At 43.5% G+C, this 72,089-nt stretch overlaps 4 protein-coding genes across 4 annotated transcripts; 1 reads left to right on the top strand and 3 right to left on the bottom strand.

Moving 5' to 3' along the window:
- Positions 26,571-27,317, bottom strand: LOC110432699. Its single transcript, XM_021453485.1, has one exon. The coding sequence runs from the start codon at positions 27,315-27,317 to the stop codon at positions 26,571-26,573; it is 747 nt and encodes a 248-aa protein (XP_021309160.1).
- LOC110433037 lies at positions 28,949-29,836 on the bottom strand. The gene is made up of 2 exons (XM_021454616.1): positions 29,479-29,836; positions 28,949-29,404 (listed from the first exon to the last, which is right to left on the bottom strand). Exons 1-2 carry the CDS (start codon positions 29,620-29,622, stop codon positions 29,081-29,083), a joined length of 468 nt encoding a protein of 155 aa, XP_021310291.1. The 5' UTR covers positions 29,623-29,836; the 3' UTR covers positions 28,949-29,080.
- LOC8063485 (ubiquitin-conjugating enzyme E2 5A) lies at positions 34,026-37,906 on the top strand. The gene is made up of 3 exons (XM_002462075.2): positions 34,026-34,204; positions 36,248-36,465; positions 37,329-37,906. The coding sequence occupies exons 2-3, from the start codon at positions 36,250-36,252 to the stop codon at positions 37,557-37,559; spliced, it is 447 nt and encodes a 148-aa protein (XP_002462120.1). The 5' UTR covers positions 34,026-34,204; positions 36,248-36,249; the 3' UTR covers positions 37,560-37,906.
- On the bottom strand, positions 40,724-45,488 carry LOC8062054 (brassinosteroid LRR receptor kinase BRL1). The gene is made up of 2 exons (XM_002459923.2): positions 45,213-45,488; positions 40,724-44,794 (listed from the first exon to the last, which is right to left on the bottom strand). The coding sequence occupies exon 2, from the start codon at positions 44,658-44,660 to the stop codon at positions 41,016-41,018; it is 3,645 nt and encodes a 1,214-aa protein (XP_002459968.1). The 5' UTR covers positions 44,661-44,794; positions 45,213-45,488; the 3' UTR covers positions 40,724-41,015.

Here is a 72,089-nt window from a genome sequence, read left to right as displayed (position 1 = left end):
AGCTTCCCCGAAGAGCTGGAGCATTCTCAAAATTAATGTGATATCTGCTGCTGCTGGCTGGAGGAAAAGAGCTACATCATCAGCATAAATGGAAACTCTGTGATGAATTGGCCTTCTAGCCAGAGGTTGCAAGAGTCCTTCCTCATCAGCCCTTATGACCATCCAGTTCAACACATCCATCACCAAGATGAAAAGCATTGGAGAAAGAGGATCTCCTTGGCGAAGCCCTCTCCTATGCAGAATAGGCTCTCCAGGGCATCCATTAAGGAGGACTTGAGTGGAAGAGGATGAAAGCAGACCACAAAGCAGATCACACCACCGAACACCAAAACCAAGCTTCCGGAGTACTTCCAAGAGGAAAGACCAATTTATAGAATCAAAAGCCTTAGTGATATCCAATTTGAGGAGGATTCTTGGTTGCTTTTGGGAGTGCAGAAACCTCACCGTCTGCTGCACCAACATGAAGTTATCCTGTATGAATCGTTTTTTGATAAAGGCACTTTGGTTGGGAGAAACCATTTCATCAAGGCGACCGGCCAACCGATTGGCCAGAATTTTAGTCACAAGTTTAGCAAAACTATGCACCAAACTAATGGGTCTGTAGTCCTTTACCTGGTCAGCCTCTGCATTCTTTGGGATTAGGGTGATATAGGCAGAATTCAACATCCACAGGTTTCTAAAATTTCTTTCTCCCCAAATGGTTTGCAGAGCAGACATTATGTCGCCTTTGATGACTGGCCAGAAGGTTTTATAGAACATTCCTGTGAACCCATCGGGGCCTGGGGCTTTATCAGATGGCAGATCTTTGATGGTGTTCCAGACCTCCTCTTCTGTAAAAAACATCTCCATAGATTCTAGGTCATATCCAGGGATATTGAGGGCATCAAGATTAGTGGTTCTTTCTCTATCACCAACTGTACCAATCAGATTTGAGTAGAACTCAAAGATTTCAGCCACCTTTTCCTCATGAGCAGTGACGATGTGATCTCCAACCTTTAATTTGGAAATGAAGTTCTTCCTTTTCCTATGTCTGGCATGCATGTGAAACAGTCTGGTATTGGCATCCCCATCCTTGAGCCACCCTACTCGGGATCTAAGCCTAGCAATTGTTCTCAAAAGAGAAGCCAAAGCAAGTGAGTGCTTCTTCAGGTTGTTGCGCAGCCACAGTTCAGCTGGCTGGAGGGCACGGCTATCTTGTGCTATGTCTAGCTGGTGGGTAATTTCTTTTGCTAGCAATAATTGGGATCTGATATGGCCAACTCTCTTTTGACTCCAGCTTTGCAAACGCTTTGCAGTTGCTTTATATTTCAGAGATAAAGTTTCCAGAGGACACTGACGGGCTTCAACAGAAGACCACACCTCTTCGATGGTTTCCTCGAATCCATCAAGGCTGGGCCAGAATGCTTCAAAATGGAAGCGTCTTTTGCCTGGCAGTCTATCACATAAATTGAGGACAAGCGGGCAGTGGTCAGAATCATTAGAAGTGAGCTCTGAAGGAGGCAATCAGGAAACATTTCCTCCCAGTCAAGAGAGCAAAACACTCTGTCCAGTCTAACCAGAGTAGGGGAAGCACTGTCAGAGGAGCTAGACCATGTAAATTTCCGACCGTGTAAGGGGAGTTCATTAACCACCATGTCATCAATCCATCTTTTGAACCTTCCCATCATTGCTCTATTCACATTGCTGTTGTTTTTGTCTTCATCCCTATAGATAAGATTGAAGTCTCCTGCCACCATCCAAGGACCAGTACACTGGGAACGCACATCACGCAGCTCTTGCAGGAATTGGATTTTAGATTCATTATCTTGTGGCCCATACACACATGTCAACCACCAGGAACCTCTATTACCAGAATTGAATTGAACCGATGTGGAAAAAATATCCACTCTACTTGCACTGACCGGACCAAGGCAACTTCTCCAAGCAATTAATATTCCCCCACTAGCCCCAACTGAAGATAGAAAGATGTAATTGTTATCAAACTCACTACCAAGCATGGAGAGTATAATCTGCCGTGAAATTGCAGTCATTTTTGTTTCTTGTAAACAGACCACATCAATTTTGTAAGAATTCACGATTACTCTGACAGCATCCCGTCTAGCTACTGAATTAAGCCCCCTTACATTCCAAATCAGAACATGTGACGGATCCATAAGGGTGAGAATCACAGCGACCAAAAAAAGTAAAAAAAAATAACCCATAATCATACCAGACAATCGACTGGCATCTCAATAGGGGCATCAGCTGGAGAGGTCCAACCAAAAAGAGCAGCCATTGCCTTGATGTGCAGGGATGACAGGGGTTGCCTAAAACGTTGTGCATACTCCTCCAGAATCCGCTGACTGAGATGCTCCCTTTCTTCTTCTAAATTTAGATCCAGGGCCCGCATAACCTGCTTCTTCAGGTGTCCAGGACAAGTCTCTGTAAATGGCACACCTAGACCAGCCAGGCGACGGCTTCGTCGTGGTGCTTCACTAGGTGGTGGGATCCTTTTTTTCTTCTTCCGCTTGTTGATGTGCGGGATTGGCAGGAGCCTCCCTGGCAACTTAGATAACCTATCGATGAACTGGGAAGCAGGGCTAGCTGGACTGGAAGGCTGCACAGCCGGGTCAGCCCCAGCAGCGCTCCTTCGTTTAGGGTGACGGCGAGAGTAGACTTGGATGGGCTGGGAGTACCTTGCTGACACGGGTGGAGTTTCTTGACTTTCTTGTTGGGCAGCATCAGGAAAAAGGTCCAATATCCGCCCGCTCTAAATTAGAATCCATCAGAAGAGGAGAAGGGGCCATATTTGAAATTGCCCCAGTCTCAAAGCTTGATGGGCCAGCCATAGCCCCAAGAGCCAACGGGCTTGCAAGAGTGCTCGTGTGACCTGCCTTAGCAACGTCCTTGCCAGATACATCGCAGACATCCCCGCCTTGTCCATGAAAGGGAAATAAAGAGTCCACTGCCAGGCCAAGTCCCGAGCCAACGCATGTAGGGAGGACAGTGGCAGGGGCAGCACTACATGCAGGCTCCGCCAACATCGAAGATACGCGCATGCAGATCGCATCGGGCATAGAGTCCACAGTAAAGCCTTCCGCGGACACGGCCTCCTCGGTCCCAGTGCAGGCCACCATGGGGGCGGCCGCAAGATCTTCAAAGCTGCCTCGAGACGTAGGAACGCCGCCAACTGGGGGGTTAAGGCCAGCTGAACCTCCTGAGTCGCGGCATCAAGGCAGCAAACCCGCTCTGCAACCCCCTCGGCCTCGCACGTTATGTCCAAGGAGGCAGAGGAATCCGCGCCTGGGATGTCCCGCACCCGGTCGTCCCCCTTGATTCCCATGGATTCACACAGGGACCCCACGAACGCAGCTTTGGATCGGGACCGAAAGAGCGCCCAAAGGTAGAGGGCCCTGTCCGCCCTTGCCCCCCCTGCCAGCATGACCGGATTGCAGTGTCAGTAGAAGGTCTAGCGCTGGGAGGTGGCGAGAAAGAACGGGTGCGACGTCGCCGCCTTGCTGAATCATCGTCGTCATCATCCCCTCCGTCCGAGGAAGGGGCAGGATTCGGAGCTAGACCATCCGGACGGACGACACTACTGTATCTTATATTGATGGGGTATGCCAAAACTCTATTGACTAGAGGATCTTCAACGAAAGCCACCGGGGGCTCAACAACCCAGAGCTCCTTCATAGATGGAATCCCAGACGGATCCGTGCTCCAGGCCAAGCAACGGAAGCACGAAAGATCAGAGAGCGCAAGGGTATCAGGATGCACTTGCGGGACCCAAGCATGGGGACTCAAGAACCGATCCACTGTCGAAGTCTCCCAGACATGAGCAGGAATGCCACGGACCTCAACATCCAGCAGGGAAGGTAGAACACGTGCATGGGCACCAGCTAAGCGATTCCACCGTTTGCACAGCAGGCTGAAGGTGAAGCTGGAAGATCGAACTGGTTGCTGCAGCTCAACTAAACGATTGACCAGGGCCATGTCGGGGAGAACCAACAGGTAGCTTGAGGAAGAAGCGCGTCGCAGCACTAAGGAGCCAGCGTCAACTTCAATTCTTGACGCAATCACCGACGCCACTTCCTCCACCGCCGCAAGGGGTTCATCACCAATCACAGACACAATAACTGCTCGAGCGAGGTCCTCTTCAGCACTAGCAACCTGCTCACTCCAGTCGATGATGCATGGCAGGGGCATCTCTGAACCAGATGCCGAAGGGGAGGAGGCAGCGCCCGGCAGCGGATCAGACGCCAAAACAGAGTCAGGAATTCCATGCTCAAACCGCCCACGGAAACGCGGACGTCGACGCCGGCGAGACCTCCCCGCCTGAGCTCCCTGGCCTTGAGCCTGTATCTCTGGTTGGTTTCCTGATGTACTACTACCACCAGCCGCACCCGCCGGAGAAGGCCGTTGCGGGGGCGTAGTACTAACAGCATTGCGGCCCAGATCAATCCGTCGCCATACAGAACCTCGCGTGCCAACGCCACGAGCCACACCCGCCGGAGAAGGCCGTTGCGGGCGCGCCGTGCTAGCAACTTTGCGGCCCAGAACAATCCGACGCCAAACGTTGCCCCGCGTCCTGCAAGCGCCACGGACCACACCTGCCGGAGGAGACCGTTGCAGGGTCGCCGTCGCAACGCTGGCAACATCGCTAGACAGGCCACGGGCCATCGTACCAGCGCCACGAGCCACACCCACCGGAGAAGGCCCTTGCGGGGAGTCGGAGCAAGCAGCAACATCGCCTTGGCCAATCCTTCGCCACACCGAAACGCGCAGAGGAGCAGCGTGAGCACCATCACTGGTTTGGCCGATCCGACGCCACACCGAAACACGCAACGGGACGGCGCGAGAGGACGCGCTCCCGCTACTGGCCCCGCTACAGGCCACCAGAGGACACACGTAGGAGAGGTGACCTTGGGACCGGCAGCAGAAGCAACGGGTCCTCCGGCGACAGGAGGCTGCAGTGTGCGAAGGCGAGAGACAATTGAAACACTTGCCGGTGAGGTCAGCAGGCACAAAGCGGCGTGGGGGACGAGCCGCACGCGCACACCGCCGCCGAGCGCCACGGGACTCAGCCATCTGCCATCCCTCCTGATCCTGGCGCGCCGCACCGGACGAGGGAGCAGCACCAGCACCGCCCCACCCAGAACGGGGCTGCCGGAGTAGCGTGATCATGGGGCCTCTCCTGGAAGCCACCGGCAGAGGAACAGGGTCGGCTGCGGAAGGAGTCACTGAAGAAGGAAAGACAGCAGCCCCTCCGCTCGCCAACACGGGTGCAGGGAGGGCCGGGCTTGAGGAAGAGAGGACAATGTCGCGATAGGAAAGAGACCGACCGCCAGAGCAGGAGGAGGCCGGGCTGTCGACGTTCCAACGCTCAGACTTGGAGCGTCCGCACGGCACAGGAGGCGCCGCCGGGGGAGACAAGGGTGGGATGGAAGCCGACGTCTTTAGGGGAGAGGGAGGCACGGCCGCCGAAGGGGTGGCCGCCGGGTTCGGGGTGAACACCGGCGTGGGGTTGGAGGAGGGAGGCGAGACGTCGGGAGCGGGAGAGGGGGAGACGGGAGCCATTCGCCTGCCCACAGCTATTTCTGAACTTTGCGTATATAATAGTCTATTTCCATGTTTGATATTTCCTACAAGTTCATTTTATGTTATAATATCTATGGTTGTATAAAGTAATGTTTTGTGAACAGGAACCAATACTCATGCCATTCAAATCATCGTTAGATCCTGTCACTAGGTATAGATGACAAGTTTTAGTCCTCTCTTTTGCATGAGCAAGCACCAATTGATCTACCTCTTCTTGTCTATCAATCTGTACTAACCCAGTGGATGGCTGACTCCTAGGAGTAGGACTGAGGTAGTATAGCTATCCGGCCCCTTTGTACCCAAAAGGTTTCAAAGACTCCAATATTGTGACAAACTTAATAATAGTTGCTGGCTTTGTAATTGTAAACTCGCCTAATTCTTCTCGACTATCACAGTACTCCTTCATATCCGAATAAAGTTCCTTCACTAAGTGTAAGATAAATTGCATTATAGCATCCTGCACATATATATTAGACAAATAAGGACAATTTGGCCACATGGAGTTCTTACACGAAAACTATAACAAAATTTCATATACCAGGCCACACTTGTTGTCTAGTAATATATGCATGTATTTTCGTGGTATGTAGATCACATCTTATATCTGAAATATTCAAGGCATTCAAATGGTCATTTATATAATACAAAATATGAAATACTAGTGTACTGTAGTTACCTCTACTTTCATGTTGGCATGGACCTCCTCTTCTGAGATCAAGGACCAAACCTCCTCTTGCTCGATCAAGAACTCAATCAACATGTTCGATTTTGTGCGCTCATTATCCAACTCCTTATCCATTTGTTCCCCTGCCTGCTTAATTATGGAGTTAACGTTGGCTCGCTCTTTCTTTATGTTGGCATCATTTTCTTCAAGAACCTCTGATAAGGATCCATTTAAGATGATGCGTTCCTGCTTCATCTTTTCGGCAAAGGCAGCACGCTGATCACTTAACGCTTGCTTCAGAAGGTGACCTAGTGTGCCTGCATACTCACAGTAGCATCATTCTGCTCAATGGTTGACCCTTCATCTAGAAGTTGTCATTGAAATATTATGTACCGGTCATTTTGTTGTCGCAGTTATATTGTTTAGATGTCAGCGTCAGAACGGTCAAGCTCTAACTTCAATTTCAAATCCTTGAAGTCCACCTTAAGTTCGCTAGCCATCTCCTCCCACTCCTTCAGGTGCTTTCTAAGATCCATGATACCTATAGTTTGATGTAGCAGTTTCATAAATCATAAACAAATAAAAATGCCTTAAGTTTTGAGAAGTGAATAATTGACAGTAGTAGAGAATAAACATAATACACTATTTCTGTAAAATATATTGCTCAACATAATACATCAGACAATAAATTGTATGTAGCTGCATAAAAAGTATCGTGTTCGCAAAAATGGTAGCACTAAGCCTCTAACCCATATAAGCTATTAGTAACTGTGCACACAAGGAGGAATAGAGCATTAACAGACTGTTCCACTGTCATTCAAATTCACTATGCATCTTTGTTACCTTAATCCCTTTACTTTTTAGATTTCGCACAGTGACCAGGTTTTAATATTTAGACACGACCTAAAACTCAAGCAACCATTCAGCAAAATAGTTGTTTATATACAAAGCCATCCCTATTACATTTTATTTAGTTTAACTTATGATTAATGCTCGTTGTTTGATTGCAAACTAAGGAAAGATCATGTAGTATTTTCAGAGCTCTAAATTCAGATGCGTGTTTTGAATGACAGAGTTCAAAAAATTAACAAATGACATATGGACACCCTAATATTAGTTGCCCAATTCTTTCCTAGTGTGCTCGGTCATTAGATGTATGTAAATTTGTAAACAAAGAAATCAAAGATAACAGAATATGAGTACTAGCAGAAAAGTCAGCAGATAACAATGTTTACTTTTATCCTTATGTATTTTTTGCATTGTGCTCTTAGTTTTGATACTAGGACCGCGTCATTGCGTACACCATGTACGGGATCAATTACGAGACAATCCAACCACCACGGATGGCGAGATAGACTGAAGACAATGCTCGTCTTCGATGGTATGCTTCACGAAAAACTAGATGGTGGAACTATAAGTTTTGAAACATATCATCAATATGTTGCTGTTCATAAGCGTACAACCTAACTATCTTATTAATTGTTTTTAGCTTATGACACGCCCTACTGGTCAGACCACCCAGCAACAGACCGCACAACCAAAAAATGTAGCAACAGAAACATCAATGTCAGAACCAACGCCAATACGCGAGGGTCTAAGCAACGAACAAGTATGCATGACACTTATTTATGTGCGCTACCTTGTTTATGCCTAATACATTGCTTGAAGAATGGGCAAACCACAGCCTCCAACCAGACATTGCACTAGCAATGGACAAAAACTATAAATATGATGGGAAAATATTATCACAAAATGAGGAGTTAGCTAAGATTAGAAAGGAGAAAATATTTGACAAAAGACTGGAAGCTAGGGTGAGGAAGATAGAAGACGATACTGTAGAAATGAAAATGGAGATCAAGGTAATCAGCGTTAGTACTCATTTTAGGTTCCCATCCGTGCTTCATTGTCTAACACAAGTTCTCAAAAAAAAAAGCAAAATCAAGAGACACAACAACAAATCCTACAACTACTGCAAAGTATTGTTGACCAATCTACGCCTTTGTCTGCACAACGCCAACCATTTGCGGCTACATCTTCACAAGTTCAGGTATTTGTGCCTTCATCTTCACATGTTCAGGTATGCAAATGTGGCTCCATTTCTTTTTTCATATGTTGGATTCGATATTTTGGAATTTAACAAAAAAATATAACTATAGGAATCACCGCAGATACTAGTTAATAGGTCAGCACCAAGTGGAGCACTTCATTTGTCCGATACACTAGTGAGAATCAATGCTGAAGCACACATTGAACACAAAAGTGAAGATGGAAAAGAACACACAGCAACACGATAGCCCCTCTCCGCAACACCAAGGCAACGCCTCTACACACATCACCAAGAAAGCCAATTATTGAGAACAATTATAAAGTTAATAGACATAGAAGTCGGATCCTGCGTAGTAATGAGTTATGACCATGCTAAGGTTGTACAAATAGGTGACCATGTTCTTACAGCCAAACAGCTATGCCCTTATGTCATAGATGGCTTTATATTAGATAAGAAAAACTGATTTCATATCATTTTCTGTCCATAATAACATGCAAACACCTACCATATAATGATAATCTACCATTTGCATGTCGTAAATGCCTATGTCGATATCACCAATGTGGAGACTGAAGAGCCATCATTCATAACAACTCTTCAGTCTTCACATTGTTGAAATCAACATAGGCATTTATGACCTACAAATGGTAGATTTATTATTATAGGCATTTATAACAACTCTTCAGTCTTCACATTGTTTGCATGCTATTATGGACAGAAAAGTATATGAGATTAGTTTATCTAATCTAATATAAAGCCATCTGTGACATTTGGGTGTAGCTATTTGGCTGTAAGAACATGATCAGCTGTTTGTACAACCTTATCATGGTCGTAACTCATTACTACGAAGGATCCGACTTCTTTGTCTATTGGACTAACGTTGTAATCATTCTTGATAATTGGTTTTTTTGGTATGATGTGTGTAGAGGCATCGCCTTGGTGCTATGAAGAGGGGCAGTTGTGCTATTGTGTATTCTTTTCCATCTTCACTTTTGTTTTAGTGTATGCTTCAACATTGACTCTCGCTAGTGTTTAGAGAAATGAAGTGCTCCACCTGCTGCTGACCTCTTAACTAACCTCTTAACTAGTAACTGTGGTGATTCCTATAGTTATATTTTTTTAAAATTCTAAAATATTGAATCCAACATATGAAAAAAGAAATGAGCCACGTTTGCATACCTGAACATGTGAAGATGAAGGCATAGATACCTGAACTTGTGAAGATGTAGCCACAGATGGTTGGCGTTGTGTAGGCAAAGGCGCAGATGGGTCAACAATACTTTGTAGTAGCTATAGGATTTGTTGTTGTGTCTCTTGTGTTTGCTTTTTTTTGAGATATTGAATCTAAATGAGTACTCACGCTGATTACCTTGATTTCCATTTTCATTTTTGCAGTATTGTCTTTTATCTTCCTCACCCTAGCTTCTAGTCTTTTGTCGAATATTTTCTCCTTTATAATCTTAGCTAACTCCTCATTTTGTGATAATATTTTCCTATCATATTTATGGTCTATGTCCATAATTTTGTTTGTCCATTAAGATAGTATTAGGCACATAAATAGTAAAAAATGTATTAGGCACATAAACAAGGTTGCGCACATAAATAGATATCCTACATACTTGTTCGTTGCTTAGACCCTCCTCGCGTATTGGTGCTGGTTCTGACATTTGTTATATTTTTTGGTTGTGTGGTCTATTGTTAGGTGGTCTGACCAGTAGGGCACATCATAAGCTAGAAACAATTAAGATAGTTAGGTTGTACGCATTGACAGTATGTTTCAGAACATATAGTTCCGCCATCTAGTTTTTTCTAATTAAAAGCATACCATCGAAGAGGAGCATTGTCTTCAGTCCACCTAGCCATCAGTGGTGGTTGGACTGTCTCATAATTGATCTCGTACTTGGTGTACACAATGACGCGCTCCCAGTACCAAAACTATGAGCACAATGCAAATAATACATAAGAATAAAAGTAAACATTGTTTATAGGTGGCTGTAGCTTATAGAACTGACTTGTAGCAATGTCAGATTGCCCTGTATGTTGGCTCCTTTCTTGACCATCTAATTAGTACATGAGGTTAATAAATGGGGCAGAGTGAACTAGCCCAATTGAATATCTCAATGTCTTATACTTTTCTAACCAAGGATAGATACCTAGCTTTAACATAGGGCTTCACAGTTGGTGCTAGAATGACACCAATTGTGAACAAGACAAATATTCTTTTGGAGTCATCATCCGGAGTGGCTGATGACATCATCATTTGTTTCAACTTGCTTAACCTGAGTTTGTGGTTTGTATCTTCATACCTCTTCGTCAATTCACAGTCCACTTTTTGTCTTCGTCTTTGACCTTCTCTTGGTTTACATGTTTAAAAATATCTATTCCTTCAATCCAGAGTCCCATTATGTCCCTGACATCCTCTAGATAAAAAGACATTTTGACCATATATAAAGAAGCATTGGTTGCTAATTTCGTATCTATTTGCAATATCTGTAACCATTTGTCTTCTGAGACATGTCCTTGGCATACATAGCAGCCCCCCAAATCCCATAGACTTAATAGCATCCTTGTGGTCAGTTGATAAGTCTTTTATAGCATTTACAAAAATTACAATTGAGTTTATTAAATGCATATATTTCTGCAGCAACCAGTTGATCGATGATTACTTGCTAACAATGCACAGTCAACTTGCACAAAAATGAGAACTGGATATTGTAGATGGAGATTACTTGGTTCTTGGTGCCTCCCTGTACTTTTTCAGTAGGAACTCTGGTACCACTATGAACTGCATCAAATGATGTGAATATTTTAATAATTAAAGATGCAGTTGTAATTTGGTACAACTTTTCGAATTTTCATTTTTCACAGCTGTAGAGAAATGAAACTGAAATCACACTTGTATATTTATCAGATTGTTTTGCTAGGTATGTCAAACCTAGAGTGTGTGTGCTTATAATGCTATTTTAGGTGGTGTTTTTAGGGAGGGATTATATAGACATGCAAAGTATGTCTTTGAAGACATGGTTGAAAGAGAGATAATGCCAATGGTTTCTCAAAAGATGTTTTTTTATTCAGTTGGCAATGGACTGTATTTGGACACTGATTCCCAACAGGGTTTTGTGAAGCAAGGCAAAATTAGTACTTTCACTGCCTGCTCTTTGGTAAGTGCTTGTGCCTTTTTTAGATCAAGTGTTTGTGCTTTTCAGGGTTCATTCAGTTGTTCATACATGAGAATAGTGAGATCAATGTCAAACTTTGTCAGGCACATCTAATATAAGTGAAAGCACTATCCAATATGAAAACAGAGAACAATGAACTTTCTTCTTATTGTACTACACCAAGAAGGATCAGTATCATTGTTGTGTTGTTTCATCTAATGACAGTGTGCTAATTGCTAATTTCTCTTAACTATCTTCAACTATTATGATGATTAATATGACAACTAATTTCTATTAGTACTATCCAGTACATCCCATATCAAATACTACTATAAAATCTAACCACATATGTTCACTAAAAATACAAGTTCTTTATCATGACAGGTTATGTACACAAGTCCAATGATCTTCTTAGGGTCGTCAATTTTGAAAGGTCATGAACATTTTATCTGAATTATTATGAATACCATATCATAGGGTTTTGTGAAGCAAGGCAACAATTAGTCAGCTCAACCTACCAAGGGCCACATCAATCTCGTTTCATGATTTATGCTGAGTTTTAGATTATCATCTTAAACTGGTGAACTTTGGATGCATTCAGGTATGCCATCCCAGTAGTATGTACCAATATGTGTACTCCTACCTCTCTCCACCAAATTAAGCAACACATCAGAGGTTCTCGTGGCTGCTATTACCGCCAATGAGTTATTAGGCTATAAGTTTTTGCACGACAAACTGTGGATTTTGACAATATTTAAGCTAATTGAATATTGTGTAGTGTTGGAGGCCATTGATATAAGCTAATTAATGTAGCACGTTTCAGAGGGAGAGTTTCTATAATTCTTATATTCCTCAAGTGCAGTGCTAGAGGAATTGAATAACAAAGGCTTGATCAAAGAGAATTATGGTGCTTGAGTTATACTTATTAAGGTTATCAAATCCCTGAGATCAATGTGCAACTTTGTCAGGCACATCTAATATAAGCGAAAGCACTATCCAATATGAAAATAGAGAACAACGAAGTGTTTCTTGAGCACTGCATTGGATGGTATGTTAAGGCTGCAAGAGTTTTTGTGGGATCTATCTTCCTCATGTGTGCAAAGTAATCTAAGGTTTGTTCGTATTTCTTTCTCTGTATTTTTTGAAGGCTTGAGAGGAAATCTGGCGCCAATAACCAATTGAGGGAGAGGGCAAGCTGAGGATCTACAAAGTGTGTCATTCTCAGTGTGCGGCTGCATCATGTTTGTATATAAGTTTTTATTCACAAAGCTGGTGGAGGTGTGTCTGTAGCTTCTATCCCTTGTAGCTAGTGTCCGGATCGGATGAAACGAACCGGCGGTGAACAGTGCGAAACATGGAACAACGGGTTCATGGGATGGATTCAATTGTATTAACCTAAGCCTAACAAATCAGAAGCCATGCGTGCTAGCAGTACATCATAGTACTAATTACCTACTAATTACCACAATAGCAGTACATCAAATGCATATGAAGGAACATTTACCTTCAACCCTGGTGTCGTTTGCAGGCGAATTAGTTTGTTGTCCTCTTGGTCCCGTGCTATCCATGGTGCTGAGTGGCGTAGCCATTGACGGCGAGAGGAACTGTGTCGCTGATAGAAATTGAAAGAAGATAGGGCTGCTAGAGAACCTGAGAAAGTAGTTCTGAAAGTTCTTGAGATCCTATATGTTAGGAAATAAATGACGGCCACAGTGAGTCATGGCAGCTAGTTTCAAAATGGCCACGTTCTCATCTGAGGACATTCGGGATATTGGGCCATATTTTGGGCCGATATAGCCACGTTCTCCAGAATAGCCAATAAGGACAGATGGGCTATTAGGCCATTGTGCAGATGTTTTTTGGCTAAAAAATATAAAAAATAATTTTATTTATTAACTTATATTTTAGAATTGTTTGTTTACCTTTTTCAAAAAAAACATTGCCCTCTATTTTCACCCTATATATGCTGCCCCACTAAACTCACCACGTAATACTCAGCTACTAGTTCATTGCTATGTAGTCATCATATGCCATTGAGTGTGACTAACATGATATTAGGTGTGCACGATCGGTGGCATATTAGAGATATGAGGCCGCACCGCCTAGGCGGCCTCCCAGAGTGTCCACGTATGCTTTATTTAGGGGGTGCGTTAGATAGATATTCCACGACTCAGATGAAGTACTACCTCGCAGCCAAATCATGCTGTCCGGATCTTCCCTATTACGACGACTATGATGATGCTCTCTATCTCCATGATCAGCATACCGCCGATGATCATGGCACCGCCTACGCAGCCCATCATTTGCAAAAGGATTCTCACTAGACCCCTCTTCGTGATCAAAGTGATCAAATTCTTCATCATCAAAATGAACACGATGGCCACGACCACGTCCATGAGCTCGTCCTCCATCTTGGCCATGATGACCAGCCCGCCTACAATCAACACGACCATCTCTGAAACGGTCATGTCCTGCATCACCAGATTCATCATATTGATGCTGAGGAGCCCTCCGCCCATCTGCAGGTATGCGTGCATCAAGCATCCTCTTCATGGCCTATAAGAGTGAGTCTGCTATTTGGCGCAACTTAGCCCGTGCAACAGGGGATTCTTTTTCTCCATGATGATCGCCACATATACTTGAGTTGGATCCTGTCATGTTAGCACTAAAGCAAAATATAGTGGAATGGGTAAATTTATGGAATCACACAACCTCACCTCTTACTTAGCAATGCTCTTTCCTGTTGTCAAGGACAGTTAATTGTGCTAGTGTAGCAGCTCAACAGAACTGATTCCGAGATTGCAAGGATTACGAGTCGAATGTCCTGGTTTCAGTTTTTCTGTGGAGCTGTAGGTGGCTAAACAAGGGAGGCTACAGTACTAAAAATCAAGTGGTTTGATGTACTCAATAGGTATAATGTTGCTGGTATATAAATCACCAAGAATTTAAATATGTAAACTGAATTTTTCAGTAAGCAAACCGCAATACAACCCATTTCCTCTTCTTCTACTTTTTCTGTTCTTTCTCTTTTCTTTTCTCTGAATTTTTTTTCTCTGATTTTTTTAACTCTTTTTTATACTAACAGGGGTGCGGATAACAAATGAAACACAACACAATATATGTAAAGAGGGTGACTAGCAACTTGATGAACACAAAAACATAAGATAACAGTACCGTCAAAGGGCTTTAGGATTTTTTTTGGCTTTTTTTCAGTGGACTATAGGTGATGAACAAATCAGTAACAAATGATAGATATATTCAAGATAAATATATGGATGATTGTGAGATCTACCGTGACAACGAAAGCTTTGATACCAATTGATAGGTTACCGATATGAATCGGTACGAGGGTGGCCCGATCTTCACGACAGTAGATCAAAAGAATAAGGATAACTTGCTACAAACAGTGGATATTCAAAGGTTTCTAATAGCTTAGAGGTAGGGAATATTTATACTAGGAACAACCCTCCTAGATAGGTATGAAAACGAAATAGAGTTTCTGAGGGAAGGCAATGTGAAAGGTCACCTCGAAATAGATTCCCGAACTGGCTTCGCGTGAGTGTTGGCCTCCAGAGGAGTTTCCAATAAACTGACCATAACTTCTTATTCAGAAGTCCAAATGATAAACTGTTTCTTGGGTGTGAAACTAGACTCAAAGGGATTTCCAACAATGTATGCCAACCAGCATGAAACATTGTAGATTGGTATAATTTTACTTGGCAAGTTGTACTAACATTCTGTCATGACAGACTGCTGACCTTCTGAGCAGTCTGTACTAATTCTAGTCTGCAGGTAAGGAGTATCCAAACTGGTCGACACTAAATTCATTGGAAAGTAGACTCGACAAGCTTTCAAATAAGTCCTCATGGGCCTTCATAGCTTTTGTAAGTAAAACGTTATGAAGATTTCTTCGCACTAGTCTGTTCTTGACTCCACTAATCCATTTTTGACTCTTCTGGTCCGTTTTGCTAGTCTATCTTCTGGGACTTGCACTGGTCTACTCTTTAGGGTCCGATTCATTATTCTCTTCTTCTATATACCTGAGTACAATCAAGATACAACACTTAGGTAGTATATAATTCTCATTAATGTTAAAATAAATCTCACAAAGTAGCACGTGGACCTCTTGTTGTAGCTTCTTTGCACGATTACGTGTAATCGGTCTAACAATGACTTGGGCTGGTATCGGTGTAGGTAAAACTTGAGTGATTGTAGCTTGACTTGGAGCTTGTCACATCTTGTTTGCTGGTATGGTCATATCAAGTACTATCTACATTAGGCAAGTGTTGTGTCTGACAGCAAGTACCCACGACACTCAGAGAGGATCAGTATGCCTTCACTGCCCGTCAGCAACCTCAGTAGACTATGTCAACATCTAGCTTGCGGGAGAGCAACCCGCGTATACCAAGCTAAGTATCCCTTACTCATCTATTCCTAGTGCGCTATGACAATATAAAAACATAAATAATCTTAGAAACCCAATAAAAATTTCTTTATCTTTTATAATTAGTTTTTGTTAGCTAGGAGAGATCTTAAAGAATCTATTAAAATGAACCTCTAGAATAAACTCTTATATGGAGATAATGAAAAGTTGCTCTGCCATAATTCTTTACAAGTATCTAGTTTTCAACCTTGTACTCTTCCTAGTTTTAGACACAACTGTTAAACTTAGAATTTGCTCTGAGCCTAAAACTTGTGGGTAGCAATTGCTTGATCTAAGTCTAGGTAGTTGATGGATATGATATGGGAAGGTTTTGAGCTGCTATTAATCCTGCTCCTAGAGATGCTAGAGTTCTAGAGAATTTTATTTTGAAAAAATTAAATTACTACATGATGAGTTCCTTTATGATGAGAGTTTAAAATTCCTACCACATCCAAATACTCATGCTTACTAGATTAGGAAAACCTTCCATTTATATTTCAACCTATAAGCATTGAGGGTAGTTAAGTTGTGTAGACCCTAAGGAACTAGTCATGCAGTTAAATTTAATATTATGTGCTCTCCATCTATTGGTCTTAGCTACTTCTATTCTCAGAAGTACACAACCACTTACATCCACCACATTCACTATGTGCTACTTCTTTTCTTGGAAGTACCACCCAAATATATGTTGACGGTAGATAACTCCAAATTTTAGCCATCAACTAGACATGAAAATGGATCTATATGCAAAACACCTAGTAGATATAGGGTTATCACTAACAAAATTCTATGAGTTTTGGTGATTGTCTATTTCTGTAGGGTGTCAGCTGGAAATAACCAAAGATGGTCCAAATGTCAGGTTTACATAGAGAGAATAACACGAACGTCAACTCCAAAGTAATCCAGAAGGTTCGAGGAGGCTCCAGACCGAACGGGAAGCGAATTGGGTCCAGGCACTGGGAGGCCGCCCGAAGGGCTAGGGGCGCGTGCCCCACTAGCTCCACCAATCAGAGTGAAGTTCGCAGATGAGCCTCCACCGACTTTGAGGATTAATCTTAAGCGCACATTTAAGTCAGTTTGATCCAATGGCTATGGTGATTCCTAGGAGGCTATAAATAAAGGGGTTGCCCCCCTGAGATGTAACTCTGAAACCCTAATTCATATTTTCCAGAGAGAGATAGACAGAGAGGGGTCCCTCGAATGGATCTGTCTCTTTAGGGTTTTAGCAACAAGAGAGATTGAGAGAGTATAGGGTGAAGATAGGAGTTGAGGAAGCCCGACCTGTCGGTGCCTTCTTCTTCGTATCTTCTGATCAAGTCTCCTAACCTGAGGTTTGGTTCTAGAATCATTCAGCAATTCAACTTTTAATACTAGTAAGTTATTGTTCTTATTGTTCTTTGGTTTATGAGTTTACTTGATTCGCTTGCACTTGGGAATAGAGTAATCGTTCGTAGTGTAAGCGTGGTGCTTGGGCTAGGAACACTCGTAGATACTCCCTATCTAGCCGGATTTGTGGTAGCCTTTTGGGGGAAGTGACAATCCTCTTGGGTCTCAGTAATCCATGTCCTGTCAGGAGGTAAGGTAGGGTATATGGTACTAGGGTTAAGCACTCTCTGAGGTGTCTCTTTTCTCTAGTTACTCCTCTTAGAACAATATCTACACAGCTTACCATAGGTTAGAACAAGACTGACGATGGAGTTCTCTCTATATCGCTCATATCTCACTATCTTGTCTTGCAAGCCTAGGGGTTAAGTATAGATTTAGGTTAGTCTGATGCACGCTTTCTCCCAGTGGTAAAAGTATAAATAACAATACTCTAGAATATCTCTAGGGTGAAGTGCTCACTGATATCCCTGCGCTTGCGGATTTCTCTATGTGTGTATCTAATATCAACAATATACGCACTACACTCTATGTTGTTTCTATCGTGGAGACACACACTTATGCTGCTCCTACCCTAGGAGTACACATTCATTCATCCATACACATTGCACATCCACTTAGAAAATGTTCTACTCCTACACTGGGAGAAGACACCCAAAAATATTCATTGTTGTTATGTCTTACTCTACTTATCCAATAAAGCTCTAGTTATTTCAGTTGATACTCCCTACTGTTATCAGTTTATTAAAAGGGTTGGCTGATCTCTAAAAAATGTGAGAAAATAAAGAAAGAGGACAAAAGTCCTAATGCAAAAGAAAAGAAAGATAGCCAAGTCCTTAGTCTTAGATTAGGGAGGTATGTTATCCCCAACGAGCAATTGTAGAATTAGATATTCACCATCAGTTATCACCCCTCACTATTATCGCCATCATTCACTTCATTCACTACATTCACATGCACATATGACTTGATTCTATAATTAGTTTCTCTGGATCCAAGGTTTAACTATGCAATACATGCAAGTAGGTTTGAATTGACTTTCCCACCTATGATCTCCACATAAGCCAATTAGAAGTAAGGTGAGAGAGAGAAGGCAACTATGCCTTAGTGATATAAATACCACATTCTGAGAGAAGGCATACTCACTTGCCTTGGAGAGGATCCAAAAATACCACATATGAGAGACTGGAAAGGGTCATACAAGGAATCTCTAAGTTTTATTTGAAAATCTTGCAAAAACTCTGGAGTAATAGTTGATCAAAGAGCGAGAAACATAGTGCTTGACTTAAGTGTTCTGTCTTTCGACTGCCCAAGACCTAAGTGATAGCTATAAGCTCCATGGTAAAAGGTAATATGGGTGAGTCTTGAGTTAGAATAGTTCACTCTAATCCGGAGGAGAGTCCTTGTTTGAACACATGTGTACTTGTGAGGCATGAAAGTATTGTAGCAACTCCTGATCCATTACTGAGTCTATCTTTGCTTAGGGACGAGCAAAAGGTAAGCTTGGGAAGTTTGTTGATGGTAGATAAGTACTCTTTTTAACCGTCAACATAGCATGAGAAATGACTAAAATCAAAATATTATCTAGCTATAGGGGTTATCACTAACAGAATTCCACAAGTTTTGGTAATTGTCTATTTCTATAGGGGGTTATCGGAATAAGAATAAAAGAAGGTCCACATGTCAGATTTACATAGAGAGAATACATGAAACAACAACTCAGGAATACTCTAGAAGATTTGAGGAGGTGACCCTGCAAAGTGGGGGCCCTGGCAACCAGCCAAGGGCAGACGCCCCACATGCTAGGGGCAGTCGCCCGGCCGGGTGGACCAATCATGTTCCACCTCGTGGATCCTGCCTCCACCGCCTTTGAGTAATCTTGAGCATACATTTAAGTCGGTTTGATTCGAGGGCTGCGGTGCTTCCTACGGGGCTATAAATATGACCCTGACCCCATGAGAAGAGTTCATTATTCTTTAAGAAGATCAAGAGAAGAAGATTAGACAGAGAGGGGTCCCTCGAATGGATCTGTCTCTTGAGGGTTCTTAGCCACCATCTCAATTAGATCTCTATAGTTCTATAGCATAGCTACATAGGAATAGATCTAGAAGGAGTCATTAATCTTGGAGTCTGGATCTATCTTCGTTCTTGGTAAACTCTTATTCTTCTTTGTGATATTCATATTAGCTCTTGCTACTATGAATATGACTTTGATCTATTTGATTATATCAGAATTGACTTTATTCTATTTGCTTATGTTCTCAATTATATTGTTATTAGTCTACTTTGATTATATGCTTAGCGTAGTTAGATTAGAATTATGTTTATTCATAGGATCATATAGCACTTACTCATTAGGCCAATGGGTAAGTGGTAGATATTGTGTGAGAAAATGGCAATTCTGCCATTATGAAAACTGGGCTTCGCAATTTTGCCATCCCACAAATGGGATTCACACATTTTCCATTCTCAAACGATGCACACCCTCAAATATGCCCTGAGCAGGATTTTTATCTTATTTAAAATTTTCTTTTTGCCATGCCTTATTTCTCTTCCCATTTTGCCCCTCCTCCTTATCCATTCATTCACGGGACAGAGTCATGCGTTGCGTTCTCGAGAGACAAACGGCAGAGAGATGGAGCGACGCCGCTAGGTCAGGGTTCCCCGCCACCGCCGCTCCCGACGCCGGCGCTGCTCCCATTGCTGGATGGAGGACTTGCGCGATGTCATCCAAGGGTACGTATTCTTGCTATGGTGATAATCTAACTGGGTCCAAGCGTGTAGATGAGACTCGATCAGCATAGATTTGGTGGTAATCTAACTGTGCCACCTTATTTTCTCTTTACTAGGCTCAATGGGGAGCCTGGGCTTAGCTTAGCACTGGTAGAACACCCTGCACAGCAGATGCAGACACCTCTCATTGATTGGGATACGCTACGCATTGAGGAAAGTCGAGATGAAGAGGGAAGAATTGAGATTGTTGATGATGAGGTGATGTATGAATTGATGGGATTTAGGGTTGAGGATGAGGAGGCCGATAAGGCAAGGAAGGCAACCAGTAAAGGTTGCAGTCAACAGAACATTGATACTTGTCAGAGGACTGAGGAAGTTGATACAAATGGGGCAGCCATTGAAGTTGATGACTATTTACCAGGGGAGAGGACTATGGTGTATGATCCAAATAGGCCTAGTATGGATCTTGGCACAGTTTATCCTAACATGATTGAGTTTAGATTGGCTGTGAGACAATATGCTATAAATAAGGAGTTTGAACTACGTGTTGTCAAAACTGATCGTGAAAGATATATTGGAGGATGCAAGGGGGATCAGATTGTCCTTGGCATCTTGTTGGGCGTAGACAGCCTGATGGTTGCACCATTATGGTACTAACTTGCTGCTAATGTCTTTTCCCTTTAATTTGAATAACATTGGGTTGCTAATATTTTTCATGCTTCTTCTTTTTTTTTGCCTTCACTAATTATTTTTTTGTGACAGGTGACAGTGGTTGTTGATAAGCATACATGTGACTCAAGTGCTAGGAGGCAGACTAACACACCAACCAGTGCTTGGGTTGCTTCAAAGGCAATACATCACCTTAAGAAGAAAACATTTATGCGCCCTAAGGAATTGCAAGAAACTTTACAGGATGAGCACAAGTGCATAATTCATTATGACACTATCTATAGAGGTAGGCAAATTGCTTTGAGAGAATTGTATGGGAAATGGGAAGAGAGCTTTCAGCTGCTATTCAATTGGAGGGCAGAGGTCCTGAAGAGATGTCCAGGTAGTGTTGTTGAGATTGGAATTGAGGTAGACAACAAGCTCTATTTTCATAGATTTTTTGTGCATTAAAACCTTGCATTGAAGGATTTTTAGAAGGCTGCAGGCCATACCTCAGCGTAGACTCCACTGCACTTAATGGCAGATGGAATGGTCATTTAGCTGCAGCTTGTGGTATAGATGGTCACAACTGGATGTACCCGGTTGCTTTTGGCTTCATTGATGGTGAGACAACAGATAACTGGACTTGGTTTATGACTCAGTTGCATAAGGCCATAGGTGATCTTCCTGTTTTAGCTATTTCTTCATATGCATGCAAAGGTCTAGAAAATGCAGTTAAGAATGTGTTTCCGCAGGCTGAACATAGGGAATGCTTTAGACATCTAATGCACAATTTTATTAAAAGGTTTGGTGGTGATGTATTTGTAAGCATAGGAAATAGAAGAACAGAACAAGGATCGAAGAGCACAGCAGGGGTAGTTCAGATGAATCTCATAGCAGAGGAGTGCTTAACGATATTACAAGTTTTTTGTTCATTCATGCCTGTTCTCCATTTCTCTCTCGGCTACTTAAGCCACTCACTCACGTCTCTCTCCAGCTGGGCTGGGTCGCAACCACTCTGGGCCTTGGATACACACATTGGGCTTCTTGACTCGTGTTCCACGTCTTGGCTCCAAAGTGTCTTCCTCAGCCTGGGCGACGTCGTGCTCACGTTCTGGGCCGGCGTCGCTTGACTTGCCACTGTACCCCGTAGCCGCTGTAGTAGAGCTGCTGACAGTATTCTCTAAGATGTATCCTGCAGCTAGAGCTTATAGAGAATCAGTTTTCAATTATTTTTACAAGTCAGTCACTGATGCTTGTCCTGATGTGTTGGTTTGGATGGAGGCTCACCATTATAAACTTTGGATGAGATCTAGCTTCAATCCTGAGATTAAATGTGATTATATCACCAATAACCTTGCTGAAGTGTTTAACAACTGGATCAGGGACTGGAAAGATCTTCCTGTTGTTGAGCTTGCAGACAAACTCAGAGAGATGATTATGGTGTTATGGGCAAAAAGGAGAAAATTTTCAGAAAGGCTTACTGGGAAGATCCTTCCAGCAGTCATACAACAGTGTAAAGCTAGAACTAGAGGACTTGGGCACTTGACTATTGTCGATGGTGGCAGAGCTGCAGCTGAAATTTGGGACACCACTAACACTCACAGTAGACATGTTGTTAAGTCTGATCTGCATGAATGCACCTGTCTTGAGTGGCAGCATACTGGTAAGCCTTGCCAGCATGCTTTGGCTTTGAACAAGTGTACCATGGCCTAACGTAAATATGGAGGATTTTGTGCATGAGTATTACTCAGTTCACAGGTTCAAGTCGGCTTACAAGAGGCTTATAGAGCCATTGCCTGATAGGTCACAGTAGCTAGATGTTGATTTGCCTGATGTGATTAAGGCACCACTTGACAAGAAGACTGCTGGTAGGTACAGAAAACTTAGGATCAAAGGATTCCTTGAAGGTGGTGGCAGCAAAGGAAAGAAGGCAGCCAAGGAAGCAGCAAATGAGGCAGATAAACAAGCTGCAAATGAGGCAGAACAGGGCAAGAAGAAAATGATTAGAGGCAAAAGGAAAGTGCAAGGGATGTGGAGAATTGGGCCATGGTGAAACAAGCTACAAATGCCATCTTGATGGGACTAAAAAAGGTAAAAATTGCTATATTTACTCGTTGTCCTCACTTGTGCTTATTAACTTAAGTATTTTTTTCTTAACTTGCAGGAAAAGAAAGCCAAGAAAAAATACAACAAAATATGGTGAGAATGCAAAAATCCCAACAAAGAGAGCAAGGAAGGGAGAGAAATCTCAGGATAATGCTACTGCTGAATCAACAGCTGCTTTCAATGACCAAGAAATGGCACCACCATCCCCAAATGTATGCAATGAAGAAGAATTGGCTGCACCAGCCCCAAATGCACTCTCCAGCCCGACAAGGCTCACAAGGGAACAGATTATACAAAACAGCCCCGTTAGGGTGACAAGAGGGTATGCAACATACTAATTCTCATTCTTTTTATACTTGTACACAAGAGCTACAAATGACATATTTCATCCTTTTATTGCAGCCGGCTCCAAACCCTGCTAGGTGAAGGTGTTGATCCCATCCTTGTTGCCTCACCAAAGAAGACTGTGCAAAAAAGGAGCCCACCAAAGAAACTAAAGCCAAGGAGACTAAAAACCAATTGATCACAAAACTTAAATGCTACCTATGCTATTGTGATTGTGAAATTGTATCTAGACCTATGTTATTATTTTTGAGACATGTATCTGGACCTATGTTATTGTATTTGGACAACAATCTGGACCAATGTTTCTAGAATGTTGGTGTGATCATTGATAGACAATAGCCAAACAGGCTCTATATTGCTTATGGACGAGATTACATGTGAGTTTACATATAAATAGAGAGGAGGAGGGTGGCCCAAAGGGCCAGCCGAGTCCCAAGGGGCCAGCCAAGTCCCAAGGCCAGCTGGGCATTAACTCTGCACATCTAAGGGGCCAGCCATGTCCCAAGGGGCCAGCTGAGCATTAACTTTGCACAACTAGCTAGGGGATTAAAGCTAGGAGATTACACAAGTAACTAGGTAATTAAAGTAGAAAACAATTGATTCTAACAGCCCCCTGCAGTCTGATCGTCGGTGGAGCGAACGTTTAGACTGGAGCGAAAATCCATGAAGATAGAGGAAGGGAGCCCCTTGGTGAAGACATCGGCGAACTGCGACGTGGTGGGCACATGAAGGACACGGACTGCACCCATGGCGACACGTTCACGGACGAAGTGGAGATCGATTTCCACATGCTTCATGCGCTGATGTTGAACGGGGTTGGTGGAGAGGTAGCAGGCGCTGACATTGTCGTAGTAGATGAGGCATGCGGAGTCCAGGGGATGGTGAAGTTCCTGGAGCAGTTGCCGCAACCAAGTGGCTTCAGCGACGCCGTTAGCAATAGCCCGGTATTCAGCCTCGGCACTGGATCGGGAGACAGTGGGCTACCGCTTGGATGACCAGGAGACCAGGCTGCCCCCGAGGAAGACGATGTAGCCGGAAGTGGAGCGGCGGGTGTCTGGACAACCGGCCCAATCAGCATCGGTGTACACATGGAGCTGTGTTGGGGCTGTTCGGGGAATGACCAGACCATGGCTGAGGGTGCCCTGAAGATAGCGAAGGATCCGCTTGGCAGCGACAAGGTGAGTCTCTCACAGATCATGCATATGAAGGCATACTTGTTGGACTCCATAAGCAATGTCAGGCCGAGTGAAGGTGAGGTACTGGAGGGCACCCACAAGGCTACGATAAGCAGTGGGATCAGCAACAGATGGGCCGACATGAGCTGGTACCTTTGCACAAGTGTCAACTGGAGTGGAGCAAGGCTTGCAGTCACTCATGCCATGGCGAGCAAGTATGTCCAGAGTGTACTGACGCTGTGAAAGAAGAATAGAATCCCTGTGGCGCTAAACTACAATGCCAAGAAAGTGATGTAGAGGTCCAAGATCCTTAATGGCAAACTCCTTTTTTAGTGCAGCAATGACACGGTGCAGGAGCTGCTGAGATGAGGCTGTGAGCACAATGTCATCCACATATAACAGCAAGTAGACTTTCTCGGTGCCACGACTGAATACAAAGAGAGAAATGTCTGACTTGGCCTCAGTGAATCCCAGTGAGATCAGAAAAGAGGCAAAGCGACTGTACCAGGCCCGCGGAGCTTGCTTCAAGCCATTGAGGGATTTGTTGAGTCTATAGACATGATCTGGTAGTGCAGGATCAGCGAACCCAGTAGGCTGAGAGCAGTATACTGTTTCTGAGAGCGTCCCATGCAGGAAAGCGTTCTTCACATCAAGTTGATGAATCGGCCAATCCCTAGAGTGTGCCACCGTGATGACTGTGCGAACAGTGACCGGCTTAACAACTGGGCTGAAGGTTTCATCATAGTCAACACTGGGGCATTGAGTGAATCCCCGAAGTATCCAACGAGCCTTGTATCTCTCCAATGAGCCATCTGCATGGAACTTGTGCTTGAAAATCCATTTTCCAGTAACAACGTTAGCCTTGGCAGGGCGGGGGACGAGGTCCCAAGTGTGGTTGTCCTAAAGAGCTGCATATTCATCTTCCATGGCCTGGCGCCAATGAGGATCAGCAAGAGCATCACGATAGGACCGCGGTAGTGGAGACAAGGCCTCGGTATGCAAAGCGAAGCGAGGCTGCCGGTAGCCTGTTTTTCCACGGGTCGCCATGCCGTGGGAGTTGGAGACCAGCGGAATGGAAACAGCACCAGCAGGGACCGGAGGGTCGCTCTTGACATAACGAGGTGGAGAGGGGACCATGCTAGAGCGTCGAGGAGGGGCTCCTGCCGGGCGCTCCAGTGGCGGGGCAGGAGCAAGAGCGCGCCTGCTGTAGACATGAATTATAGGAGGCTTCTGAGGCGCAATAACTGGGAGGGGAGCGCGCCTGCTGTAGACCTGGACGACGGGTGGAGCCGGGAAGACCGGTGGAGGGGGTGCCTATACAGGGGACGCCTGCTACTGGACAGAGGACGTCGGGGACCCCTGCAAACAGCCGGTGGCGCCGGAGTGGAGGGTGCTGCCACCACCGGTGCCTTGGACGCCGGCATGCCTACGCGTGCCAGAGGCACCGGCTGGTAGGGGGCAGCAGCGCCTGGTGTACCTGCACGAAGAGGACACACTGGAATAGTGTCATCGTTAGTTAGAAAATCAAGGTCCTGTGGAGGAGGGGATGGCCGGTGGAGGGAGAAAGGAAACGTTGTTTCGTCGAAGTCAACGTGGCGGGAAATGATGACACAGTTGGTGTTGAGGTCGAGACACTGATAGACCTTGTGATCTGGTGAGTAACCAAGGAATGCACAGAGGGTGGAGCGGGGGGCAAGTTTGTGAGGACTGGTGGCAGAAAGGTTGGGGTAGCATGTGCACCCGAAAGCACGAAGATCATGATAGGAGGGAAGGGTGCCATGGAGGGCAAAAAAAGGGGTGCTCATGTTTAGAGTTTTGGTGGGAAGGCAATTGATGAGATAGGTGGCAGTGGCTAGAGCATCAGCCCAGTAAGAGGGGGCATGGAAGCTTGGAAGAGGAGGGTGCGTGTGACATTATTGACGGTGCGGATCATGCGCTCGGCTTTCCCATTTTGCTGGGAAGTATAGGGGCACGACATGCGGAGGGTGGTGCCATGAGCAAGGAAGAAAGTACGAGAGGCAGAGTTGTCAAACTCGCGGCCGTTGTCACATTGGACTGATTTAATGGTGCAGCCAAATTGGGTAGACACATGAGCGAAGAAATTAGAAATCGTGGGAAATGTATCAGACTTAGCGCAGAGGGGAACAGTCCAAAGGAAATGAGAGCAATCATCAAGAATGACTAAATAATATTTGAAACCGAAGACACTAACAATAGGAGATGTCCACAGGTCACAATGGATTAAATCAAAATTCTTGGATGCTCTAGATAGCGAAGTAGAAAAAGGGAGACGAATATGACGCCCAAGCTAATAGGCGTGGCAGAGGGAGTCATCTTCAGGCTTGCTGTAGACAATGGAGGAGGACTGCGTGAGGGACTGAAGAGTGGCCTTGTTGGGGTGACCAAGGCGCCTGTGCCAGGTAGTCGGTGAAGGAGTGGCGACAAGGGCGCATGAGCCGGTGGTGGATGAAGGTAGCTGAAGGGTGTAGAGAGGCCCCATGTTGTTACATCTGAGGAGGGTGTTCCGGGTACATAGATCCTTCATAGAAACACCAAGAGGGTCAAACTCGACAGAAACAGAATTGTCAGTAGTGAATTTTCGAACTGAAAGCAGATTTCTGATAATATCAGGAGCGACAAGGACATTGTTGAGGCGAAAGGGTCTGGGAAGGACGGAGTAGCCAGTGCCAATTACAGGAAGGGTGGCACCGTTACCTACGACAATGGAGGAAGGAAAAGAAGAAGATGGTGTAGCAGTGACCATACCAGGGTTGGCGGTGATGTGGGAGGAGGCACCCGAGTCGATCACCCAATCCGAGGAACTCGGTGGTGGGGTGAGAGAGACGGTGCTGAAGGCGTTGGCGAGACCCTCGAGTGTCCAGGGCGTCCAAGCAGAGGGTACTTGAGGGGGCTGCGGGTAGTAGGACCGGGAAGCCGGCGGTGGAGTGAAGTATGCTGGTGGCACGCCGGCCACCAGAGCCTGCTGCAAAGGTGTAGGCTGGGCTGCGCGTGGTGGAGGGCCACGGGCAACGCCGGCGGTAGATCCTAGCCACATGTGGATAGAGCCAGTCCAGGGGTTGAGCAGCGATGGCCACCGTAGTGTGGCTGGTGCAGTACTGCCCTGTGTACTGCTTTGGGAGGCAACAGAGCCGCGCCCACCGCGGCGGCGGCGGCCACGGGTGCTACTGGATTGCTGTCCAGCAGCAGCATGATGTCCAGCAGCAGCCTGTTGGCCAGCAGTGGCCTGATGGTGGCGTGGAGGCACCAGCGCAGGTGTTGAAGGCGGCGTGAAGGAGGGTGCAGTGACGAGAGCCGAAGGAGAGGGTGGCCCTATGTTGAGCTCGGCCAAACGGAGGTCAGCACGAACATCAGCGAAGGACGGGAACGGCCTCTGGTGGGTGACGAGCTGGGACATGGAAGTGTTCATTGAGAGCCCACAGAACATTTAGTACCAGAGTTCGGTCCTGGATGGGCTCGCCGAGGTTGGCAAGGGCATCCGCCATGCTCTTCATCTTGCGGCAGTAATCATCGATGGAGAGGGCACCTTGGCTGAGAGTGCGAAACTCGGCGTCGAGGAGCATGGCGCGTGACTCGCGATTGTTGAGGAACTGCTGTTCAATCCCGAGCCATGCTGCCCGAGCGGTGAGGCTGTCGTGCTCGTGGATGACGTCCAGGAGGTCGGCAGATATGGTGTTGAAGAGCCAAGAGAGGACGACGCAGTCCATGTGCGACCACACTGGATCGTAGGGGCGGGAGTCGTTGGTGAGGACGTGATCCTTTAAGGCAAAGCGGCCGAGGATGAGGAGGACGTAGCCGCGCCACTTGGAGTAGTTGGAAGATTGAAGATCAAGAACTATGGGGATTAAGTTCTTGATGTTCTGGACGGCAGCAGCTTGACTGTGAGGTGGGCGATGGCCGCGGCTTCAGAGGAAGCGGAGTGGACGTCGTCGTCCTCAGCGTTGTCATCCAGAAGCTCGGTCCAGAGGCTATCCCGAAGGGTTGCAGCCTGCTGCTCCAGGGTATCCGCCTCTACGCGCTCTTTGTCAAGAGCAACAGCAGCGACGCGGACACGCTCCTGGGCAGCGGCAGCGGACTTGAGAAGGGCAGCTTCTTCCTCGAGCTGCTGGCTGCGCTCGGTGTTGGTGGAGCGCAGAGAGGAGGCCTCATCCTCCAGGCACTTGGCAGCAGAGAGGGCTTCATCACGGAGCTTGGCCGCGACAGCCATGGCGGAGGAGCTGGAGGTGGCCATGGGCGCGCGCAGCAGCAGCAGAGGGCGCGCGCGCAGCCTGGATCGGGTGGAGTGGGAGCGGAAGCAGATAGATCGTAGTTTAGTCTGATACCATGATAGACAATAGCCAAACAGGCTCTATATTGCTTAAGGACGAGATTACATGTGAGTTTATATATAAATAGAGAGGAGGAGGGTGGCCCAAAGGGCCAGCCGAGTCCCAAGGGGCCAGCTGGGCATTAACTCTGCACATCTAAGGGGCCAGCCATGTCCCAAGGGGTCAGCTCAGCATTAACTCTGCACAACTAGCTAGGGGATTAAAGCTAGGAGATTACATAAGTAACTAGGTAATTAAAGTAGAAAACAATTAATTCTAACAATCATGAAATTATGTCAAAATTCTATCCATTGAAAAACAACCCAAAGTCAAGCAAAGTTCTATCAAAATTTTGTCTAAATTCAAACAAGGTTCTGTCAAAATCATGCCACAGGCTGATCTGCATAAAACATCTTCATTACATAGGATGTAGATGTCATTACAACACATTGGTCGACCACCATATTCCAAAGCTGCTACATACAACAGCTGTTCACTTCCACATACAGGCAACCACAACACCTATGAGGACACCTACAAACCCCACAAAAATAGAATAATCGATAACAATTTGCTTCGGCCCAGGCTTCGGCTCATGAATCTGCCCAGGATTCCTCTCTGCAGGCTTCACCTTCATTTTCCAAATTTTAGCTAAAACACTATCAACTGTTTGCTTCAACTCTATCAATTCAGCTTTCAATTCAGAGCAACAATCACAGGATGCCTCTTCCATCTTAGCCTTGAATCCCTGTTCTTGTGTTTCCAACTTCACATTCGGCACCTCACGACGAATGTAACCACAGGTACTGGGATCACCCTGCAGCCAAAACACATCAATCACAAGCAGCACCAAAAAAACACAGGCAGATCCCCAATGTCAACAATCGTTACCTTGATGTTGTATGGGCACTTGAGAAACCAGTTGTCCAATGTCGTCGGCTGCTTGCTCTGAATCCGGACCAATGGAACATGGCAAAAGGGGCACTCACTCCTGCCAGTTCCGCTTGCGCTCGATCCCGCCGAAGTTAGCTTCATCAGGCTTCAGTGTGGATGCGTCGGGGTGGTGGCGCGTGCTGGAGCCGCGGCGTGGCGTGGACGCGGTGGGGTGCTACTACGCCCACGACATCTCGCAGACAGGGCGTGGGGGCAGAAGCGCGTCGGCTTGAGCGGACGGAGGAAGCAGCGCCGGTGGCCTGGCGCAGATCGACGGGGCGGCGCCGGCTTGTCTCGTCCGTCGCGGATGCGGTGCCCCTTCCAGTCGCGGCTCCCTCCGTTAAACTCCGTGAACGCTTGACTCTGTCCCATGAATGAATGGATAAGGAGGAGGGGCAAAACGAGAACAAAAATAAGGCATGGCAAAAAGAAAAATTTAAATTAGATCAAAATCCTACTCAGGGCATATTTGAGGGTGTGCATCGTTTGAGAATGGCAAATGTGTGAATCCCATTTGCGGGATGGCAAAATTGCGAAGCCCTAAACCCTAAACCCTAAACCCTAAAACCCTAAACCCTAAACCCCATAATGGAAGAATTGCCATTTTCTCATATTGTGTAGGCGAGGTGCCTAGACCATATTTATCTATGATTACCCCTTATAGTCCACAGCCCGAGATAGATCCCGGGAGTGACAGTCCTGTAGAGTCCTTTGTATTCCTCCTCCCGATTATAAGGCTTGTAGAGCACCATTATTATAGGGAAGTGATTGCTATGTTCATGATCTTTCTTGCTAATATCACTATGCATAGATATAATATAATCTTTTCTTGCGATGATGCTAGGTGTACTTGCACTAATCAATGTATGCTTTGATAGTATAGTTAGAATACTTAGGATTTATTCTTGTAGATTGTCCTAGTACCATGCTAGTGCTATAGACTTAGAGTAATCTAATTGATATGATTATCATGTTTATCATATGGCTATGAATTTTTATTTATCATCTGTCACTTATTATTCATATTCATATATTTTTCTTATGTGACACTTACCCTACATGAGAGATAGATAAAGACATGGTTAAGATCTCCATGATTGCATGCAGTGTTCATTGCTCATTATCCATTGCAAATCCCTTTCTAGTGGTAAAAATATAAATAATGATACCTGGATTACTCCTAGTTAAAATGCTACATCAGTATTATCTGTGCACTTGTGGATCCTTTATTTATTTATTCCTAGAAAAGCATATAGATTTAATCCCAGTACTTCTACATCATGCTAGTGATGACAACCTGGCTTAAGTGATGTAAAGTATTTTTAATGCCATTGCTAGGGATAGGTTTACAAGTCTATTCATAGCAATTGCGTTAAGAAGTGTCAACAGACGATCAAAACAAATATATCACTTGCCATATTCTGAGTCCCGATGATAGGGTCCTCATTTGATGTGCCTTGGAACATTCTAGAAGATACAGTAACCATCACCAAGCAGGGCCAACATAATAATCTCCATAGCTTTGGAGAATTGTGAATTTCCAAGGATCTATCCGAGGAGGAGTAGGGGATAAGGAAATGGATAAGAATTCATTGAATTATGCAAGGATCAACAGGAAGCTTCTAGAGGACACGGGAAGACACCACGATGAAGCAGGACCAGAGGCACCGCCAGGTGGGGCCGACCGGCCCCATAGGGAGGCCAACCGTCCTGGACCCACTAGGTAGCCGGCCCTCCTTCGCGTGGTGGCCTCCAACTGAACTCCTCGTCACATCTTGGCCCTTGTTCGAGTCAATTTTGATCCAACGGCCACGGTTCACCCCACCAGACTATAAAAGAAAGAGCAGACCCTCTCGTGAAGGGACATCAAGAGATCCAGAGGAGAAGCCCTAATTTAGACTTCCAACCTTTAGCCTCCTCAAGATCTAGAGCCTAACAATCAAGAAGTAGACTAGTACATGAGAGAGAGAGAGAGGTAGAACAAGAGGAGGAAGTCTCAGGCGTGTCGGTGCTCCTTCATTAGCTTGTACCTGCAGATTCAAGTTCATCAAGGGCTTGGATCAGAGATTTCTATGGTCATCAACTTCTACTTGTTTGTGAGTTTATCTTGTTCTTATCATTCTTCTAGTCCTGAATCTCTTTTGAGTACTTTAATCTGTTGCAAGAGGTTAGAGTAGACTTAGTAATGTAAGCGTGGTGCTTAGGTTCGTAGTTGTTTAGAGATGTACCCTATAGGCTGGATCGGTGGTAGATCGCAAGGGTGACTTTATAGCCTTGTTGAGTGTTCTATAGCCCACCTCCCGTTTGTAGGATGAGCAGACCCCCTTTGCTACATGGTTGTTTCGTACTATGTTTGTGTTCCTCCAAAGTAGTGCCCTAGCAGTCCAATAAGACCAAAACTCTCAAAAGTAGAACTAGACAACCCTAGTTTTCCATCTCAACCTTTTAGAGTCTCATCCTTGATTGTGCTCAGGGATTAAGCCTAGATCAAGATCCCTACCTCCATTCCTTTGGGTTCGATATTTAAAACTGGGTCACCCCCGGTGAAGTGCTACATCGGTGTTTTATCTGTGCGCTTGTGGATAAGTTTAAGTATGATTTAATAAATACCAACACTGATAAAATCTTAAATCATCACAAACATTGGTAGAAATTTTCCATCATATATTAAGAGATTATGTTGTGGTGTCATTTTGAGCCATTACAAATGTCGAAAAACATCACTAGTATTTGCTCACTAGTATATGTAGCTTGTGTACCTTGAGTAGTGCTAGTGTAGTACTAGTGTAGCTCATGTTTAGTGCTTGTTTCCTCAGTGGTACATGTAGGAGCTCTCTTGTGCTCATTTGACTAGTTGCATAGGTTTATGTGACCTTGCTAGCTAAACTTAATTAGGGTAGCTTCCTCTAGCTTGACACCTTAAACATAACTTGTGTAGGATCTTTTGTAATAAGGAGCTTGTGTTAGGTAAAGGACATAATCTTGGTTGGACCAAATAGTTTAATGTTTGTGACCATGAGGAGTCAGTTGACCATCCAATGCCCAATTGCTGTTGCAACCTGGTGCTGGATCAGGAATAGTCTAGGGTGGCATGAATGCCCAATTTCAATTAATTCCTTTCACAAATGTCTCTCTCAGCATATAGGGGAGGGTAAGGGGAGTAGGGAACCTTTCTGGTGGATTATGGCTGCTATAGGATGGGCTCTATGGAAGGCCAGAAATGATCTTGTTTTTTGTAACACTATAATCAAATCACCTAAACATGTTGCTTACAAGGTCTTGAGTTTCTTGAAACAGTGGATGGTGCTGGAAAAGAAGGATGAGATCATGAAGGAAGCGTGGTTGATCAAGCTCAAGGAGGGGATGACGCGATGGTGATTTGTACCTAAACTTAGTTGTGTTTCTTTCTTGCTTGTTCTGTGTGACTACTCTATTGTTGTGTTTGCCCTGTTCTATGTAATAGAAAGGGCAGCTGGGTTTCTCTTTTGGAAGGAGTGAGTGGAAGAGTTGTTTCTTAGCAAGCTATCTGTAAGAGCTGGCAACCCCAACAGTGGCTCTAAACCTTTGATCTAAAAAAAATCTTCATTTATTTCGGTTAGTCGTAGCTATTAAATTTAGAAAACACTATTTACCCCATTTGGTCGGCTTAGTATCCAAAATGAGCCCCTATCAAATAGGAGAGCTAATAGGTGGGACTAATTTTTTAGCCAAATCTTAACTATTTGTTAGTCATCTAGTTAGCCAAACACAACTAATTTTAGCCAATTTATAGTTCAACCAGTAAGTAGCCATATGTACCAAACATGCCTTTAGAACCTGTTTGATATAAGAGCGAATTGCTACTCTCTCCTTTTTTATATATAAGATGTTTTGAAATTTTTAGATTTATAACTTTTACTATAAATCTAGACATAACATATATCTAGATACGTAACAAAATACATATATGAATCTAGAAAGCCAAAATGTCTTATAAATTTGGAACTAAAAATTTAGCTAACTAAAAATTAGCTAAATTTAATAGCGCATCCACTGCTAATAAGTAGGCTAAGCTAACTCTTTGACTAGTTGATAGCCACCGACTAGCTAATCTAAACTAATTTTTAGGCAAACTAAAAACTAGTCTTATTTTGTTTAAACATACCTAAACTTTGTTGGCTTGTCTTATAAACTATATTTTTTCTATCAACTAGCAGCTCATAATAAATCAATGAACACTACTGGTCGTTATAATGTTTTCTAAGGCCTTGTTTAAATACACCCCAAAACCCAAAATTTTACAAGATTCCCCATCACATCGAATATTACGGCACATGCATGGAACATTAAATATAGATAAAAAAGATAACTAATTGCACAGTTTAACTGTAAATCACGAGATGAATCTTTTAAGCCTAGTTGCTCTATGATTAGTTAATGTTTGTCAAATAAAAACGAAAGTGCTACAGTGTCAAAATCAAAAAAAATTTGGATCTAAACAAGGCCTAAACCGAGTGAGCCTAGCAGAAATCGGTTAAAATAATACGCAGCAGCCAATTGCACGATCAAGAGAAGCGACGACTCCATCTCTGGTCTCCCACGCCTATAATCCCATTCCCCTCCTTCAAAGCCTCGCGGCGATCGAGATTCTTCCCCTCCTTCTCCAGATATACTTATCAGAGCAGCACAGACAACAATTCTCCAGGTAATCTTCGATTTCTTTCACATCTCTCTTGATTCATTGGAATCTACTTCTTGCTCGTCGGGTCCATGATGCAGTGCGATCTGACATGCTTCAGTTTGGCTAGCTGCTTAATTGTGAGGTTTACTTGGGTCCAGGGGATGCAAGAATTCATCTGGTTCGTGCCTGAGAACGATAGTCAATAGTTTGATTCGTCTAGGATTGGGGTTGACTGTTAGGAAAAGGGGGAAGGAACTGACGATTGAAACCTTTTCGCCGAAACTTAACTGTTTCTTTTCTACCTTCATAGTATCTTGAAATTCTGAGAGGGGCCCGCTTGTGAATATCCGGAAAGGTACCTCAAGATTTTGATCGGGAAATTTCAGATAAAAGATTAGGAATGTAGAACTGCACTAACTACTTAGGATGGATGATTAGTTGATTGGTCTCTTAGTTTCTGAATGCACAGGACTATGGTCTTCTGTAAAATCTACATTCAAAACTTCGACTTAGTAGTTTCCATAACCCCTACCTGAATTTTATCGAACAGCTGTCCATCTCACTCTACATTGATCTTTGATATACTGACCATTTCCCCAAAAGAACTCAAATCTTGTATGCTAACATCTTTAGGGGAAATGCAAACAGCTTGACTTTTGAGGGAAAGAATAGACGAGAAGATGTGTCTTTTTTATTTACTGCAATGATTGAATGGTTCCTGCTTGGATTGGAATGCCTAGACTTGGATATACATCGGCAGTCATAATATGCTTAGTGAAAGTACGTTCTAATGGTTGAACAGTATGGCTAATCATTTGTATTCATGTTATTTGTGCTAAAACAATCTTTCTTTGAACTTGTTTTGGTAATGTCAATATTGAATGCAATGGTGTCATACTGGACATCTGCAAATCTAGCAAGATGTCAAGTGATAACAGCTACTTTCGAGAATATGATTCAGTCTATCTTCAATCTCTATTGGCACTTCCTTCCAAATTATAGGTCATTTAAGCTTTGTCGTTAGTCAAACTTCTCTAGCTTTGACCAAGTTTTTTGAAAAACGATGTAACATCTAGAAGTTCAGATAAATGCAACTATCAAGATATAGGATCTCAAGTGATCTATAATTTGGAAAGGTGGGAGGGGGAGTATTGAGCTTCTTTATGCTTTTTGCTGACAGTGATCACTTCTTATTAATTAATGAATTTGGCCAATGGCCAAAAGCTCCTTTAACATCTTTCTTCCATGACTCATGTGATCCATGTGACACTTTGAACAGCCATAAATATTGACTGTCTCTGCTTCTTTGCAAAAGAGAAAAAGTTTGAAAATGAATAAATGGTCATTGACCTCCTAGTAAATATGTTTGAACTCTTTTTTAGAGCATGGATATGTTTGAACTCTAGTTCAGCATTCCTTGTACATGATGGAGTTTGTGGGCAGAATTTTTTTTGAGGACTGTTTTATCAATTCATTCTTATTCCACTTCGATCCCTACTAATTCGAACTTTCGTCGAAATCATCTCTATTCATATGTATGAAATACGTATGTGGAGCTCCCTAGAATTTCATGTGATTCAGTAAACAGAATATGGATTCCATGATTGCTAGATTGATCCGTAGCGATTGATGAAGAGTGAGATGGTAATGGAATTTTTCTTCTATAAATAGGGCTACCAAGTTTATTTTGTATACTGCAGGCGGTATAGGATGCACTCAATGTGTACGAGCTTGCATGACAGATGTATTAGAAATGATACCTTGGGATGGAAGTAAAGCTAAGCAAATTGCTTCCGCGCCAAGAACAGAAGATTGTGTGGGTTGTAAGAGATGCAAATCCGCCTGCCCAACAGAATTTTTAAGTGTCCGCGTTTATTTAGGGCCTGAAATATCTGTTGCTTATCCAGCTATGGCATGTTCTGTATTCATATAAATTTATTCAGACTTTGTGATAATAGAGTTCATACCAAGAAATTCATTTAAAACTTCAAGCCGACAGTGGCTGTGCCACAAAGTCATTTCTGACCGTGTTCATCATTCTTTTGATCACTATATTCTCTTTCTCAGATATGGCAAGCAAAAGGATTCAGAAGGAACTCATGGATCTGCAGAAGGACCCACCGACATCATGCAGTGCAGGGCCTGCTGGAGAGGATCTATTCCACTGGCAGGCCACAATCATGGGCCCTAGCGACAGCCCCTATGCAGGAGGGGTTTTCTTTGTTAATATCCATTTTCCTCCTGACTACCCCTTTAAGCCTCCAAAAGTGAACTTCCAAACAAAAGTGAGCTGGTCATATTAATATGATTTCCTTCCCCTTTTGATATTCCTTTATCCTGCACAAGTATTTGAACCTCTATTCTGTAGCCAATAGCCATGGTTGCCCATGAAGTTGTTATTGACATACTAGGCAATAGGAGTGGTCTAAAATTCATGATGAAAAGCCCCCATTCCAAAATCATATCGAAATTGTGAAAACTCTTTCTCTGTTGTGCAAAATAAAACATGCTCAGGTTCTTCCCTATATCACCATTTTATTTTCAAAACTTTGGTTTTTCTTCCTAATGTGAAGTACATAGTTAAGATCATGCTGAATCTTTAAATTATTCGTAATAACCCCATTTTACTTTCTTCAGCAGTTCCATAGAGTTATTTTCTTCCTGAACTTTGGTCCTAGTGATGCTTGAACTGCAATGGATAATTAAGTTGTCATGTGGCAGAACTCAAATATGAGTACTTCCTAGCATCCTGAAGTTCAGACATGAAAGTGTTTTGCTCTCAGCAATTGTTCACTGGCCTTGCTATATGCAGCTGAAATAATGTTGATTTCCTTGAGTTTCCTCCTAAAGTTTTGAAGCCTAGAGTACAACAGGTTTCACAAAAATAGTTACCAACAGTTTGTAGTAGTATTTCTGATATATTGGGCAGAATGGTCGTAATCTAATGCAATAAAAATAGCATGGAAAATTTTCTCTTAGTTATTAGTCAAAAGAATCTGCCATTCTAGTAGATCACCTTCATTGGTACTACTTTGTATATAAACTTGCATACTGAGACAATCTGAACTGTTCCACAATTCTGATTCTGTGTAAAGCTATTTACCCTTGAAACTAATTCAATTGATTGTTTCACCGAAAAAAAATACAGGTTTATCACCCAAACATCAACTCTAATGGGAGCATTTGCCTTGATATCCTCAAGGAGCAATGGAGCCCTGCACTGACCATATCAAAAGTCCTCCTCTCCATCAGCTCGCTCCTCACTGACCCCAACCCGGACGACCCCCTTGTCCCTGAGATCGCGCACATGTACAAGAACCAGAGGCAGCGCTATGAGGAAACTGCGCGGGCCTGGACCCAGAAGTACGCAATGGGCTGATTCTGTCTCACCGAACAATATTGCCACTGCAAAGGTCGTCAGGACATTGTAAGAATTAAGTTGGCTGATTTCCTGTGGTGGCCACTGCAAAGATCATCACACCGTCTTAAGAGCCCAGATGGCTGTGTAAATTATATTAGCTTCTCAGAACAAAGTTTCTCTGTGTGTACAGTACTTTTGAAGCTGGATAAATCTGAGTTCTTTGCCGAAACCTTGGTTTACACTTTGTTCCCTGAATTGCATATGTGGCCATGGAATTTCCATGTGTAACCTTGCCAAGAAACCAATAGCAGTTTGTATGTTGTGAAGATGTTATAATTCAGATGGTGGTTTGCTTCCGTTCTCCATTAACAGTCCATTGGTCTTCAATTTGAGACATGTGGGTCTGAACACCCAAATTTCAATTTGTTCAGTTACATATTGTTCAACCACTGCTTCCAAATGGCACAAGTTATTTACTGAAGAGGCTTGCAGGTCTACCACCTTTCTGAAACTTTGCATATGTCTGGGTGAATCTATCAGGTCCATCACTGTTGGTTGAACGTGACCATACTTGTTCTGCAACGCTCCTGCCTGCTTTCTGGTGTTTACCTTCTCCCAGCTTTCATCTGCAGGAGCAGTAGAAAGTCATAGGTTGCTCTTTCTTCTTCGAGATGGTTGCATCTGATGGCCAACCGGCCAGTTTGGCCTGTCTGTATCAGGTCACTTTGTGTGCTTGTGCTTCACTTCCTTGTCTCCATGGTATTTATAGCTGTTTTTTTCCGATCAACTAGTAGGAATGGAATTCCTTGGATACAAGATTAGGTTAGTTATATGTTAGACGAGGAGGCAGGAGCCATGGTTCCAACAAGGCCGAACTTTGAATTACCCGATGAAAATTTTTTATCAGTTTGGCGGCGCTTCTAGCTAGGTGATCGGTTGTAGTAAAGGGCAGCAAATCTGTTGCAATGTAGTACGTTTGCCTATGTGAGTGGAGGGGTGAGGCGTTTTGCAACGGTAACCGTGGTTACCTTAACTCCCTGTTTTCTGTTACCTGTTTAAGGTTGGACTCTTTTCTACTTAATGAAATACACGTCCAAAGACCAGTATCAGTGCGCTCTCTCTCTCTCTCTTTTTGCCTATAAAGACAAGTACAGGTCCTCATTTGGTATACCTGTAGCCAGCTCGCTGGGAAAAGCCTGGCACATGTGTACATACTTGTGTAAGGTTGTACAGGCACCTGTGGCAGTAGTTATTAGGCCCAGATAGGGGCTGCCAGAGCAGAATCATGCTCTGAAAGAGGACAAAGAGAAACCCAAAAACAAAAACAAAAAACAATGTTGTGGTGAAGACTATGTAGTATATGTAGCAAACATATATACTAGAAAATTACCAAGCGTCAGTTAAACAAACAACAGCAGAGAATTGCTAGGCAGAGCAGGAGACAACGAGACATGGACATTTGCAGGTAATTTATCTGATGACCATCATACAACCCAATTGCATCTGCAGGACGGCACCTCAAAAGACCAAGTTACTACTTGAGTTGTATTGCATATATGCAAATCTTCATGTTGAGTAGATAAACAACGTATAAGCATCCCCATCCATGGCACTTGACATTTCTAAGCGTATCCCTACTACCCAACTACTAAAAGATCCTAAACCCAAAGGCACACGCAAATGATGTTTGACCTTTTCGCGACACCCACGTTGCCCAATCAGCTGGCTGCCTGAGTGCTATCTGTGCGCCTTTTTGGACGTAAAGGGCGCCCCAAATTGAGATCAGTGTGCAAAGAGCGCCCCTTTATTAGATGCAAAGTGATGGTGACACCAAATCAAAAGAGAGCAAAACCACTGTCCCCGGGATGCCAAAAGCACTAGCCACCCATGACATCCGTTCTAGACCGTCCAATGCGTGGATCAACGGTTCAGATATTCAGATGAAGGTGAGCAAATTGAACCTATCGGATGTTCCGGGCCAATCCGGCTTGTTCCGGCATCATAGGTGAGGTGACTGGCTGCCTGTCAAGATTTGCTGCTGCTGCTGCTGGTCTCATCTCATGGTTCATCATGTCGTTCTACTCTGAAGAAGTGACCAAGCAAGGCACGGGTCGTCTCCAAAGTCTGGATGCTCCTGCCTAAATCACGTCGCACTTACCGGCCATCACACGCTTCTGACTTGATGCTCGACTATTCAACACAGATGAGATTATGAATGAGATCATTTGACAACGAAAAAGGCGACGCGTGTGTGTGGGAGCGCACGTGTGGGCGGCCGCACGCTTGCCGTGCTGTCTCATCCTGGGTTAGCTCAGCTAACAGATACCAAATCCTTTAGAAACTACTGAAAGCGACGCTTGCCCCTCTCTCTCTGCCCACCTCACCTCACCCGCCTGCCAGACAGACATTTCATTTTTTTTTTACCTATCTGAAGAAAGGAAAGGTGTTTGTTTGGTCAGTGAGAAAGTTAGGGTCCTTCCTGAGAATTGAGGTTAAGGAAGCAACCCAACTATTCAGTCAGCTGCTCATCTCATTCCAAGTGAACGCATCAGTAAGCTGGATCGATGCTAAGATGATTGATCGATTAATTATTAGAGGCTGATGAGTACACAGTTCATACACGCAGGCAGAAAGAAGATGTACCCAAGCCAAGCATGCCTTATCTTGTCGACTTCTCCTGGTGAGGGTGTTTGTCTTGTGCACGAGGACGACAGGCAGGTACCATACCTACTACATCCATCACTGACCATGTCAGCAAAAGGAAAAGACGGCCATCCAGTCCAGGTCTGGGGGATGCACAACTGAGAACCCTCATTCTGTTGCTCAGCTATGACATCCACCACGCCACACCCACCAATCATTCGACGAGCAGAGAAGCACGATTTCTTTTCTGTCTGTATAAGTCTGCGGTCAACAAAATCTTAGGATCAGGTTTCTCAACCAACATGCTATGGCCTATGGCACTTGGCAACTGTGTAACAGTTTTGTCAAACAGAGAAAGCTGCGCTCAAGAAATTAAAGAAAATATAAGTCACAAAGGAAACTGTGACTTCTCTAAAAAAAATGGTAGTTATTGCAAAGACTCATTACGGTAGGAAAACATGAGGTGTAGGCAACAAAATGATGTTTGAGGAAAAACAAGTGCAGAAAAGCTGTGGATCTGCGTCAGATCCTCAACAAGATTTGATGTCGAAATGCTGGGAATTTGATTGATTTCCAAAATACACGCCGGTCTCTCCAACAGGAGAGAACAGCATTTCTGCAATTGTGCCCTACTATTCGCATGCTTGTGTGCTATTTACAGTGAGTGTGACTGGAATCAAAATCACAACATTTCCTACTAAATTGGAGGAGGAGGAGGCCACCTTTTTCCTACCAAGGAGGCAAGGATCTAAATAAAATGATTGAGCTAGCTGCTGCTGTTGTATTGTATTGTATTGTATCCCTCCAGAGAATCAAAACCTGCAAGGATCATTACGAGGATTTCTCTGCTGATTCATCTATCGTTGATGAGTTGATTGAGAATCCATCGAGGAAGTCACTGTCGGAGTCAAGCTGCAGCTCTTTGAACATGGCCATCACCTGTATCATGGTTGGCCTTTGGTTCGGTCTGTCGTCCAAGCACTCGCGAGCGATCTTCAGAGACTGGTAGAGCTCAGCTTCCCCTGACTTTGTGTTTGTCAGAGTAGGATCAAAGATCTCACTGCTTCTGTTCTCCTTGACCATCTGCTTCACCCAGCCGACAAGATTGTTGTCTCCAAACTCGGTTGGATCGATCGGCTTCTTCCCTGACAGAAGCTCCAAGAGCACGACACCGTAGCTGTATACATCACCCTTGGTCGTGCACCTGAAACTCTGGTAGTACTCAGGTGGCACGTATCCAGGCGTACCTGCAAGTGTGCTCACACTCAGATGTGTGTCTAGTGCATTCATCAGCCTCGCCATCCCAAAGTCAGAGACACGGGCATCCAGGTTGCTGTCAAGAAGCACATTGCTTGACTTCATGTCCCGGTGGATGATGTGTGGGATGCAGCTGTGGTGGAGGAAGGCGAGACCCCTTGCTGAACCGATGGCGATCTTCTTCCTTGCTGCCCAGTCAAGCTTCACACCAGCCTTGGCCTGGTCATGCAGCACCACGTCTAGACTGCCATGCTTCATGTACTCGTACACAAGGAGCCGCTCATCGCCAATCTTGCAATATCCGAGCAGAGGCACAAGGTTGCGGTGCTTGATCTTGCCAATGGTCTCCATCTCTGCTGTGAATTCCCTGTCGCCTTGGCCTGTGAAATGGATCAGCTTCTTGATGGCAACAACTGTGCCGTCCTTGAGCTTGGCCTTGTACACCTCACCAAACCCCCCTGAGCCTATGAGAGTCTCAGCACTGAAGCCATCGGTGGCCTCGAGGAGATGCGCAAAGGTGAGCTTCCTCAGAGGCTTCTCAAATGTGGCCACATTGATGCTTAGTGGCTCATGAACACCTGAAAGCTTCCAGCTAGACGTGCCAGATGTTGGAAGGCTTTCGATGTACCCAGTTCTAATCTCTTCAGTCTTCTGGTTCTTCCTGAGCTTGCAGAGAGTGACCAGCAGCAACAGCAGTATGAGCATGGAGAGCGCGATTCCAACAAGAATGCTTCCCCCAACGGTCTTCCTCCTTCCAGATGAAGCTGATGGCACACTTCCCTGCCCTGGATCATGACCACAGGGAGGTAGAGGGATGCCACAGAGGCCAGGATTGTTGGCATACCGGGATTGCGGGAACGTACTGAGCTGGCCAGTCAAAGGAATTGGACCAGACAGGTTGTTGCTGGATACATCCAAATCAGCAAGGAAACTCAGAGTACCAAGCCCCGGGGGGATGCCGCCAGTGAGATGATTGTTTGAGAGGTCCATGGCGCCAACTAGCTTGAGCCCTGAGAATTCATATGGTATTGTACCGTTGAGGTCATTGTGCCCCAGGTTCATGACTTCCAGAAACATCATGTTCCCAAGGCCTGCCGGGATTGTACCGGTGAGGCGGTTGTAGGAGAGGTCGAGGAAGATCATGCTCCCATTGCTCTGAAACTTGTAGTCCATTGTGCCGACGTATATCCTTGTGGATGGGCAAAGGTGCACAGTTGGGAACGCAGCCAGCCTCTCAGGCCTGATGCCGAAGAACTCGAAGAGCACACCGGCACCGGGACAGATGTTGCCGGCCTCGTTCCGCAGGAATGCAAACTGCTTCCCTGACACAATGCCCCCCGGAATAAGCCCTGTCTGGCTAGCCAACTCCGGCGGTATTATGCCGGTGAAGCTGTTGCTGTTGAGGTCCAGCCAGATGAGGTTGATGCAGCTGCCGAGCTCTGCCGGCACAGGGCCAGACAGCTGGTTTTTGTTGAGCTGCAGGATGGCAAGCTTCTGGAGCTTACCGAAGCCGTGAGGCACACTCCCTATGAGGTGGTTGCCGGAGAACGACACCCAGATGAGGTTGACACATCTGGTGATGGAAGGGGGAATGCCTCCAGTGAAGTTGTTGTAGCTCAGCACCAGCGTCTCCAGCGTAGTGCCGTTGGAGCAAAGCATGTCCGGGATCTCGCCGGACAGGCCGTTCGCCCACATCACCAGGTCAATAAGCTTTGGCAGCAGAATTATCTCCTTTGGAATCTGACCAACAAGGAAGTTGAAGCTCAGATCAATGGACTCCAGATTGGCGCAGTTGCCCAGCGACTTCGGCACTGTGCCCTTGAGGTAATTGTTGGGGAGGAAGAGCTTCCGCAGCGACGGCAGTGACGAGCAGAGATCTTCCATTATCTCACCGTCAAGCTCATTGGAACCGAGGTCGATCACCTCGAGCAATGGGCAACCCGCCGCCAGCACCGGCAGCGGGTTCTGCCCGGTGATGTTGTTGAACGAAAGCCGCAGCTCACGCAGCGAGGAGATGGTGCTGACGACACTGTCCACGAAGCTCCCCGAGAGTTGGTTGCCACTGAGGTCAAGCACCTCGAGTGACCTGCACTTGGCAAAGCTTGCCGGCAAGCCGCCAACCAGCCGGTTGCTTGACAGGTCCAGCTCAACAATTCTGCCGCACAGCTGGCTGAGCTCGTCCGGAATGGTGCCGGAGAACTCGTTGCCGGCCAATGCCAGCCGCTTCAGCGAGGAGAAGCCAGTTAGGAACGTCGGGATCGGGCCGCCGAGGAGCTTGTTCCCGGACACGTCCAGCATCTCGAGGCGGCCGCAGTTGGCGAGGCTCGGCGGCAGCTCGCTGCTGCTCAGGCCGTTGAAGGACCAGTCCAGCACCGTCAGGTTGGCGCAGCCGCCGAAGTCGTACGCCGAGACATCCCCGGAGAAGTTGTTCCCGGCGATGCTGAGGTGCGTCAGGTTCGGCGGCGCCGCGGCCATGAACCCGGCGGGCAGCGCGCCGGACATGTGGTTCCACGACACGTCGAGCACGGAGACCGCGCTGCACGTCGCGAGCTCCGGCAGCCGGCCGACGAACTGGTTGGCGGAGAGGTTGAGGTACCGCAGGCCGTGGCAGCCGGCGAAGGAGTAGTTGAGGAGGCCGACGTCCGCCAGGTGGTTGCGCGACAGGTCGAGCGACCGCAGCGACGGCGCGAACGGGAAGCCCCCGCCGACGAGGGCGTTGCGCGACAGGTTCAAGGACTGCAGCGCGCCGCACGTCGCCAGGAACGCCGCGGGGAGCGTCCCGTTGAACGTGTTCGACGACATGTCCACCTCCACGAGCGCGCACGGCGAAGCCGACGCCGCGGCGTGCGCGTGCGAGAGGTTGCCGTAGAAGGCATTGCCGCGGAGGTCGAGGCGCTGGAGCGCCGGGAGCGCGAGGAGCGCGTCGAGACGGAGCTCGCCGACGAGCGCCATGCCGGTGAGGTTGATGGCCACGACGCGGCCGTCGGGCGGCGGCGCGCACGAGACGCCGGCCCACGAGCACGGCGCCGCCGCCGTGGCGTTCGCCATCGCCCAGCCCGAGAGCGCGCCGCGCGGGTCGTCCGCCACGGACGCACGCCTGAAGGCGAGCAGCGCCGCCGCCTCGTCCTCTGCGCCAGCAATGGCGGGAGCCGTCGCGTGAAGCAGCACCAGCACCACCGCCACAAGGAACCACGCGGCCGCCGTCGTTGAGGCGGCCATGGCTCCAATTCGCGGGCGTCGATTCGTCGCAGAGAAGAGGAGAAGCACACAATGGAGAAGAAGGGCCGCCTCCGGTTCTTGCGTCCTGCCGAATTCTTGGACAACTTCACATGACTGTGGAACCGATGACCTCACTGCAAATTCGCACGGGAAATTCTCGAATCATTTAGCAAAGAAGAAGCAAAACGATAGAAGAGCACAAGGAATCTTAATTTGGAAGGGAAAGCGCCCGTGCCAAGAACAGTCAGTCATACTGTTGCAAATGCGAAATTATCGGCACAAACTGCGCACCAAACCCCCGAGGTAGTTTTCCTCCAAAATTCAAAGAAGCCATGATGGTGAACTATACCGGAAAGAGAAGAAAACCAACTCCAATTTGGGACGAAAGAAACGAACCTAATCAGGTTGTGCGAATATAAACCAGAGGACCAGAAAGCCACCGAAAAATCAGGTACCGAAATGAACAGCCAAACATTTCTTCAACCCAAGAACAAGCCCGAAACCACTACACTACTGGCACGCAAGCAAATCCAAGGAGAGGCTGCTGCTCACCTTGGCCAAGCGAAGAACCCAACCCCTCATCAAGAATGGAAGAACACCACCAACAGACCAACCAACCTACTACTACTACTTCAGCAATTGGAGACGAAGAGACAAAAGGAGGGAGAAGAAGGGGCAGAGGAGGAGCGAGAGAAGGAAAAGTAGAAGGGCACACACAGAGGCACTTGAGAGTATTTAAGTAGGACGAGGGAAAGAGAGAGAAAGGTTGCTCTACTCAGCTACTGAACCCCGCCATTGGCACTTCGGATTAACAAAACCTCGGCGAGCTTTGTTTGCTTGCGACGGCAATTAGCCCGGGAAAGAGGGGCCGGATTGTTTAATCAAAAAATTAATCCATTTGTCTAGCCGAGGCTGTAGTAGAAGAATAATATTGGGTTGCTGCGAGGGGCTGATAGGAAAAGGCATTCCTTTCTCAGTTGTGTGTCTCAGCATCCGAGCCCGGTCAAACTTGGGATTTGATTCCCCTGAGCCCGGCTTTTTGGCATCTCCCATCCCATCCCAGCTCCCTCTCTTACCCAAACAAATTTCTCTATAGTTTTAGCCTTTTAGGTTTATTTATTACATTTATTTCCACAAAGTATTTGTTTTGGAGAATTGTGAGTGGATAATTATAGACTAGTTTATGATTTGTTTTTCTTTTGTTGCTGTGAAAAAGATATTTCATAGTTTGTGTTTTTCCATCGTTGATGTGAAAAAGGTATTTCATTGTCTTGAGTCCTCTCTTTTTTTTGTTAGAGGAATGATTCGGATATCTTGTCATGGAGGTTGTTTACATGTTTGTTTCCATGTGCACCTTTGCTTTGATGGTCTTAGCCCATCACACCTTCGTTTTTGTCGCAAAGCGACGGATAAAATGTAAAATGAAATTTTGTATATATTATTATATTCATATTGAAGCGAGAAAATACATTGCATACAAGATCATTGAAAGGTTCTATCTATGTGCTAAAATTGGTTTGTACACGACCCATGCTATCTATGTGTAGCCATGGGCTACATTATCATCTTTTACAAAGATAGATGATATGGGCAAAGATGCTAGTAGATATTAAGGCCCTAGCTTTTGTGTAAAGAACAATAAGAACATTCATCGAACTAAAATCCTCATTGCAAATCAACAACTAGTATGTAGAAATGCACTTTTGCCTTAGTTTTGTAAGGAGAACCATTGCTACATGAATGGTTTTTCCAAGAGACACTCTCTATTCAGATGTCCTAGCCTTTACTACTATCATAGTAGATTCCACAACTTCATAATGGAATTAGTTGGATATGAAGGGACTGGGCCGCAAAGTATAAGTCATAGGTGCCGAAGGAGGGGAAATTGTGCTTTTCTCTCTTGTTTTTTAATATGATGAAAAAGTATTTGAATCAATGTTTCTATGTGCACCTTTGCTATGATGGTCTTAGCCCATCGCATTTTCTTTTTTGGTCATAAAACAACAAATAAAGTGTGAAATGAAGTTCTGTATATTATTCTAGTGAAGTAGCAAAATGTATTGCGTAGAAGATCATCAAACTATTCTCTCTATGTGCCAAAATTGATTTTTCATGACTCATGTTATCTATGTGTTCCATGGCCTAACAAAATTGTAGCCACGAGGTACATTGTTACCTTTTACAGAGATAGATGATGTGGGTGAATACATTGCTAGATACTAAGCCCTTGGCTTTTCTATAGAAAATAATAAGAACATTCGTCTAACTGAAATCTACATCACAAATCAACAACAGGTATGTGGAAATGCACTTTCGTCTTAGTTTTGTAAGAACCACTGCTACATAAGGCTCCCTTTGGAATGAAGAAAAATTTCATGTTTCTTGTGATTTTCCTATGAAAATGTGTTGATTCATGTGACATTCCTATACAATTCTTATGAACTTCTTGTGTTCCAATTCCAAAGGGGCCTAAATGGTTTTTTGCAAGGGCACTCTCTATTTAGATGTCGTAGCCCCTACAGAAAAAAGATTACCACAATAGATTCCACAAATTCATAATGGAATTTATTAGATACGGAAGGATTGGCCATAGAAGGGTTGAAAAGTCTCATGAGCACCCAAGAGGGTGGTGAATTTGGTGTCTAATAAAAACTTAAAAACTAGAGCTCAAATTAAACTACCACTAGAAAAATCATAAACTACCCTAGCATGATGTGCACTTAAGGTTTTTATAATGTGCTCTTATCTTAACCCACAAAAAGCTTAGCAACCTATGGCCAATCCTTACAACTGATCTATAGCTAATCTAGGAAATTAAAGGTCACAAAGACAAAGCACGTGTGGAAGCAATAAACATGATAAGTAAAAAGAGCAAAGGATAGAGAGGGCAAAGTCCAAAAGGCGTGTCAATGTATCTTATAGTATTGGTTGCCAAAATACAACCCTAGTCATCGTTTGAGCTCTACCAAGGTATGCTCCATGTAACACCCTAAATTTTGTCTTTTGGAAATAGATGAAAAATAATTTAATTTGCTATTTTGTGCTCATAAAATATAGGAAAAAAATATAATAAATAAATTTTGGGAAAATAAAATTTAATATAAGTTTAGAAAACTTTTTGATGCATTCATGCTGCAGCACTTTTATTTTGTGATGCGTGAATTTTTGTAAAAGAAAAATTTATTCAAAATTTAATTTGAAAGAAGCTTTGAAAATTAGTTTGAAAAAAAAAGAGAAATCCTGTTCCCCTCCTTTCGGCCTTTGGCCCAGAAACCCCCACCCGCGCCCCTTGCTTCTTCTTGGGCCAGGCCCAGCCGGCCTCTCCCCCTTCCCCCTCTCTTTCCCCCGCTGACAGGCTGGGCCCGACTGTCAGCATCTCCTTCTCCAACTGCCGCCCGCTCTCTCCCCTCTCTTCTCTCTGCTTTCAACCGCCGAGTCGTCCCCCACCCGCGCCCACGATCCCCTCTTCTCCCCCTCGCGCTTGGATAAGAGGTGGGCAGAACCACGCGCCTCCTTCCCCTCCCCATTTCCCCTCTCCTCGCCTCTACTCTCAACCGCAAGCGCGCAGGAAGAATCACCGCCAAAGCTCCCCGTCGGCCGCGCGTCGTCCCGTTGCGAGTCGTCCTCGCCGTTTCCGTCGCGTGGGTGAGTTTCCCCTCCTTCTCCGCAATCTTCTCGGCCAATTCTCAAGTGATCGCGTGCTCCCTAGCCCCCTGGCCATGCTCGCCGGAAAGCTCCATGGCCGCCGGCCATGGAGCGTGCCGCTCGGCCCCTTCCCCGGCCGTGTTTTAGCTCGGGGCGAGCTCGCCTCGTCCTCCTCTTCCTCTGGGTGCTCGCGGATCAGAAAACCGTGGCCCGAAGCCCCATCGCGACCAACTCCGGCGACCTTGCCGCTGGAAACCATGGCGCGCCGCCGTGAGAGCCCTGTTCCGGCCAGCGGCGCCTCCCCCTCTTCCCCCCTGATCTAATCCTGGCCGTCCATCGCGGGATCGATGGCCAGAATCAATTCATACCCCTTCGCGGGTCTTTTTGCTAAAGAGACCCACGGCTTTCAGTTAATCATGCCCGCAGTCCCTGGCCGGTGGATTTCCTGAATTTTCTGTATTTATTTTAATTCGCTTATACTTTGCAGTATTTACAGTTCTGGCACTGCATTGTTTAGCTTATAAAATATTTGTTTTAACTCCGATTTGACCCATTCAAATTGCGTTAGATTCGTAATCACATGAACTTTATGTTAGTAAACTTGGTTTAACAGTTTGAAACCTTTTTAATTTCATGACCCTATTTAATTAATTACTTTTCTATAGGAAAATCTTAGAAAATTCATATCTTCTCCGTTTTAGCTCCGATTCGATCCGTTCAAGTTGCGTTAGTTTCATAATTTCATAAGCTTCGCGTTGGTACCATTGTTGTCTAGGTTCACCACTGTTAGGTTTCCTAGATAAATACAAATCCGTAGATAGCCTTTGTAGTCCCGTTTAATGCGTAGATTTCGCGTCGTAACTCCGTTTTGCGTGAATTTTGCGTTGACGTGATCGTAGCAGCGTGTAGATGATTTTGGAAAAACTTTTATTTACATTTATTTATTGCTGGTGTACTGTTCTAATTGTAATCTTGTTTGCTTCGTGTATGTCTGTCTCCGATTGTTTGTGTGTTGATGATCGATGATCAAGAGTAGACGGTGAGCTTTACTTCAGTGATCAAGATCAGAGCCTTGGAAGCAAGTAAGATCAGCAGGACCAGCAGGAGCAATTGGATCAAGGCAAGTATAGCATTTGGGTTTTAATTCTATGACCATGATCTTGTGACTAGATTGATATAAAGCAACAAATGATAATAATGACCTTTTTAACAACTTGAGGATTTATTCGTAAGTGATAACCGGAATGAAAGTGCAACCATGAGGGCTATAATGCTCTGGCTTTAGTCAAGTATGAGTAACTTTTCTAGCTTGTTAGAGGTTACCCGTGTGGTGCAAATGGGGGATAGCAGACCGTGGATCCCCTGTAGGGTAGAATCACACGAACTGACTAACGAAACCAAGCGGCCCTAACTTGTTAGACGAACCTTTAAAAGACTTCATAGTGATCCCTGCCGACCTACCTTGGTAGTGGGTTACAAGGCTGATCACCTCAGGCGAAAGGGTAAATCATGACTCATGGGTAAAGATGTACAACCTCTGCAGAGTGTTAAAAACTGGTATACTAGCCGTGCTCACGGTCACGAGCGGCCTTGGGGACTCTTACATTAAAGGTGATGAATCTTGTTGTGTAAATATGCTCATGATTATTGTTTAATGCTCTATATTATTTATGTCACATTGATCATGAGATTGTGGAATCTATACAATCTAGTTGTTATACTTGCGGAGTTCGTCTTGGACTCACTCTTGCTATCTCCCCCACACCTCAGGAGAAGTATTGGGCTTGTGATTAACCAGTCAGTTGGATCCTGTAGAGTGAAGTTAACACCCGAAGTTTGGAGTTATATTCCGTGGTTTACTGCCTAAGGTTGTTTCTGATTTACTATGTACGCTATGTAATTTATGCGTTGTCCTTTGATATTACCCCTTATTTGTAGCTATATGTGAGGCTTGTCTTCCAAAACTCACATATGGTGCATATCTGGTTTTGTCCTTAAAATCGGGTGTTACACTCCAATTCACTAAGTCTCTCTCAATCATGTGGAGGAGTCTTACACAACCCTCCTCAACCAACCGTCCAACCCACGCTGCCCTAGCGCCGCCACCGCCGTTGCAGCTCCCATCGTCCACCACCGCTGGTCCCCCTCCCTTCCCCTCCGGTATCTTGCCAGAGGCTGAAGGGAGTGGGGATTCATTGTTTCTAATAATTTTTTTAGTAGATCAAGTCTAGAGTTAGTGTTTCTTCATGCCAAATTATTTGGTATTGGAGTTTTATCTTCTCTTTCTCCTCTCCGGTGATGGTGAAGAAGAGAGGTGGAATCGGCTTCTCCATGAAAGCTCCGTTGAAGATAAGGACGAACACTTCAGTGTCAACATCTTCATTGACATGACAACATGGAGACTTTTGTTTCCGGACGGTGGCATCAAGGCGGAGATGATGTCGCCGCCATGGAATAATTTTCTCTAGTCTCTTCTCCGTTTTATTATGGTTAGATCTAGCCACAATGAAGGACTAGGGAGAATAATTTTCATATTAGTCATCCTCACTCTTCGGTGGTAGAAAGAAGAAGAAGGACGACACCAGAAAGAAGAAGTTTCTCAATTCTGCCTACTGGAATGTTGGCCGTCGTTCATTGGGCATTTGTTCTCAGGCCATTTGCCGAGTGTTTGCCTATGCGGTCATCCATACTGCAAAGCATCTAACAGGTTAGGTTTTGAGTTGTGCTTTACACAGCGTGAGTACTATATTGTAATCCAAAGTGCCTGTAACGTGTTTGATGTACTCAGCTATCATATAATATAATTCTTCTTTCATGGCAAAAAAAAGTCTATCTCAATCGTGGTGTCCGTTCGACTAGTGGTAATGGAGTGACAAAATCTCCTTATGACACTCAATCACTACTATGGTATCGGACTACCCTACAAGGCCTTCGCCAACCAAAGACGGTGTCATGAGTCACCAAGTCTCATGATTGCAACCATAACTATAACACAACATAGCTTTGTCGACACTTTTTATTGTCGACAAAAGTAACCTTTGCCGACAGATAATCTCTTGAGAAAGGTTTTGCCAACAGTTTAGAAACACTCGTGATAGAAGCCATCGATGAAGGTTTTGCAAACAGTTAAAGGAATCACCGACACTTTTCATGTAGCCAAATGGTTCACCTACGCCGACAGCTAGGACTTTCACTAACAGTTAATCTTTTGCCTATAGTTTGAACTTACACCGATAGTTAGGACCTTTCCTGACACTTTGTATGTTGGTGAATCCGTTTCCAAGGCCCTTTGTAAACTAAAGCTTGTCGATCAACAAAACTATTGGCAAAACTGTATTGTACACAATAGGTATAAATACACTTTGGATTAAAATATCAAATATTCCATACATACACCAACTGGATAATCATAGTACATAGAGCCATACATATGTAGGTCCAATGATCATACATAGCAAGTCAATACATATATAGGTCCAATGATCATACATAGCAGGTCAAGTGATGATCATACTACATACAACCATACATATAGATGTCCAGAATGTAGATTAGTTACTAGCAGGCATATATATATAGACACATACTAAGTATTATACTAACTAGTTATGGCTAAAGCTAAGAGATCGATAGATCATGACTTGGACACATAAGTGACATTCAACACTTCCATATGTCTTTGGCCTACATGATAGTAGCCTAGTAGGTGTAAACAAAAGAATAGAACTGCAATTCATGTCTTCCTGTAACATTTCTCGGACACTTGTTGTCACTCCAAAATACTTGAATACTAACTTGGTGTACATATGGTTGCTTCCACTCTATAGAACATGTAACGGCTTGTTGGTCAAAGCTCGGAAGGTTGCACAGTCCAAAATACTTGCAACACCACATAGCTTAAGTACCTAACAAGAAAAAGAACGTGAAATATAAGTGAATTGTGCTCTGTATCATTAATTCTTGCTTTATTATTGGGTGGAAATAGTGAACAACTATGCTATAAACTATTTAGTGATATAGACCTATTATATAATTCCATTCAATCTAGTTAGCAATGACGTGCCAACTAGAAGCAACAAGCTAGGTACCAATAGCTTAAACAGCAGCTGCAGCAACCTGTTACTATCTTTGAACCAATCAGGATGTATATAGCAGCCAGCCAAATTTATAAAACCTCATAGTGTTTCCACAAATTCTTCAACATATATATTATAATCAAATTTATATAGCAGCCAGCCAACACAACCTCATTGATTTCCCACAATTCAACCAGTTCAGATCACATCTACAAGTCAAAATGTTCAAGTGAATACCTTCAAGCTGTGATGTCCTTCCTGTGCCACCACCTTTTGAGTGCTGAGGTGACTTCTTGTCATCCTTCATCTAGTATAAAACAACTATATTAGTAACCAACAAAATATAATGATCATTTCTTAAAGAATATAGAGAGATTAGGCCATTACTCTATCATGTGGCCATGCAATACATCTCCCATGAGCCTCTAGAATAGCAGTGACCCCTTGTAGGCCTCACAAATTGATCCCTCTGGATAACTTCTAGTACGAATAGAGCCCTTCAACCTCATAAAATACCTCTCTACTGCCCACATGCTACAATAGTGTATAGGACTAGCAAGTCTTGCTTGAGCAGGAAGATGCACCAGCAAATGTACCATGATATGAAAAAATATGGCAGAAATATAGTCTCAAGGACACTTAGTGTCTCAGCTATTTCAGCCTCTGTTGACGGTCCTTAATGCTTGTTGACGGTCCTTAAGTATCAAATTTAATTATCAAATAAATAAAGAAAAGGATCCAAATGAAATCAACATCTAAACTTAGGGTTTTATCTGACAGAATTCCATGAGTTTTGGTGTTTGTCTATTTCTGCAGGGGGTTATCAGGAAATACGGAAGAAAGGCCCACATGTCAGGATTACGTAAAGGTATTAACGTGCTGCGCAATTATCTTACATCTAGAAGACTCCAGAAGCCACGAGACCGAAGCGGAGGCAAAACGGGGTCAGAGACAGGGCGCCCGCCCTGTCCAACTGGGCGCCCGCCCTGCCCCCAAGTCCAATCAGGACTCTGCTTTGCGGGAGATCTCCACCGACCTAAAGGATGAATCTAAACCATACAATCTATGTCGGTTTGATCCAAGGGCCCATATTCACTTGAAGGGACTATAAAACCAGACCCCCTGGCCCCTGGAGGAGAGAGCCTCTCAACCCTAATTCATTGTTCCATCAAGGGAGAAGAAGCCTCTGATCAAGATTAGAGCCACCACATCAATTAGACATCTAGATTAGCATAGCTACATAGGATTAGAACTAGAAGGAGTCAATCTTCGATTGGTTTCCGGATCTGTCAGGAGGATTCTTGGTAATTCTCTAATTGTGCTTCTAATTGCTTTCTAATTATCTTTGTTCTTCAATATTATGAATATGACTTTGTTCTACTTCAATATATTGCTTATGACTTTGCTCTACTTGCTTATATTCAAGATTATATTGTTCTTAGTTTATCATAGTTATGTACTTGGCTTAGTTAGATACGGTCTATATACATGCTTAGGATCGTATAGCGTTTATCCATCGGATCCATGGGTAAATGATAGATATTGTGTAGGCGTGGTGCTTATACCGTATTTATCTGCGATTGTACCCAATATGCCAGATCGTGGGGTGGTTCGTGATAGTGACAGCTTCATTGATTCTTATATAGTCCCCCTCTCGTGTATTGGGCTGGCAGAGCAACATTATTACAGGGGAGTGATTGCTATGTTTCTCATATTCCTTGCTAATATCACTATGCATGGGCGTAGTCTTGTCTCGCAATGATTGCTAAGTATGCTTGCACTAACTATGATATGCTAGACTATATAGTTAAGAATAACTTAGGGAATATTCTTGTAGTTCATTCTAATACCATGCTAATGACTTTCTAGAGTATCTAATTGAGGTGCTTATCATATTTATTATGTGGCTAGATCAGATTAGTTATCCTTGTCACTATTATTATTTCATATATCTTTTATGTGACACTTATCCCTGTATGATGAGTTAGATATAATGTTCTCAATTATACATGCAATGATAGATGCTCAATCTCATATTCTATTCTGTAATCAATAGTGATGATTTCTAATCCCTTCCCAGTGGTAAAAATATAAATAACGATACCTGGAATACTTCCCGGTTAAAATGCTACATCGGTATTAACCTGTGCGCTTGCAGATCCCATTCATTATTTATTTAGAAGAGCAATTGCATATTTCAATACCGCGTCTCTCATGTCATGCTGGGGATGACAACTTGGCTTAAGTGGTGTGAGGGATAGGTTTGACATTTTTGGCACCGTTGCTAGATTTAGAACTTAGTCTACTTTTAGTAATGATGTTAAGAATACCCAACAATCATTTTTGGCGCCGTTGCCGGGGAAGGTTGATTACTAATCAGGAATGGAATAAAAGATTTTGAGTTATCATTCGCATCACTAATATGATTGAGCTTATCTATTCTCTCATACAGTTTTACCCCGATATTTTTCTATTTTATCTTATGCAGGGGAATGTATGAATAGAAGACATCTTCCAGGAAATTTTGTTGACAATCCTGAAGCATTATTCAAGAAGACGAGAGCCAAGCTAAAGAAATCATCAACACTTCAGCAAGAAGCTTCATCCAATCAAGAAGATCACCGGAACTTGTCTTCAGAGTTCGAGGCCATGGCGAACAAATCAATCCGCGAGTTCTCAGCTCCCACTACGGACAACATCCGCACTGGACCTGCTGCAGAGATCGATGGAAACTTTGAGCTCAAGCCTGGACTTATCAACATGGTGCAATCCAACCAGTTCTGTAGGAAGGCACACGAAGATGCTAGTGCTCATTTGCAACACTTTCTGGAGATTTGCAACACATTCACCATAGCAGGAGTTTCCAAAGACGCTATACTACTTCGCCTCTTCCCATTCTCACTGTTAGGAAGAGCGAAGCAGTGGTTCTACGCTACAAAGAAGAAGAATACTACGTGGGCACTCTGCTCAACAAACTTCCTGGCTAAGTTCTTTCCCATGGGCAAGACCAATGCTCTCCGTGGGAAGATTACAAGTTTTCAGCAACAAAATGATGAATCTGTTCCTGAAGCATGGGAGCGCTTTCAAGACTACATCCTAGAATGTCCCCATCATGGAATGGAGAGTTGGCTATTGATGCAGACGTTCTATCATGGGCTCGGCAACAGTGCCCGAGAGACCATGGATGCTGCAGCTGGAGGAGCATTCTTATCACTTACTATACCACAAGCCACAGCTCTTGTGGAGAAGATGGCGTCCAACCAAAGCTGGAATGAAGAGAGGACCCAGACACGCAAGAGAGGTGGAGGTATGCATCAGCTGAAGGAGGTAGACATGCTGTCTAAAAAGCTAGACCTGCTCATGAAGAAGCTCGATGATAGAGCTGGAGACAAGAAAGAAGTTATGCACATCTACGACTCTCACATGACTTGTGAGGAATGTGGAGACACTAGACACTCAGGCAACCACTGTCGTGAGATACTTGAGGATATGAACTACATCAACAACAACAACAACAACTACTACAACCGTCCTCAACAAAATCAAGGCTGGAATCAACAGAGGCCTAACTACTCAGGTAATTATCAAGGTAACAATTCTTACAACAATAATGCTAATAATTTTCCACCTTTGAGAGAGTTAGTATCTAATCAAGGAAAGCTAATAGATAACCTATCTAAGAAATTGGCATCTAATGATAAAATGCTAGAAAATATAAATAATAGAATGGATAATTTTTCTACTGCCATCAAGAATCAAATTAGCTTTAATAAAATGATTGAATCTCAGTTAAATCAAATAGCTGCTGCTGTTCCTACTACTAACCCCGGTATACCATCACAACCGGAAGGACTAGAATCTGCAAATCTTGTAGACATGTTTGATGCAGGTAATTGGAGTAACCCCGTCACTGAATTTTCTACTGACCGTCTGCCGGTCAAGAGAGGCGATCCAGGACGCCCCGTCATCCCGATCTCCATCGGCATGGTGGACGTCCCAGAAGCACTCTGCGACTTTGGCTCTAGCGTCAACATTATACCCATGGTACTCTATGAGAAATTCTTTACATATCCTTTATTAGAAACCACCATGTGTTTGCAGTTTGCAGATCAGACGATAACTTTTTCAAAAGGAATAGTGAGGAACCTTTGTGTCCGAGTTGGTACCTTATATGCCCCAGCAGACTTCGTAGTGGTAGAGACCGGAAATGATGAGAGAGCACCTATCATCCTAGGGAGGCCATTTCTGAACACCACGGGAGCTATCATCTACGCTAGTGCTGCCAAGATCAGTTTCTACGTCAAAGGGAAGAAGGAAACATTTTTCTTCAAGAACAAGACTACACAAATTCCAAATCAATCCAGACGTGAATCAAGGAAGAGGACCAATAGGAGAAACAGGAACAAGCAAGTGTGGACCGAGTAAGCTAAGATGGTCACTGTAGTCCATGGAGGCCAAGATCACCAACTTAAGTCACCGTTTTTGACCAAGAAGGACGACCCAGGAATGCCAAGCATTTACTGCTCCATAAATGGATACAACTTCTACAAGACGATTTGCGACACCGGATCGGGCGTCAACATAATGGCCGCAGTCACCTATCGGCTCTTGTTCGGGACCATGCCACTAAGACCAACATACATTCAGCTCCAGATGGCAGATCAGACATTTCGAGAAGTTAAAGGAATAGTAACTGATGTCCCAGTCAAAATAGACGATCACTTTGTCTACACAGACTTTCAAGTTGTTGACATGGGAGAAGACGAGTATGATCCACCTATCATCCTTGGAAGACCGTTCCTCAGCACCGTTAAAGCAATCATCTACATTGGAACCGGAGAAGTCCATATGCACTTCCCCTCAGAGAAGGTACACCGTTATTTTACTGACCCTAACTATATCATTGAAGAATCTAAGCAGGTAAGAAAGAGACGCAACCGCAACCAGAGGAGGCAGATCATCAAGGACGGATGGGCAGACTATGAAGGAGAAGTTGTAAGGTCAGAAGACGTTGAGTTTAAACAGAATTATCCAGAGGAGATTGAAGCACCGAGTCAGGTGTGGAAAATGAAGATAACTATACAAGAAGAGGAGGCGCTGCCGGAAGCACCGACTACGCCACCCAACGAACCTCAGGACGATTAAGAAATTGGAGAGTCCCGTTCGGAGGACTTAAAAACACCGAACGCCTTGCCAAGAGGTAAACTTGGTAGTTATCCTTTCCCTTTCAGTTATTTCAAATAGTTTACTTAGTTAATCATATTCACACTATCTTAAAAAGAAAATAAAAATGTTAAAAACTATAAGCCCCATGTGAGTAGACGAGTGGCATAAAACCCATAAGTACATTCACTGTGTTGGCATAAAAATAAAATAAATATTTTTCTGCTTTATAAAACAAAAATATAAAAACAGGGAGTAACATTTATTAAGGAGTCTCAAGATAATAAAGGCTAGATATTTATGCTAACACTTAATCAGTTCCACAAGCTTTGTTGTCTATTTGAGCTCCACAGAAATTTAAGAATCAAGAAGACTAGCAGACGGAGGACATTCTAATCGCTGTCAGAATGCTGCTGACTTTCAAATACACCTCTACCACCTGCTAGCTACACCAAGAGAAATTACGTCAAAATTCAGCTTGGGGGAGAGCACCCCCATTTATCACGATAAGTATTTCTATCTATCTTTATACTTATATTATTTTAGAATATTAAAATACACATAAACTATGGGAAAACCAAATAAAGATTTTATGTTTATATATATATATCTTTTGCTTAGTGTGTTTAATAAATAAATAAAGTGGCTATGCTAATCTGTATCTAAATAAAACTTAAGTATGGATATGATAAATAATTGCTCTGCCTAATTTGCAAATTTTAAGTTCTCTCTCAAGTTTAGATATAACTGTTATAATTTAAAGCTTGCTCTAGACCTAAACTTGTGGGATGAAAACTTGATCTGAAGTCTAAGTTGTTAACGGATACGATATGGGAAGGTTGAGCTGCTGTTTATCTGTTCCTAGAGATGCTAGAATTCTGGAGAATTTTATCTTTGAAAATCTTTAAAATGTTGCATGATGAGTTCCTGTATGATAAGAGTTTAAAATTCCTACCACAGCCATATATACATGCTTGCTAGACTTTGAGCCACACATTTACTATTTACTGCTTATGAGCATTGAGTGTGGTCAAGCTGTGTAGACCCTTAGGAGCTTGTCATGTGGTTAAATCAAGATTCACTTGCACGTTCACTCATATATGCTACTTCTACTCCGGAAGTACCATCCACATATATCCATCCATTTCCATCTTCAGAATCACCTAAAAATATTCTACTCCTAATCCGGAAGAGAATAACAAAAAATATTTCTGTTTTCCCCTTGTGAAATAAATGCTCAAGTTATCTTGTTACTACCACTTGCTATATTATCTCAAGAGATGAATGCTCTGAAAAAAAAAGAGAAAAAAGAAAAAGAAAAAAATATATACGAGGAAATAAAAAGGAGCAAGTGCTCGGAACCTCGAAAGAAAAGAAAAAAGTGAGACGAGAGGTAAAAATGGACAAGTGTCCGACAGTAGAATTAGGGGTGCAAGATACCCACCTGAGAGAAAAGAAAAAAAAATGAGCATCTCATTCTCCTCATAAAGTTTCAAAAAGTAAGGAAGGTATGTATCCCCTCAAAAGAGCAAAAGTAGAATTAGACTTCCACCACCATTGTTTTCACCATTGTTATCACCATCATACACCATTCATTCGCCACACATGCACATCTTGATTAAACTTATTGACTTGTTTCTTTGGATCCATGGTTTGACTATGCAATAAATGTCTTATAAGTATGTATACTTTATCTCCCACCTATGAGCTCCAGATATTAAAGCCTTATTAGAGTAGGGTGAGCGAGAAGGCAATGTCACTATGCTTTATACCACAAATACCACATATATTGAGAGAAGGCATATACCATCACTGCCTTGGTAAGGATCCAAAAATACCACAAAAGAGAGACCTGAGAGAATCATACAAGGAATTTCTGAGTTTTATTTGAAAATCTGCAAAAGCCCCAGAGCTATAGCTGATCAAGAATAAGAGACATGGCACTTGACTAGACTGTTCTATCTTTTAACCACTCAAGACAGAAGTGACAGTTACAAGTCCCATGGTGTAGGTAAAGTAAGTAAGTTTTAAGTCTTGACAGTTTATTCTAACTCAGAGATGAGATCTTATTTAAAAGCATGTGAACCGTCAAATTTTTTAAAGATATTGCAACTACTTATGATCCATAGCTAAGTCTATCCTTGCTCAGGGACGAGCAAGAGGTAAGCTTGGGGGAGTTTGTTGACGGTCCTTAAGTATCAAATTTAATTATCAAATAAATAAAGAAAAGGATCCAAATGAAATCAACATCTAAACTTAGGGTTTTATCTGACAGAATTCCACGAGTTTTGGTGTTTGTCTATTTCTGCAGGGGGTTATCAGGAAATACGGAAGAAAGGCCCACATGTCAGGATTACGTAAAGGTATTAACGTGCTGCGCAATTATCTTACATCTAGAAGACTCCAGAAGCCACGAGACCGAAGCGGAGGCAAAACGGGGCCAGAGACAGGGCGCCCGCCCTGTCCAACTGGGCACCCGCCCTGCCCCCAAGTCCAATCAGGACTCTGCTTTGCGGGAGATCTCCACCGACCTAAAGGATGAATCTAAACCATACAATCTATGTCGGTTTGATCCAAGGGCCCATATTCACTTGAAGGGACTATAAAACCAGACCCCCTGGCCCCTGGAGGAGAGAGCCTCTCAACCCTAATTCATTGTTCCATCAAGGGAGAAGAAGCCTCTGATCAAGATTAGAGCCACCACATCAATTAGACATCTAGATTAGCATAGCTACATAGGATTAGAACTAGAAGGAGTCAATCTTCGATTAGTTTCCGGATCTGTCAGGAGGATTCTTGGTAATTCTCTAATTGTGCTTCTAATTGCTTTCTAATTATCTTTGTTCTTCAATATTATGAATATGACTTTGTTCTACTTCAATATATTGCTTATGACTTTGCTCTACTTGCTTATATTCAAGATTATATTGTTCTTAGTTTATCATAGTTATGTACTTGGTTTAGTTAGATACGATCTATATACATGCTTAGGATCGTATAGCGTTTATCCATCGGATCCATGGGTAAATGATAGATATTGTGTAGGCGTGGTGCTTATACCGTATTTATCTGCGATTGTACCCAATATGCCAGATCGTGGGGTGGTTCGTGATAGTGACAGCTTCATTGATTCTTATATAGTCCCCCTCTCGTGTATTGGGCTGGCAGAGCAACATTATTACAGGGGAGTGATTGCTATGTTTCTCATATTCCTTACTAATATCACTATGCATGGGCGTAGTCTTGTCTCGCAATGATTGCTAAGTATGCTTGCACTAACTATGATATGCTAGACTATATAGTTAAGAATAACTTAGGGAATATTCTTGTAGTTCATTCTAATACCATGCTAATGACTTTCTAGAGTATCTAATTGAGGTGCTTATCATATTTATTATGTGGCTAGATCAGATTAGTTATCCTTGTCACTATTATTATTTCATATATCTTTTATGTGACACTTATCCCTGTATGATGAGTTAGATATAATGTTCTCAATTATACATGCAATGATAGATGCTCAATCTCATATTCTATTCTGTAATCAATAGTGATGATTTCTAATCCCTTCCCAGTGGTAAAAATATAAATAACGATACCTGGAATACTTCCCGGTTAAAATGCTACATCGGTATTAATCTGTGCGCTTGTAGATCCCATTCATTATTTACTTAGAAGAGCAATTGCATATTTCAATACCGCGTCTCTCATGTCATGCTGGGGATGACAACTTGGCTTAAGTGGTGTGCGGAGGCCGAGAGGGCTCAGGGACAGGGCGCCCGCCCAAGTCCTGAGGGCGCCCGCCCTGGAGTTCTGCCCAATCACGTCCAAACTCGCGGATAATCGTTCAATCATCATTACCAAAAGTAGACTAAGTTCTCTAAATCTAGTAACGGTGCCAAAAATGCCAAACCTATCCCTCACACCACTTAAGCCAAGTTGTCATCCCCAGCATGACATGAGAGACGCGGTATTGAAATATGCAATTGCTCTTCTAAATAAATAATGAATGGGATCTGCAAGCGCACAGATTAATACCGATGCAGCATTTTAATCGGGAAGTATTCCAGGTATCGTTATTTATATTTTTACCACTGGGAAGGGATTAGCAATCATTAATATTGATTACAGAATAGAATATGAGATTGAGCATCTATCATTGCATGTATAATTGAGAACATTATATCTAACTCATCATACAAGGATAAGTGTCACATAAAAGATATATGAAATAATAAATAGTGACAAGGATAATTAATCTGATCTAGCCACATAATAAATATGATAAGCACCTCAATTAGATACTCTAGAAAGTCATTAGCATGGTATTAGAACGAACTACAAGAATATTCCCTAAGTTATTCTCAACTATATAGTCTAGCATTATCATAGTTAGTGCAAGCATACTTAGCAATCATTGCGAGACAAGACTACGCCCATGCATAGTGATATTAGCAAGGTAAATGAGAAACATAGCAATCACTCCCCTGTAATAATGTTGCTCTGCCAGCCCAATACACGAGAGGGGGACTATATAAGAATCAATGAAGCTGTCACTATCACGAACCACCCCACGATCTGGCATATTGGGTACAATCGCAGATAAATACGGTATAAGCACCACGCCTACACAATATCTATCATTTACCCATGGATCCGATGGATAAACGCTATACGATCCTAAGCATGTATATAGATCCAATCTAACTAAGCCAAGTACATAACTATGATAAACTAAGAACAATATAATCTTGAATATAAGCAAGTAGAGCAAAGTCATAAGCAATATATTGAAGTAGAACAAAGTCATATTCATAATATTGAAGAACAAAGATAATTAGAAAGCAATTAGAAGCACAATTAGAGAATTACCAAGAATCCTCTTGACAGATCCGGAAACCAATCGAAGATTGACTCCTTCTAGTTCTAATTCTATGTAGCTATGCTAATCTAGATATCTAATTGATGTGGTGGCTCTAATCTTGATCAGAGGCTTCTTCTCCCTTAAAGAACAATGAATTAGGGTTGAGAGGCTCTCTCCTCCAGGGGCCAGGGGGTCTGGTTTTATAGTCCCTTCAAGTGAATATGGGCCGTTGGATCAAACCGACATAGATTGTATGGTTTAGATTCATCCTTTAGGTCGGTGGAGATCTCCCACGAAGCAGAGTCCTGATTGGACTCCCAGAGGGGGCGGGCGCCCAGAGCAGGAGGGCGGGCGCCCTGCCTCTGGCCCCGTTTCGCCTCCGCTTCGGTCTCGTGGCTTCTGGAGTCTTCTAGATATAAGATAATTGCGCGGCACGTTAATATCTTTATATAATCCCGACGTGTGGACCTTTCTTCCGTATTCTCTGATAACCCCCTGCAGAAATAGACAAACACCAAAACTCGTGGAATTCTGTCAGATAAAACCCTAAGTCTAGATGTTGATTTCATTTGGATCCTTTTTTTATTTATTTGATAATTAAATTTGATACTTAAGGACCGTCAACAAACTCCCCCAAGCTTACCTCTTGCTCGTCCCTGAGCAAGGATAGACTCAGCTATGGATCATAAGTTGTTGCAATATATTTTTTAAAAAAATTGATGGTACACATGCTTTTTAAATAAGATCTCATCTCTGAGTTAGAATAAACTGTCAAGACTTAAAACTTACTTACTTTACCTTCTACCATGGGACTTGTAACCGTCACTTCTATCTTGAGTGGTTAAAAGATAGAACAGTCTAGTCAAGTGCCATGTCTCTTATTCTTGATCAGCTATAGCTCTGGGGTTTTTGCAGATTTTCAAATAAAACTCAGAATTCCTTGTATGATTCTCTCATATCTCTCTTTTGTGGTATTTCTGGATCCTTACCAAGGCAGTGATGCTATATGCCTTCTCTCAAGATATGTAGTATTTGTGGTATAAGGCATAGTGACATTGCCTTCTCTCTCACCCTACTCTAATAAGGCTTTAATATCTGGAGCATAGGTGGGAAATAAAGTATACATACTTACAAGACATGTATTGCATAGTCAAACCATGGATCCAAAGAAACAAGTCAATGAGTTTAATCAAGATGTGCATGTGTGGCGAATGAATGATGTATGGTGATGATGGTGATAACAATGGTGAAAACAATGGTGGTGGAAGTCTAATTCTACTTTGCTCTTTTTGAGGGGATACATACCTTTCTTGCTTTTTTGAAACTTTATGAGGAGAATGAGATGCTCATCTTTTTCTTTTCTCTCCGGTGGGTATCTTGTACCCCTAATTCTACTGTCGGACACTTGTCCATTTTTACCTCTCGTCTCACTCTCTCTTTTCTTTCGAGGTTCCGAGCACTTGCTCCTTTTTATTTCCTCGTGTTTCTCTTTTTTTTAGAACATTCATCTCTTGAGATAATATAGCAAGTGGTAGTAACAAGATAACTTGAGCATTTATTTCACAAGGGAAAACAGAAATATTTTTGGCTATTCTCTCCCGGATTAGGAGTAGAATATTTTTGGGTGATTCTGGAGATGGAATGGGTGGATATATGTGGATGGTACTTCCGGAATAGAAGTAGCATATATGAGTGAACGTGCAAGTGAATCTTGATTTAACCACATGACAAGCTCCTAAGGGTCTACACAGCTTGACCACACTCAATGCTCATAAGCAGTAAATAGTAAATGTGTGGCTCAAAGTCTAGCAAGCATGTATATATGGCTGTGGTAGGAATTTAAACTCTCATCATACAGAAACTCATCATGCAACATTTTAAAGATTTTCAAAGATAAAATTCTCCAGAATTCTAGCATCTCTAGGAACAGATAAACAGCAGCTCAACCTTCCCATATCGTATCCGTTAACAACTTAGACTTCAGATCAAGTTTTCATCCCACAAGTTTTGGTCTAGAGCAAGCTTTAAATTATAACAATTATATCTAAACTTGAGAGAGAACTTAAAATGTGCAAATTAGGCAGAGCAACTATTCATCATTTCCATGCTTAAGTTTTATTTAGATACAGATTAGCATAGCCACTTTATTTATTTATTAAACACACTAAGCAAACGATATATAAATAAGCATAAAATCTTTATTTGGTTTTTTCATAGTTATGTATATTTGATATTCTAATATAATATAAGTATAAAGATAGATAGAAATACTTATCGAGATAAATGGGGGTGCTCTCCCCCAAGCTAAATTTTGACGTAATTTCTCTTGATGTAGCTAGCAGGTGGCAGAGGTGTATTTGAAAGTCAGCAGCATTCTGACAGCGATTAGAATGTCCTCCGTCTGCTAGTCTTCTTGATTCTTAAATTCTGCGGAGCTCAAATAGACAACAAAGCTTGTGGAACTGATTAAGTGTTAGCATAAATATCTAGCCTTTATCATCTTGAGACTCCTTAATAATTATTACTCCCTGTTTTTATATTTTTATTTTATAAAGCAGAAAAGAAATTTTTATTTTATTTTTATGCCACCACAGTGAATGTACTTATGGGTTTTATGCCACTCGCATACTCACATGGGGCTTACTGTTTTTTCGCATTTTTATTTTCTTTTATTTTTAAGATAGTACTAACATGATTAACTAAGTAAACTATTTGAAATAATTGAAAGGGAAAGGATAACTACCAAGTTTACCTCTCGGCAAGGCGTTCGGTGTTTTTAAGTCCTCCGAATGGGACTCTCCATTTTCTTAATCGTCCTGAGGTTCGTTGGGTGAAGTAGTCGGTACTTCCGGTGGCGCCTCCTCTTCATGTATAGTTATCTTCATTTTCCACACCTGACTTGGTGCTTCGGTCTCCTCTGGATAATTCTGTTTAAACTCTACGTTTTCTGACCTTATAACTTCTCCTTCGTAGTCTACCCATCCGTCCTTGATGATCTGCCTCCTCTGGTTGCGGTTGCGTCGTTTCCTTACCTGCTTAGATTCTTCAACGATATAGTTAGGGTCAGTAAAATAACAGCGTACCTTCTCTGAGGGGAAGTGCATATGGACTTCTCCAGTTCCAATGTAGATAATTGCTTTAACGGTGCTGAGGAACGGTCTTCCAAGGATGATGGGTGGATCGTACTCGTCTTCTCCCATGTCAATAACTTGAAAGTCTGTGTAGACAAATTGATCGTCTATTTTGACTCGGACATCAGTTACTATTCCTTTAACTTCTCGAAATGTCTGATCTGCCATCTGGAGTTGAATGTATGTTGGTCTTAGTGGCATGGTCCTGAACAAGAGCCGATAGGTGACTGTGGCCATTATGTTGACGCCCGATCTGGTGTCACAAGTTGCCTTGTAGAAGTTGTATCCATTTATGGAGCAGTAGATGCTTGGCATTCCTGGGTCGTCCTTCTTGGTCCAAAGCGGTGACTTAAGTTGGTGATCTTGGCCTCCATGAACTACAGTGACCATCTTCGCTGACTCGGTCCACACTTGCTTGTTCCTGTTCCTCCTGTTGGTCCTCTTCCTTGATTGACGTCTGGATTGATCTGGAATTTGTGTAGTCTTGTTCTTGAAGAAAAATGTCTCCTTCTTCCCTTTGACGTAGAAACTGATCGTAGCAACACTAGCGTAGATGATAGCTCCCGTGGTGTTCAAGAATGGCCTCCCTAAGATGATGGGTGCTCTCTCATCATTTTCGGTCTCTACCACTACGAAGTCTGCTGGGACATATAAGGTACCAACTCGGACACAAAGGTTCTTCACTATTCCTTTTGGAACGGTTATCGTCTGATCTGCAAACTGCAAACACATGGTCGTTTCTAATAAAGGATATGTAAAGATTTTTTCATAGAGTACCCTGGGTATAATGTTGACGCTGGAGCCAAAGTCGCAGAGTGCTTCTGGAACGTCCACCATGCCGATGGAGATCGGGATGACGGGGCGTCCTGGATCGCCTCTCTTGACCGGTAGAAGGTCAGTAGAGAATTCATTGACGGGGTTACTCCAATTACCTGCATCAAACGTGTCTACAAGATTTGCAGATTCTAATCCTTCCGGTTGTGATGGTATACCGGGGTTAGTAGTAGGAACAGCAGCAGCTATTTGATTTAACTGAGATTCAATCATTTTATTAAAGCTAATTTGATTCTTGATGGCAGTAGAGAAATTATCCATTCTATTATTTATATTTTCTAGCATTTTATCATTAGATGCTAATTTCTTAGATAGATTATCCATTAGCTTTCCTTGATTAGACACTAACTCTCTCAAAGGTGGAAAATTATTAGCATTATTGTTGTAAGAATTGTTACCTTGATAATTACCTGAGTAGTTAGGCCTCTGTTGATTCCAACCTTGATTTTGTTGAGGACGGTTGTAGTAGTAGTTGTTGTTGTTGATGTAGTTCACATCCTTAAGCATCTCAGGGCAGTGGATGCCTGAGTGTCCAGTGTCTCCACACTCCTCACAAGTCATGTGAGAGTCGTAGATGTGCATAACTTCCTTCTTATCTCTAGCTCTATCGTCGAGCTTCTTCATGAGCAGGTCTAGCTTTGCAGACAGCATGTCTACCTCTTTCAGCTGATGCATACCTCCACCTCTCTTGCGTGTCTGGGTCCTCTCTTTATTCCAGCTTTGGTTGGACGCCATCTTCTCCACAAGAGCTGTGGCTTGTGGTATTGTAAGTGATAAGAATGCTCCTCCAGCTGCAGCATCCATGGTCTCTCGGGAACTGTTGCCGAGCCCATGATAAAATGTCTGCATTAGTAGCCAACTCTCCGTTCCATCATGGGGACATTCTAGGATGTTGTCTTGAAAGCGCTCCCATGCTTCTGGAACAGATTCATCATTTTGTTGCTGAAAACTTGTAATCTTCCCACGGAGAGCATTGGTCTTGCCCATGGGAAAGAACTTTGCTAGGAAGTTTGTTGAGCAGAGTGCCCACGTAGTATTCTTCTCCTTTGTAGCGTAGAACCACTGCTTCGCTCTTCCTAACAGTGAGAATGGGAAGAGGCGAAGTAGTATAGCATCTTTGGAAACTCCTGATATGGTGAATGTGTTGCAAATCTCCAGGAAGTGTTGTAAATGAGCACTAGCATCTTCGTGTGCCTTCCCACAGAACTGGTTGGATTGCACCATGTTGATAAGTCCAGGCTTGAGCTCAAAGTTGCCATCGATCTCTGCAGCAGGTCCAGTGCGAATGTTGTCCGTAGTGGGAGCTGAGAACTCGCGGATTGATTTGTTCGCTATGGCTTCAAACTCTGAAGACAAGTTCCGGTGATCTTCTTGATTGGATGAAGCTTCTTGCTGAAGTGTTGATGATTTCTTTAGCTTGGCTCTCGTCTTCTTGAATAATGCTTCGGGATTATCAACAAAATTTCCTGGAAGATGTCTTCTATTCATACATTCCCCTGCATAAGATGAAATAGGAAAATATCGGGGTAAAACTATATGAGAGAATATATAAGCTCAATCATATTAGTGATGCGAATGATAACTCAAAATCTTTTATTCCATTCCTGATTAGTAATCAACCTTCCCCGGCAACGGCGCCAAAAATGCTTGTTGGGTATTCTTAACATCATTACCAAAAGTAGACTAAGTTCTCTAAATCTAGTAACGGTGCCAAAAATGCCAAACCTATCCCTCACACCACTTAAGCCAAGTTGTCATCCCCAGCATGACATGAGAGACGCGGTATTGAAATATGCAATTGCTCTTCTAAATAAATAATGAATGGGATCTGCAAGCGCACAGATTAATACCGATGCAGCATTTTAACCGGGAAGTATTCCAGGTATCGTTATTTATATTTTTACCGCTGGGAAGGAATTAGCAATCATCAATATTGATTACAGAATAGAATATGAGATTGAGCATCTATCATTGCATGTATAATTGAGAACATTATATCTAACTCATCATACAGGGATAAGTGTCACATAAAAGATATATGAAATAATAAATAGTGACAAGGATAATTAATCTGATCTAGCCACATAATAAATATGATAAGCACCTCAATTAGATACTCTAGAAAGTCATTAGCATGGTATTAGAACGAACTACAAGAATATTCCCTAAGTTATTCTCAACTATATAGTCTAGCATTATCATAGTTAGTGCAAGCATACTTAGCAATCATTGCGAGACAAGACTACGCCCATGCATAGTGATATTAGCAAGGTAAATGAGAAACATAGCAATCACTCCCCTGTAATAATGTTGCTCTGCCAGCCCAATACACGAGAGGGGGACTATATAAGAATCAATGAAGCTGTCACTATCACGAACCACCCCACGATCTGGCATATTGGGTACAATCACAGATAAATACGGTATAAGCACCACGCCTACACAATATCTATCATTTACCGATGGATAAACGCTATACGATCCTAAGCATGTATATAGATCCAATCTAACTAAGCCAAGTACATAACTATGATAAACTAAGAACAATATAATCTTGAATATAAGCAAGTAGAGCAAAGTCATAAGCAATATATTGACTCCTTCTAGTTCTAATTCTATGTAGCTATGCTAATCTAGATATCTAATTGATGTGGTGGCTCTAATCTTGATTAGAGGCTTCTTCTCCCTTGAAGAACAATGAATTAGGGTTGAGAGGCTCTCTCCTCCAGGGGCCAGGGGGTCTGGTTTTATAGTCCCTTCAAGTGAATATGGGCCGTTGGATCAAACCGACATAGATTGTATGGTTTAGATTCATCCTTTAGGTCGGTGGAGATCTCCCACGAAGCAGAGTCCTGATTGGACTCCCAGAGGGGGCGGGCGCCCAGAGCAGGAGGGCGGGCGCCCTGCCTCTGGCCCCGTTTCGCCTCCGCTTCGGTCTCGTGGCTTCTGGAGTCTTCTAGATGTAAGATAATTGCGCGGCACGTTAATATCTTTATGTAATCCCGACGTGTGGGCCTTTCTTCCGCATTCTCTGATAACCCCCTGCAGAAATAGACAAACACCAAAACTCGTGGAATTCTGTCAGATAAAACCCTAAGTCTAGATGTTGATTTCATTTGGATCCTTTTCTTTATTTATTTGATAATTAAATTTGATACTTAAGGACCGTCAACACATGGAATTTATTTCATAGCCACTTCATTTACTCCATGCTCATATGCAACATCTTCCCAATCCATTGGTTTTTCCAATATCACCACATTCGAGATCTCCAACCCCCTCATCCTTTCTATTTATAAAAACTTTAAAAGGGCGGTTGTCGATGCATATGTCTATAATAAATATTATAGATCTCGTTGAGTTGATCTTGATATAGGTCAGCGTTGGAGGGGAAACCACTTCGCCGACATAAATTGATGGTTTCCCAAGGATAAGCTTAGTGTCCTAAAATAAGCACTGATCAGATCGTAACATGAGCTTTTAATTATTTGCAACATTACTTTGTGTATTGAGCATATAAGGATAATTGTAAAAAAATTCCTTTGGGTATTCTTGTCACTAACCTTTCCAGGATTGGAGCTAGAAGATCGGATGAATGACAAGCACAAGGTATGTCCAACCAATCATCATACAACATTGAATTAAATTCATCCAAACTTGAATTTTGCAAAATTCAAGCTTGGGGAGTACTTTACATAAAAACATCCTTTGCCATGTTGCTATGTTGGTTGTCCCTACCTTTGAGACATGCTCAATTTGTTAAATACTAATCACACTACTTCATCTCCACTTGAGTAGATCTCTATAAATGCTCTCATGCTACCTTTATTTGCTTTAGTATATGTTTAGGTTTGGAGTAGTTTCATTTGTCTCTTAAGCATGGTGCTTAGTTTAGGGCTGATGATCTTACTTCCAATAGTTTTTAAATCAAGCTTGGTGCTTAGGTTAAAATGCCCTCCTAAATCAAATTAGACATGGTGTCTAGGTTCATTTTTGAGCCGATAGTATGCTATAGTAGATATTGGATATTTTGTTGGACTAACCCCTACAGGAAAACTTTCAATCTCGACCTGGGAAGTTCTGAGATAAACTCACATTGGAGACAAAGAGAGAGACACATGAAGGTTAACAATTTACACAAGGAAGACATAGCTCACAAGAGATGATCTATGGAGGGTGCTACAAACACGATGCACAACCGCTAAGAAAGGAAAGCTTTCACAAGGTGATATTGTACCATCATTCTTCAAGTAAGGTAACATCTTAAGGTACTTGACTATCACTTTTATAAGTTTCTCCTTGGTTCTAACGTTCACATGAATAGAAGAGACAAACATGTATGATTTACAATTCTAAGATTAACCAACCCAGTCGATTCATTATGTTTAGTCCTTCCACCTTCGTGATCCCACACTCCTAATCATATGAGATAAAATGTTGCACACGTAATCTTTGGAAGATATATAAAAAAACATAAATATAGATAGATTATCTTTCCATTAGGTTGAGCGATCTGATCTGACAAATGCTTTAAATGCTACACTCATGATCTTATTATCCTTCAACTTTGTCTTGCTCACTATGCTTAAGGTTAGAGTAGAACAAATACACTTTTGGTTCTGTTGGTGTTTTCCACCAACAGGGCCCATGCACTTGATATCTGCCTTGTCTCTATGAGCAGGTACACTTCGAGCAAAATATGAAGGAGTTTTACAACTCCCAGACTCCACCAAGTGAAGAACCTAGATCAACGAGTACACACACTGGAGATACTGGACACTCAGGCGATCGCTGCCCTGAGATGCTTGAGGACGTGAACTACATCAACAATAACAACAACTACTACTACTACTAACGTCCTCAACAAAATCAAGGTTGGAATCATCAGAGGCCCAACTACTCAGAGAGGCGATCCAGGACACCCCGTCATCCCGATCTTCATCGGCATGGTGGACTTCCCAGAAGCACTCTGCGACTTTGGCTCCAGCGTCAACATTATGCCCAGGGGAGGCCATTCCTGAACACCTCGGAAGCTGTCATCCACGCTAGTGCTGCCAAGATCAGTTTCTACATCAAGGGTAGACGTTTTCCTTCAAGAACAAGATTACACAAATCTCAGAGCAATCCCAACATGAACCAAGGAAGAGGACCAACAGGAGGGACAGGAACAAGCAAATGTGGACCAAGTCAGCTAAGATGGTCACTGCAGTTCAAGGAGGTCAAGATCATCGACTTAAGTCACCGTTCCTGACCAAAAAGGATGCCACAGTCACTTATCAGCTCCTGCATGGAACCATGTCCCTACAACCAACATACATTCAGCTCGAGATGATTTTCAGGTCATTGACATGGGAGAAGACGAGTACGATCCACCCACCATCCTAGGAAGACCGTTTCTCAACACTATTAAAGCAATCATTTACATTGGAACCGGAGAAGTCCACATGTACTTCCCCTCTAAGAAGGTATGCCGCTATTTTACTGACCCTAACTATATAGTTGAAGATTCTAAGCAGGTCAGGACAAGAAGAAGACGACGCAACCGCAACCAGAGGAGGCAAATCATCAAGGACGGATGGGCAGACTACGAAGGAGAAGTGATAAGGTCTCAAGACATACAACTTGAACAGAACTGTCCTGAGGAGACCGTAGCACCGAGTCAGGTGTGTAGAGAGAAGATAGTTATACATGAAGAGCAGGCGCCGCCGGAACCACC

This window comes from Sorghum bicolor, chromosome 2 (genome assembly GCF_000003195.3).
Source record: "Sorghum bicolor cultivar BTx623 chromosome 2, Sorghum_bicolor_NCBIv3, whole genome shotgun sequence".
Lineage (NCBI taxonomy): Eukaryota > Viridiplantae > Streptophyta > Magnoliopsida > Poales > Poaceae > Sorghum > Sorghum bicolor.
This window is presented reverse-complemented; position numbering and strand designations above follow the sequence as displayed.

Bases quoted from the DNA above. Each gene is read 5' to 3' on its own strand.
- LOC110432699 (XM_021453485.1), bottom strand. From the start codon at position 27,317: ATGTGGCTAGGATCTACCGCCGGCGTTGCCCGTGGCCCTCCACCACGC.
- LOC110433037 (XM_021454616.1), bottom strand. From the start codon at position 29,622: ATGAAGCTAACTTCGGCGGGATCGAGCGCAAGCGGAACTGGCAGGAGT. The intron at 29,405-29,478 runs GTAACGATTGTT...TTTTGGCTGCAG, and splicing joins AGTGCCCATACAACATCAAG to GGTGATCCCAGTACCTGTGG.
- LOC8063485 (XM_002462075.2), top strand. From the start codon at position 36,250: ATGGCAAGCAAAAGGATTCAGAAGGAACTCATGGATCTGCAGAAGGAC. The intron at 36,466-37,328 runs GTGAGCTGGTCA...AAAAAAATACAG, and splicing joins AAGTGAACTTCCAAACAAAA to GTTTATCACCCAAACATCAA.
- LOC8062054 (XM_002459923.2), bottom strand. From the start codon at position 44,660: ATGGCCGCCTCAACGACGGCGGCCGCGTGGTTCCTTGTGGCGGTGGTG.